Consider the following 72,089-nt stretch of genomic DNA (forward strand, 5'->3'; position numbering starts at 1 on the left):
CCTCTCAACTCCACCTCCCAGTAACAACGTCCAGTCAGACTTTCTTTACTCAGGACCTGAAACCAATTAGTGAATCTGTCTGGGTGACTAGAATAAGACTGTTCTTCACTCATTACTGTTACTTTTCTGTTCTCATCAGATAATATCAGCTGTGTGTATGCTGTGTTTGGATCCAGTGTGATGTCACATGAATATTTTAAGAACTCAGCTCTGGTCATGTACTCTGGTTCTGACAGTAAAACATCCACCTCAGTCACTGTCTGTGAGATGTTAGTCCCCTTCTCTCTTAGGACGTCCTGTAGTTTATCTCTGACTTCTGACACAGCCGCTGTCACGTCCTCAAAGAACCTCAGAGGACGGATCGTGATGCTGGATGAGTGTGTAGATTCACTGAGTGGTGACAGTGAGGGGTAGTCGTGTAGAAACTGGTTGTGGTCTTCTGTGTGAGAGCTTCTCCAGTTCAGCGTCTTTCCTCTTCAGCTCAGTGATCTCCTGCTCCAGCTTCTCCTGAAGCTCTCTGACTCGACTCACTTCAGTTTGCTGCCGGGATCTGACCTGCTGCTTCACATCAGAGCGTCTTTTCTCCATGAGACGGATCAGCTCAGTGAAGATCTTCTCACTGTTCCCCACTGCTTTATCAGCGGAGCCATTGATAGCCTCCACCTCCTGTTGAAGCAGCTTCACATCTTTCTCTCCGTCCTGGATTCTCTGCTGGATGTTTTGTCGACTCACCTCGAGCTCTCTCTGCCTCTCGGTCCTTTTTGCTGCAGCTGAGACTGTGTCATGACCTTTGTGTTCGTCCACAGAGCAGAGATAACAGATAGACTGCTCATCAGTACGACAGAACGTCTTCATCACCTCATCATGACAAGAGCAGACGTTCTCCTGGAGCTTCTTGGACGGCTCCATCAGTTTGTGTTTCTTCAATGGAGGTGCTTCAAAATGAGGCTGGAGGTGATTCTCACAGTAAGAGGCCAGACATTGCAGACGGGACTCGAGAGCTTTCAGTTTTCTCCCAGTGCATCATTAATATTATTAGGGCCCGAGCACGAACCGTGCGAGGACCCTCTTGAAACCCTAGCGATTATTATTTTTATTCTCCTTATTTTTCATCTGCCACTTTGCGGCAACTTTTGAGGGCCTGAACGTGCCCGAAAACTCACCAAACTTTCCATGGTCATCAGGTCTCGTGAAAAAATTTGATATTTTGGTGGTTTTGTAAACGGAGTTCGCAAAATGGCTCAGTGGCGCCCCCTTGAAATTTTCAAAATGGCCTCCCCATAAAGGGTTTCTTGACGTACACTCACGAAAATTGGTACGCATATTAAGCTTGTTAGGACAGACTAAAAATCCTCTTGCAGCGTTTCAAAAAACCCGACAGGAAGTCCACAAATTACAGTTGAATTTCACAATAATAGCCCAAAATCGCAGATTTCAGCCTTCCTATTTGAACACACTTGTCCGAGGGTGCTCATCCGATTGACGCAAACTCAGTGTCAGTGTGTTCTAGACAGGCTTAACATATCTCGTTGTGCGCTGCACGTTATTTCGTCAAAGGGCATGGCTATGGCGTGCGTTTTAAGTTTTTGGAGCGTTTTGGCAAGTTGCCAAAAAAGTAAATGCTTATATCTCTGCCATCTAGTGTTCAATCATATTAAAATTTATCATGCATGATACGGGACCCGCCCTGAACACATCCATGATTGACATTTTTTGATTAGTCACAGCGCCACCTGTTGACAACAGTAAGTTACTGCTTCTCAATTAGCATTAGCCATTACTACACGGTAGCTCATTTTCCCCACAAAATTGGTGTGGACCATGCTAACACCTTGGCCATACAATACTTTCAAGCTCAAATGCCTACATCCAACGCTGTTGCCAAACGGACGCATCGCTCGCCGTCAAACAGGCAGTTGTTTTTTCACGGGCTTAACATAGTCATACTGTCCCAAAACTTCATACATATGATCCTGGTGGTAAAGTCAAACATCTTATACCGTTTAAGTGAGTGGGCGTGGCTTAATGGCTCAGTGGCGCCACCTACAATATTTCAAACATTCAGCCCCCGCAGCACGTTGAACCTACAATTCTGAATTTTACTATCCATTTCCAACATGACAAAACCTACAAAAAAGGCTCTTCAACCCATGCCCAAAACTCAACAGGAAGTCCACAAACCACATCGCCATCAAAAAGGAAGTGGCTGTAACTGTTATATACTTTGTCTGAGCTTCTTGAAATTACATAGGTATGATCAGAGTTGGCCTCTGAACACAGTGACACAAAACAATCATTTACTTTAACCATGGCGCCCCCTACTGCAAAGAGTAAGTACTACATCCTATATACTTTGTCTGATCTGATTGAAATTTCACATGTATGATCAGGGTTCGCCTCTGAACACATTGACATAACAATAGTCAACTTCAACCATAGCGCCCCCTACTGCAAATAATAAGTACTACCTCCCATATACAATGTCAGATTTTCAACAAATTTCACATGAACAATGTAAGTACTGGCCTGATCACATCTAACCTAATACAATTATACCATTAACATAGCGCCCCACTGGAAAGAGGCGGTACTGCATCTCAGGTACCCGATTTCAGCCTTCCTATTTGAACACACTTGTCGGAGGGTGCTCATCCGATTGACGCAAACTCAGTGTCAGTGTGTCCTAGACAGGCTTAACATATCTTGTTGTGCGCTGCACGTTATTTCGTCAAAGGGCATGGCTATGGCGTGTGTTTTAAGTTTTTGGAGCGTTTTGGCAAGTTGCCAAAAAAGTAAATGCTTATATCTCTGCCATCTAGTGTTCAATCATATTTAAATTTCTCATGCATGATACGGGGCCCGCCCTGAACACATTCATGATTGATATTTTTTGATTAGTCACAGCGCCACCTGTTGACAACAGGAAGTTACCCCTACTGCAAAGAGTAAGTACTACATCCTATATACAATGCTCAATTTCCTCCAAATGTCATAGCTATCATGACAGTGCCAGCCTGAACTGCTCTAAGTCAAAATTTTATGTGATTTTCATTACGTTGCCTATTTCAACATGCCAGTACTACGACTTTTACACAAATCGAACTGCACAGCCTGCTGCTTAGCCACGTTAAGCTGCAGATGCACTTCCGCTGTTGCGACACACCCCGACATGCACAGGGGTGCGAGGGCCCTTCATCACCGCTTGCGGTTTTACTTATTATTTGTTTTACTTTTTCAATAGTTGGAATCTTGCCAAACAGGCTTATGATATGTCTTTGAATAAACGAAAAGAAAAAAAAGAAGTAAAATAAGCTGGAGTCAGTTAATGTTTTTTATTTCTGATGGGAGAAGGAGGACTGGCCAAATGCTGTCCTGGGCTTTGATAGTCTACAGTCTCCTCTAACTGCACCTCTTGTCGGGGCTTCTTTACTGGAGTATTGATAGATATGATGTATCTGGACTGTTTTCAAAGCCTGACCTAACATTACACACAAATTCCCCAAATACTAAGTATCCAAAGAGCACCTGTATGTTAATACGGAAAAGACCAGGAGGGTACCCTATTCAGAGCAGGATTTAAGGTTATCCAGTGAATTTCAGCTACACCAGTTACCTACTGTCTTGGTGTGGCCGGCATCCCTGTGACAGGTGTCCAAACATGCAGTGAATAGCAACGAGCAAGATGACGATACGTAAAGAAAGAGGCAAACAAAAAAAAGAAAGACAAAAAAATCAAAATATGAGAAAATTAAAAAACATGAAAAATCATAAAGAATTTGTTCATGAGCATGAATTAAAAAGAGAAATCAAAAGAACAGATGGTGAAATTAAAAAAATAAAACGTGACATGATCGGTAGTTTATGAGCATGTATGAAGTGACCTGCAGAGCTCGAAGTGAACAGTGGGAGGTAAACGACAGCAGGCTGATGGTATAACATTTACTCTCAGGGCCATTAGAGCAAATGAGCCACTGTGCAGTAAACACTAAAGCAATCAAACGCTTGATGAGGAGCATATTGATCGAGAAAGGGAGAAGGAGACGATACAGAGACGGATATGAGAACAAGGAGCAGCAACATAAAGCTCCCTGTTGTACTACCCTGCTGTGAGTTTATGTGAAACCCTACAAACAGATCACTTATATCATCATCATAACTCTGTAATCGATTTTCTACATCAACTGCTCAATCTATATCAAACAGAGACAGTGTGTTGGGGTTGTATCAAGTCAACTTTGGTTATATTCTTTAATAATTATACTTAATTATTAATAATATAAATAAAATATCATTAAACTATGTTTAATCTTGTTTTGGGGCACCAACCTGTACTCAGGTAAATATAACCAAAATATCACTCAAATCAGTCTCAAATTAGTTATTTAATTACTAATATGATTAATAATTAATAACTATATTTAATAAATTGAAGGCGTGAAATCCGTACACAAAGCCTTCGCACCCAGCTTATATCACAATGCAAATACACCAGTAATCACAAACAACTGCTCTCTTAAATTATGACAGAATTTATTTAAACAAAGCAACATCAATCCAAAATCAATGAACTTAATCAAACAAATAACTATTATAAACTAATCTAAGCAACAAACATTATCAAGCAAGGCTTGTGAAAGGGGTGTGAATGTGTGTGTGTGTCTGTGTGTGTGTGTGTGTGTGTGTGTCTGTGTCTGTGGCTGAAAGAGAGATAGAGAAGGGGAAGAGGGGGGAGATTGCTTCGTCCCACGTGGTCGCCCTTCCGATGGCGCACACCTAACAAAGACCTAATGTGGCCTTAATGTCTAAAAGACAGAGTTCGGCCCTACACGATCTGTGTCTCTGAGGCGTCTGGATGGCCGCGAGTGTATAGATCGCTGTGTGTGTGTGTGTGTGTTAGTCAAAGGAGAAGAAAAGAGGATAGAAGAGGAGCGTAGAGGTGGAGAGAAATGCGTGCCTGAAGAGGCCGGATCACAGTCCGAATCCCACGCCACAACTCGGAGTAATTCCCTTCATTCACAGAAACAAACCAATGGCCGAATTCAAGTTAATACGGTTTACACTGGCCTTTCTGATCAGAAGAGTAATACCCGGTTATAACACTGTTACGCTAAACGCATATAGGACGCAGCGGTCCGAAACGGAAACAACAAGAGTTTTAAACAGGTAAAACTCAGGACGCGACGGTCCAACAAAGATAAAAATTACAGTTTCTGCTTCAATCAAACAATTGTTAAAAACACTCTCTAAAGCTAATTCTGCCCAGACCTAATTAAGCCTCACGTGTGAATCGCTTTGCCTGTGATTGGTGAAGGAAAAAGGAGTCCAGCGATAAAACAGATCTTCTGTCCGTCCTGGTGCAGAGGCGTCTGATGGCGAGGGTCCCTTACGGCAAGAGCGGCTTCGTTGGTTCTCCGTCGAGTGGAAAGATGTCCGTTGATGTCCTTTCGTTGCAGGACGGAATAAGACCGTTATCTTTCTGATAATCTGTTATAGTCTGACGCTCTCCGAGAAACTGAGATGCGTTCACTGGACAATCCGAGCTCGGGATTTGGAACACTGCCGGCCGCGGATTACCTGCGCGTCAAAATTTAAAACAAAGGAAGATTCTTGCAGGAAACAGGAGGTGAGCTTGTGTCTCCGAACACTTGAAGTCAGCGCGTGGAAAGAGATTGAACGAGGGGAGTCTCAGAGTTTTGTCACCTGGCCGCCTTCCTGTGGGGTCTCCCTCAGGTTCCGGTCCCCCCTTTACGTCACACGTAGGTGTGAAGTACCGCAGGGGATTCTGGGATAAAGAGTCCTTTTAGGCCTCTTTGTGATCTCAGTAAATAACTCAAAGGCACAGAGGTGCAGGCCCAAGTCCATGGTTTGACTGTCCTAAGCCTGCGTGGCCCAACAAGTGTGTGAAGTGGAAGAGGATGTTTCAGGTAGGATCTCCCTGCTTTTTCCAAATCTGTCGATCAAAAATGAAAAGATCTCTTATCTTTCTAGATGTCAGAAGGACCAGATTTGAACCACTTCCTTTTACTTCACTCTCCCTGGTGGTTCACTTCTTGAGAGTAATACTGTTGTACTTCTCAAACATTGAAGATTAGGACAGGATTAGAGATCAGATATGAGAGGTTGCTGTCACCTCTGTGGCTGTTACATTCAAGTGTTTCATATCTTCCACTATCTCCTGTGTTTGTAGACTACTGTTACATGCATACAGTGTACATGTCCGTCTTCATTTGATCACAGAGCCAGCATTCGCACAAATGAGGTGACAGCCTGAGTCACTGCCATGTTCCATAACTGAAAGTCAGTCGTACAATGACGCAATCTTTTTCGGCCTGTTCCATTCCACTAAATGAAAGCTAAAATACATCGAGAGCCATATTGTAACATGATGAGGTGGGGATGTTCGAATCAGCAAAAGCAATAAGTCAATGAAATTAAATTATATATGGGGATCAGGGAGGGGAAGGCTATCACAACGGGGAGCCTGATTGGAATTTGGAACAATCCTCTTTGAATATATATTTTATTCATTTGGAGCTTCATGATCTGCCTCAGCACTTTTCCTTCTACCCCAAAAACACTGAAACATATTTTAACACCACAGTTTGGTTTGGAGATTACTGACGGCTCAGCACATAAGGAAGAAGAGACTGAGAAAAGAAAGCAAAGGGAGAAAGGTGGACAGATCTTCTGAAGTTTGAACTTCTCATGAGCCTTTAGAGGAGATAAGGGAGCTTTGAAGGACAAACCCTTGGTACAGTATAATAAGTGTGATAATAAGTGCTTGATAGCTGATACAGAATGTGTGTGGGGGGGAAAGGAGAACGTCAAACGGTTGATATCCTCCTTTGCAATAATACTTTCTTGATCTAGATAAAAAGTGCTGAGCATATCAGAGAAATGACCTCTACATAGGAACTTAATGAGCTTTAGTCACACGCCCTCAGTGAGTCACATGAGTTTCTGAGGAGGTGTGTGTGTGTTCTCATTTGTGTACATCATAACATGAGTCAATTGGCTACAATTCACTTAGCAGACGCTTTTATCCAAAGCAACGTACATCAGAGAGTAAGAACAACACAAGCAAGGATCTCGAAAAAAGGGAACAATATTTCTTGAGAGCTCTAATCAGTATAGAAACCATCTTATAAGTCATCGTTATCAAACAAAAACCATCGTCATTACCATCATCATCATCAATAATATGGAGACCATCATCATTAAGTTAGTAGGTATTCATGAAAGAGCTGGGTCTTTAGCTTTTTCTTAAAGGTGCAGAGGGACGAATGGAGTTTGGAAGTTCATTCCACCACTGGGGGGCGACAGAGGAGAAGAGTCTAGTCAGAGACTTAGGACCCTGTTGTGAAGGTTGGATCAGACGCCTTTCATTGGCAGAGCGTAGTGGGCGGGAGGGAGTGTAGACCTGGATGAGAGAGTTAAAGTAAGGAGGAGCCATTTTTTTGTCGCTGTTTTGTAAGCGAGCAGCAGAGTTTTAAATTTGATGCGAGCAGTAACTGGGAGCCAGTGTAAGGAGATGAACAGCGGAGTGACATGTGCTCTTTTAGGAAGGTTGAAGACCAGTCGTGCTGCTGCATTTTGTATCATCTGCAGGGGTTTGATAGTGCATGTAGGAAGACCTGCCAGTAGAGAGTTGCAATAGTTGATGCGTGATATCACAAGAGCCAGGAGCTGTGTAGCGTGTTCTGACAGGTAAGGTCTGATCTTCCTGATGTTGTACAGGGCAAATCGAAAGAATAACTTCTGAAACAATCAGACATCTCCATAATGAATGTATGCATCTGAGGGCAGCCGACTGATGATGTGTATTTAGGCGTTCAACTAAAAGAGCTTGTAACTATGACGTGTCTGTGAGTGTCCCCTACAACACAAAGTCAGTCATACCTACAGGGCAGATAACTGTTTGGGTTCTGAGTGTGTGTGTGTGTGTGTGTGTGTGTCTGTGTCTGTCTTACCCACGTAGAGCTGGCTGAACAGCTTTAGCCTTGTGTGTCCTTGTGCAGGATACATCTGATCCAGCTGAAGGACCGCCTCTTTGACGTTTCGCTCAGCCGTCACGCTATGCCACTGGTCGTCATTGAGGGGCGTGGCAGAGTGGACCGTTAGCTCTACGGGTCCGTTTCCAACGTCAAAGGAGAAGGAGATGAGTTTTGGAGCTGCAGAGAGAAAGTGAAAAAAATCTGATTTAGAAGTCATTTATCACAAATTCAAAAAACAACTTTCTAAACCCATAAAACTCCCTGCTCTTCCAGGTGCAGGTTAAATATGCGTTCATTTTCTCATCTAATGGCTCATTTGCTCCAAGGACACTCATTTGCTTTTTATAGATTTCAGCTTTGTAATACACGACTGCCCACAGGTCTGGACAGGACTAATCCAGCAAACAGTCGATAGATACCAAGAAGTGCTGCTTTTGCATGACATAAAGTTGTACTGCAGCAGTTCTCACTTTTTCTGCTAAAAGCAAACAGTGAGACAGGGAAACGAGAAATACTTGAAGATGAATGACTAATTGTGTCTACATGAAGAAAAGAGAAGGGGAAATAAATCAAAAACTCAAAAAATCTTCCAGGTGGCTAATGGCTTTTCTCCTCAGTACATGTACTGTAGTTTATTGTTATTGTAGTAGTGAGATTTGCATCAATTTTATCTTCTCAGCTGAATTCCTGGAGGACAAAGACATAAAATGTCCAAAGTCACACTTCTACCAAAAGAAAATGGAATGTAGCAACAATCAGTCTCAACAATAGTTGATTCAGAGATGAATCCAGCCTCTGAGGCAAATAACTAATCAAAGTTCAGGATTTTAGGGGGGCCATTAGGGTAGCCAATCAGATTTCTAGGGTGGCCTTTTTCCAACTTCTGGCTCCACCTCCCTATACGCTCTACTGCACATTTTAGATGTAAATTCTGCTCCTGACTGATCTTAATACAATAGCCATAATACAACTCATAAGGGGAGGTCTGCAACTTGAAAGTAAATTTCTCTGCTAGATCACTGACTGAAAGGTTTATAGCCTTTGGGCAAGACTGTCACCAAACATGCTGCCTCTTAAGAACTCAAAACTGGGCAAATACATTCTTTCCACTAAGCTACAGAGAACCCCCAAACTTGTGCATTTGTGTATCTCAGGACCTTTCTGTCTGTACTCAATCCAGTTACCAGCCAAGTTCACATGCTTCTGTACACCTCTTGAATGCTGCCTCTCAAATGTGTCCATGCCTCCCTTCTTTCGATTAAGATTCAAAGATGAAAAGTGTCCACCTGAGTCTGCTGAGGTCCCGGTAATGTGTGTTCTCTACAAGGTCTCGTGTGTGAATGAAGTGTGCGTTTGTGCTTTGAGCTCCTGCAACAGCATGGTGATGCTATTCCAGCCTAATGCTAGTCATTTCATGGCCTGCCTGGATTGCAGCAGATACAGTTTTTGCACCGGCAAGAGAGCAGAGATTATATGTGTGTGTATGTTTGTATGTGTGTGTTTGTGTGGACGCGGGGTGATTTGCGATAGTGTGTCTAAATGTGTGCTGTGGGGCAAAATGTAAGATGATAGTGAGGGAGAGGGGAGAGGAAATCGGTGTAGGGGCGTTTTGAAAGCCTCGGGGGAAAACACACACACATGCACTTCCTATCTCCTCTGGCCTGCTGTGCAGCCTGGACAGGCGATGTACTTAGTGTATGTTTGTGTAAGTTTGTGTGTGCAAGTTTGGAAATACCAACTCCTTTAGCAAACTTCTCACTGTACTTGAATGTGCACTGAAGTGTCATCACATGTTGTCTGTGTGTGTTAAGAGTGTTGGCCTGTATAGCATGATTGACATTGAGACAAAGGATATACCTGATTTCTGCTGTATTTTTGTGTAAAATGTCACATTCTGCCTTCAAGGAAGAACTTGAACAGAAAACTTTTAGTCAACAAACTGACACACTGTCAGTCAGTGTGGCTTTAAAATGCACATTTGCTCAAAAAATCCTCCGTTTGCCTTATTGGCATGTTGACAGAAAATGAAGGCCATGCTGGCAGGAAATGGTGAAAGACGCCTTTGCCAACAAATATTTGAATCCAACATGCAATGATTCATGTCCCGACACCGGTGCAATGCCAGGAACCTTCACAATGCAGCTCAGCGGTTAAAATGTAGCCCAAGATTTTAACATTCCTGATTAGGGCGACTCCACCAACACTGAATGGTGCTGGAACAAGATCACACTAACCTACAACATTACAAGTCAATCATTATTCTCTGAAAAGGCTTGGAGAAGGTGAATGGTGTGGTGAAAAGCTGTTCCATTGTTTAAATCTGAACATTTCTTTCTCTTCTCCTCTGTCGCCATCACCACATTTCCTTTTCCAGCATTGGACAATGTGCAGGTACACACTGAACACTGACATGCATAGAAATGACTAATTTCACTAACTGCATTGCGTGTGTGTGTGTGTGTGTGTGTGTGTGTCTGTGTGTGTGTGTGTGTGTGTGTTTATTTTTTGTGTTGTGGAGTAAAAAAGGTTGTGTGGGTAGAGGCTTGTCACTAAAAATGGGTGATTTGGTTAAACAGAGGTTTATAATGGACATTATTATGGCACACACCAATTACGTCAAATAAATAATTGCTCTCACTCAGTCAAACAAAGTAGTGCCGAATAATCAGGACGGTAATAGGCTGTGGTCTGTATTATTCTGTGTGTGTGTGTGTGTGTGTGTGTGTGTGTGTGTGTGTGTGTGTGTGTGTGTGTGGTAAAAGGTTGCACTATCAGAAGGACTGCTGGCTAGATAAAATAAAGACAGAAATAGAGTGAATTGACTCTCATACACTCACGCACACACACACACACACACACACACGCACGCACGCACGCACGCACACACACACACACACACACACACACACACACACACACACTCCATAGGGTGCGCTGGTCTTTAAATAGAAGGAGATGTCAGCGCTGGTCTCACCCTGGATGGTGGCAAAGTGCAGGTAGGACGACGGGGTGGTGAATGAGGCAGCGTTCCAGTAGTTATCTGTGAGAAATTAGACTCATTTACTTCTAATCTAATCTGAATATGTGATCTTGTGTCTTTTGTTAAACACTTCTAGTTTAGTATTGTCTCTGGGATGATGAATGAATCACCTAAAACTATTTTTCTGTGCAGAGGTTTTAATGTCCAAAGCAATTTCCTGAAACTTCAAAAACATTCAAAAGAAAGTAGATCCTATCATTTGAACAGAGAGACAATTTCATTAGCTCTAAATGAGGAATTAAGAAGAGGATAAATGCATAAAGTGTTGCAGGATTTTTTGGATGACAGCTTTTCTAATGACTTTTCTAAAGCTAAATCAGCAGCAGCTAATGAAGACAAAGTATGTCAAACAGCTGCTGATGAGTTATCAGACTGGCTGATAAAGGGACTTCTCTGCTGAGAGGAGAGGAGAGGAGAGGAGAGGAGAGGAGAATTTGAAGATAAAGGCCAGACATGGGTGAGATAACCGATTTTTTTTGTTGTTTTTTTTCAGAATTGATGCAAAAGGGGGAGTAAAGTCATGTAGAGGGAAGATGACAGGAGAGGATGAGGAGCTGCTCGGCATGTGGAGGGCAGGAGGAAGAGGTGAGGAGTTAAGTCTAATGCAGTTTTAGCTGTGTGAGATCTCTTTGAGGGCTCAAGGGATTTGGCCTTTAACTCCCAACTATAACCCTGCAGGAACAGGAAGAGTCGAGCAGAAAGGGAAGAAGACGTGTGTGTACAAGAGGTGTGTGTTCAGACTGCCTCCAACGTCTCCACACATTAGTGGCTGTATTAAAATCAGTTTTGAGTTTTGTGTTTATGACCCTTTTTGGCTGCTGCAGGTTTGACGGTGCAGAGATTTTCATTTTTTTCATGACGAGTCAGCAAGTTGGCAGCCTGTAAGTAAGAGTGCTTTACTGCAACTATCAATGATAGTTTAAATCACTTTTCTGCAAAAATAAAATGGCTAAACAGTCAGAAAAAACAAAATATATTAAAGTTTTTATGACATCATTGGAATTGTTATATTGGATGCAGAGAATGTCTCATTTTTTCTCATTATTTTTTAAATCCGATTTTTTCTTTTCCCCCTTTCAGTCTCTCCCTCTGTCCTACTTTCTGGGCCCTTTTATAATACATGAAAGATTACAGTCCATATTAAAAATGTCACAAGATAACTTTTGTAATGCTTTTGTGTTGAAATGTATTGTTATGTTTACAAATGTGTTTATAAGTGGTACGCGTTTGTTCGAGTACACGCCTGGGAGTGTATGTATGCACCAGTGTCCCTGCTTCTCTATGTGTGTGTGTTTGAGTGTCTGTGTGTGTGTGTGTGTGTTTGTGTGTGTGTGTGCGTGTGTGTGTGTGTGTGTGTGTCTCCTGGTTCAGTGTGATAAGCCATCCCCAGTTCAAGGGCTGAGCTCCTCCCCTCTCCTCCGCCTCACCTCACATCCTGTCACCAGGGGCAAGAACAGATAGCAGCCAAGCACAAACACACACACACACGCACGCACACGCGCACACACACACACACACACACACACACACACGCACACACACACACACACACACACACACACATGGACCACATACTGATGCTGTCCTTAGCAGGGTTGAAGTTGGAATACTGTTCATTTCTCTACAGGAGGGATAGCCAATTACTGAACAGGGTTAAATGAGGTATAAACTGCACGGTTCCTGCAGTAGCCACATAAATAGAGAATGATGTGTTTACCTACATTTGATATCGAATTTAGAAGATGAAAAGGGATAAAAATTTCAAGAGCTTCAAGCAATAAAGAAAGAAGAAGATTGACAAAGACATAAAAAAAATGACACATGGATATAGAAAGAAAGCCTGCAGGTGAGTCATGCTTCTGAGTGAAGGAGGGGGAACAAGAGGATAAAGATTAGAGTGAGAGCTTGGAGAGAGAGAGAGAGAGAGAGAGAGGATCTATATTGTGTGAGGAGGAAAGAAGAACTTGTATGTATGAGATTGACAGACTGTGTTGAAGAGGAAACAGCGTTAGAGGAATACACATTGAAGCCGAATCATAAACCTCTGATTGCTCCTGTGCCAGATCGACAGATGCAGCTGATTGGCTCGGCTCTGTGGCACATTAACCGTCCCATATTGAAATGTTTATCCAACAAATGTTCCAGAAACTGATCCAGCAAATAAATGTCTTTGCTAACCCCCTGAGACAGCACAAATGCTACACAGATTTTAATTAAAATATGATATGAACCACCTGCTACAGCAAACAGGAGAAGAGCAGCCATGGAAGACAGACAGACTGTCTTTGTGTTGATATAACCTCTCGTGTGTGATCAAGCCATGCCACCCCGTTAAGCAATCATATAAGACCAATAATACAATTAAAAAAACGTCTTTAGTGGAGTCTGAACTGATTTTCCTGATTGGTTCTCAAGTTGATGGCAAATGCAGAAATGCAGCTTAGAGAAGAGTTTGTTCAATCTACTTTCAGGACGTCTGTGTTTCTGAGCCACTCGATTGTTACATGCTTCATTTACTTGAATACCAGACAAGGGTGGATTGATATTTTTATGATATTATTTTTTTTTAAACTTGGGACCACCATGTTCTATGGTCTCAAGAGTTTTTTTGCTGCTCAGCGGTGGCCCTCAAAACCTCTCATCAAGCGAGCACTGTAACTTGAATGAATATTTGATGTACAAAAACATACAGTATACAAAAATAGGAAAAAATCAATTTGCAAGCTACCCAGTGGAAGGACAACTGCTGTCTTGAAGAGTGGACCACAATCACTTAGCAATTAAATTAAATTCAAAAAACTTTATTTGTCCCCGGGGACAATTGTTTGAAGTTTGTAATTATACAAAATACTATGCCAATATTGGGCATGTAAAACCTATCCTTATTCATGTCTTATGTACAACTACTGATAATGGCATTGCTCTAACTACCACCACGATCACTCCCATGATTCCCTGCCAGCCTCAATGTCATCCTTTCTTATTGTTTTGATTGAGAGCCCCCTGGTGGTGCAATTTACATATTGTGCATTTAAAGTATCAATATTAAATTTTTTTCCATTCATGACCAAATATCTTAAGACTTCTCCGTTACATATTTAATAACGAGCATGTCATGAACATCACTGAGATCATTCAGCATATTTGATTCAAGCGTCATGTTGCATTAAACAGCTGCTGACCTTTGGATTACACCACAGATAGTCTATGGAAAAGTTAAATATTGCTTTATATTGTTTTTAGTGCAATAGTGACACATTATGTGTTAATTGTTACAGCAGATGGGTGTAAGGATGGCTAAGTGGACTGATGGATACATTTATATATAAATCATTCAGGTGTTAATTAAGATATAGATCACCAAAGGAAACAAATCAAAACAATGAAATCAATCAATAAGAATGATGCATACATAAAATGAAGCATTACTTTCTCTTCTCATCATAAAAACAATGAATATCACCTACAGCCTATAAAGCAGGAATGGGTTTTAGTACAACGCTTGTGAATTCCTCACAGAACTATTCGATTTTATTTGTTTAAACATCATTTTTTAAGTTTGGAAGTAAAACACTTTAGTCGAATTTATGGTTTTAAATTTGAACGAGTGTTTCTATGTGCTGCCAAAATGATGGATAATGACTGGAAATAGAGAGTGAGTTATGTGGGTAATAATTTGAAAATCTGTCAGCCTAACAATGAGACATTCATGCATAAAATATAAGTCGAGGGAACAAGACGGAGAAAGACTTATTTGTAATCTCATTGGTTTTTCACACACACACACACACACACACACGCACGCACGCATGCACACACACACACACACACACACACACACACACACACATATTTACAGAGATGCAATTACTGTAAATATAATATCCATCAGCTGGCTAAAAGAGCTTTGAAACACAAACTGTTGATTGTGGAGGCAAACATCACTCTTAAATAAATGTATCATTGATGGTAGAATCCATCATTCAGTCACTTTGAAGTAAGACTCTTCATCAGAGCATCCAGCTTAGGCAGACTCTGTTCTGACAGATTCATGAAAACATTAGCATTAGCAGCAGCAACAAAATTATCCAATTTCCATCCAAATTTCCATGGGTCTGACATATTTCACTTTTAAGTTCTGGATGATATAGATATGCAATCATTAAGACTCTCTCAGGCGAGAAGTTCTGTTCTTTATAGAGGTTATGAACAGATCAGGATCATTTTCTTTATTCATGAATGTCAGTATATTAGAGCAATGACCTTTACAGTTTGCTCTAAAAACTAAGATTAATTTAGTTGCACATCTGAAGTGAAGTACAACACTTTTTATAATGTTGATTAAAAATAGATGATCAAGCAGTTTTTCACTGCAACTGAGAAAATCTATACAGTAGTTGGTCTTAGTGGTAGGGTCCTGATGAACTTTTATTCAAGAGTCTGTCTTACCATTGTCTGTGCTCGGCGTCACAGTTGAAGTCGTACTTTTGGTCAGTGCAGTTCCTGTTGATGCCACAGGCACATTTCTGGATTCCAGGAGTGGAGCCCCCCCAGTAGAAGTGTTTCTCACTGCCACGACCCACCCACCAGGTGTAGAGGGTCCCATCTGTGGAGAAAGAAAAAGACACAAACAACAAAAAAAATATGTTTGCTGCAGGAAAAAGACAGAGGACCTGTAAGATGAATTAAGTTCAATATGAACATGGAATATTTTTCTTGGCCTTATTAAGCCTAAACTCTGTTTACATATTGTGGCGTGAAAGCAGAATATGTTAACGGCCCAGGAAACTGGCAAAAAGCGTTTGACAGTTGCAAAAAAAGGCTAAAGCTCAAAGCATCACTGGCCAATCATTATGAAATAAGTTGAGCTGACAAAATTTAAGAGGCTTTTGTTTGCCATTGCCAAAGAGAATGAATTGGTCAGCAGGAGCTGCTGGTATAAACGTCATACCCAAACGCTTACGTTGCCTTGACAACACTAAAATCCCACTCGAAATGCAGGCCTCAGTTATGTCCCTATGTTTTTCACTTTATCACTTATAGAAGTACAGCAGAATAAAAACACAGACTTTCTGAGGTAATTAGTTGAGTTACTAAACTGTCCAAACACCTTCTCATTACAGGTGATTAATTGTTAAATCATTACCTGTTAGAGGCTTTTGTCGCATTAATGTGATTTATATTGACAGCAAGCAGCTGGATGGTGAATTATATTAATTTACTCCACATCTTTTATGCAGCTGGATGGTAAAAGCCTTTGAGACTGACAGGCACACTCTATAAGGGACTGTGTCCACAGACGTTTTTTTTGATCTGGCAGTGACCGAAAACAAACACGAAACCAATGGAGTCCTGCATTTTTTTATTGTATGTTGCAGCTGTTTTCTGTCACTTCACTCACAGCGCTCTCAGTTGAAAATAATTCAACTTCTCAAACAGCGCAGTGCTCGCCTATGTAATTTCTCCCTCACCAACCAAACATGACGAAGAAGGGGCATGGCCTCCGATACCAGCTTTTTCAACAATAATGGCGGAAGAGATGCTAGTCTGAATCGTCTTTTTGAGGGTAAAATCTCCAAGATTAGAGCTGCCAGGACACTTTCATATACATTATTTCCATGTTTTCTTGGAGATATTCCCATGAATAATGACCTAGGGAAACAGAAGTTAACTTTTGTATCCTAGCAACAATGACCGCCAGTGGGAAGATTTTGAATCTGAGGTTGTGGGAGATGCCAGGGCAGAAAACGCTGTATGTGGACACAGGCCCCAACACACTCAGAGCTGCATTTACATTTATGTTGAACATTAGAATGTATGAATCTCTGCTCTGATGCACTAAAGAAGTGTTGAGGCACCTCTTTGTGTGCCTATGATTGTGTGTATTAAAGAATATGAGGTGAAGGATCCCTGCTTTTCAATAACAAATGTAATATTGTTCGCTCTGCCTGGATAATGTATTCTGGCTTGAGACAGTAACAAGGAGGAGAGATAGGTGGAAATACTTTAGTACCTGGAAATAAATCACGATAACAGCAAGAGAGGATGAAACAATATTACGTTTCCCTCTTTATTCTGGGAAAATAAGCTGCATTGTCAATATCACTTTGTCAAATTACATCAAACAATGAAATCTCCTGAGCCAGATTTCTTCACAGCAGGGGATTGAAGAAGACTTTGATGTAGCCAAATTGCATTGAGAAGTAATATATATTGTATTATTTATTTTAAACTCCAGGAAGAAGCTGTGGATGTGTCTGGGTGTATTAAATATATTCTCCGCCTGTGTGTGTTCGTTGGGCCTTCTTGACCTGTGGGGTTTATTGTCCTCATAAAGAGAATTAGCCTCTACTCTCTCCAGGCTGCTGTTCAGACAAGTTACTGTCAATAGGATTAACACATCCTCCTCTGGAGACTTCACAATCCTCTCTCTTTGTGTGGACACATTTCTGTGTATTTTTACACAAGTAAGAAGTTGGAGGTAAAGACCTTCAGAGATCAGTCAGTGAGGGTCCAAGATAAGCCACCAGCCTCCTGATAGGCCATCCATCCTGCCCCTTAAACCAAATACTGAGTCTCCTGTCATTGCTCTTGACACTAATGTGTGGTCACTATTCTCAGCGTTTTCTACTATTCAGTGGCATCTTGATCTTACAGAACAGTGATGTAACACAAGTCATCACCAGGACAATTTAATTGCTACTTGGGCAAAGTATCCCCGCTTGATCAAGTGGCAGTATCTAAAATCCACAAACTAACAAGGCAAAATGCCTGCAAACATGGATGTTGGTGATGTTAAATTTCCTCCAAAAATATTCAGATTTTGGGGTGTTTAAATGTTTCCCAACTATTAGAAAAAAACATTCAGCATGTCACACATGCACTGAACTCCTGAAAATGTCAAACGTTAGCCAAATGAGCTGCAGGAGAATACATTATTCTGCAAGTGCTCTGACCCTGACTTTAAATAGACTTTTTATCAGCCTACAATGTATGCAAGATGTACGAGTGGACAGAGTGGTATGATTGACAGTCCTGGTCATTTCCCTAAATTGCCTGAATTTCCTGTGAAGAGTTTTTTAAAGTAGTTATCAAACAGGCAGAAATGAATATGTCTTTTTGTGTTATGAATTGTCCCCATTTAACAAGTGTATAAATGTATTGCGTATTGTGTTAGTCCTCTTAATGGACAGACTCTATCTGAAGCACAGTATGGGAAGTAAATTGTAAAAAAAAAAATAAGCACCTGTATGCACAAACAAATCCTTTAAACCTCCATTCATGTGAAGCAGGGAGGAGGTTAAAGAGAAGCGGGACCGAAATGAGTTCACTGTAGCCTGCAGTGCACATACAATGTCAGATGAGACATCTTGTTGTCTACGTCAGAACGCACAGCAGAAAGGCCGGGGAAGGATAATGAGATATTTCAACTTGAGAGCACCCATATATCCACCTCCCTGTCAGCTTTGAGGGTGGGCCCGTCATGTTATGCTCTAGTAAATTCACTCTGCATATCTCTGCACCCATCTACAACTCTTCACAGATCATCGCCGAGTGTATCCGGCCATTAAATGAAAAACTCAGAAAGAAGAGCTGGAGGGAGGGAGAGAAAATTAATATAAATGGTTGCACCCCTAATTGGCTTGTCTGCTTGATAAAGGACACAATAACCTGACGCTGCAGCAAGTACCCCCATCCCTTACTCTCAAATATTAACTAGAGCTGGCATGTGCACACACACACACACGCACACACACACACAAGCATTAGCACAAACTAAGCAGATAATTTACACACACACACACACACACACACACACACACACACACACACACACACACACACACACACACACACACACACACACACACTGTAACTGTCAAAAGTATAGGCTGAAGACCATAAACAACCATAATCATCATTAGCACAGCGTTATCTCCACCAGTAGTATGTCTGTATGTCTGTGTGTTTATGACCAGTCAGATCTTGTGCTGAATGCCCCCCAGGTCAACGCCCAAGGACGGATTTGTCTTCAGAAAAATGGCTTCTGACAAGATAAGCTCTTTTTTAACTCTGCTTTTTCACTCCCATCATCCCTGCATATCCGTCAGGGTTGTGATATGGACGAGGATACAGTGAACAAAACTATTACAGTTTTTTCCAATTGCTAACACACTAAAATGACATGCATAGCACAATTATTTAAACTGACACACAGAGAGCAAAACCTCTTCTCAAGTCTCCAAAAGTCTAAACACTTTGTCTGCTTTACACACATTTTGCAATTCAAAATGGCACTTTTTAAATGCACTGAACACGGTTCTCTACATAAGACACAACAATCTGACATAAAGTCACATGTTTGCCATTTCAAAACACTGCTATTCAAAATGAAACTACATGAGCTAACTGGCCAATGTATGTGCCACCTGGCCAAACACCTCAATGGTTAATTGTTATCACTTCAATCAGGAAGTAAGCACCATGAAAAGACCAAAAGTGAGCACCTTTTTTCACAACAACAATGGAAGACGTTGCAGAGAGAGGAAGAGGAAGAGGGAGGGTGAGAATGAGAGGGGGAGGAAGAGTGAGAGGTAGGGGTAGAGCTGGTAGAGGAGTTCATGGCCAAAGAAGAAAACAACTTTCAAATGAAATCAGTTAGTTGATCATATCATCAACCATGGGCTGACAATGCGAGAGGCTGGACAGAGAGTGCAGCCCAACTTGAGCCGTTTTACTGTACTGGTATATGTTGCACTGACTTGTTTGGTGAAAAATAAAAAAAATAAATGTTTCAACAGCGTGTGTGTATCTGCAAATATTTCTGTGCATGTGAACAATCTGAAGAATTTTCTACAATTCCAACTATTTTAGTATTATGGCAAAGCATACTAAAGATGAGAGTGCTTTTCATTATGCCCAACAGTGTGTAGTTGGTTAGACAAAAATCTGGTGATATGAATGAAGTGTGTGCCATTTGGTGCAAACGTTTGATTTTGATAATGCTATATGTAGTTTTGGTTGCAGTGCTTCATTTTGCAGGATATATGAGGTATTTTGCAGTTTGGGTGTGTGGTTTTGTGAATTGTGTTAAGTATTTTGATAAAACCAGCCTAGTTTGCAAAATTTTTTTTACCAATTGGAAAAAAACTGTAATTACAGAGGAGGAGGAGTGGGACGTAAACAACTCCACCGAGGGCAAAGAGGCAGAGAAAAGGGGGATATGAGAGAGGACTGCTTCGAACGATGAGCACACAAAAAAAAAATGCAGTAGGGGAAAAAAAGCCAGGCCTGTCAGATACAGAAGACAAAAAGAAAGAAAAGACACAAAAGTTCAAGAAATGACATATCAGGTGGAAGAGATGACAAATTGGTCGTGACAGAAATATTTTCAGGTGGGAGGAAAATCAAAGTCTTTGGGACGAGAGAACTGTAGCAGTCATGTGAATTTGATCAGCCCTGATGAGAAGATTCATTGGTAACGGTTAATTGTCACTATGGTTACCTTCACTCTGGTTATTAGCTTCTACTTAATGGAAATAGTGTGCTCTAACAAATAGGAAAATGCACACATTCATAGAGCAATACATTGAGATTTTACAGAGGAACTCAACTTCATCAAGGGTATCATAAAGACAGGTTCTCATCTGCTCATTTAAGTTAATTTGTAGTCTTTATGCACACAACACAGACTGTAAAAATATGAAGTTTGAAGTTTTTATTTTATTATTGCATGCGCTTACATGACACCATGAGTTAAAACATTCCAGAATCAGATCAGGATATTCATTGTCACAAAACAAAAAGAGAAAACAAAAAACAAGACAAACTTATCTTGGAAAATATCTTGTCTTCTTTTCCAAGCTTTTGAGACAAAATCAGCTTAAAGACATCAAACTTAAACAGCCATTCCAGTTTTTTTGCACATCTGCCCAAGCCAATATTTCAGGTTCTTGACGAGAAATAACAATTCTCTTAAATCATCATATTTTGTACAGTGCAAAATAAAATGGGACTTCGTCCAACTCACACATGATACAAATGTATCTAGTTACCGGGATGTCATACTCGATATTATGCAAACAAAATCACAGCCATACACTCTTTAAGTGTTAAAATGTTCTTTTGGGAATAAATATAAATCTTAAAGAAGACACACGAGAACATGTTCAACACTCTGCTGGACTGTTTGCTGTTTGGTAAACACAAACTGAAGAGGGTTAGCATCATGTGTAGCTCAAAGATGAAGCATATTACAGAGCAGTAAGTGACACAGAAACTTTGTTAAAGTGGTTTGTACCATATCGCTCCGTTCAGTAGATTGTTGAAATTGTGTTCTCTGTGTGATGAAATGCTGCTTGTTTTTTTAAGTCTGCAGAGATTCACAGATGCTTTTAAACATCGAAAAAAAAACATAAAACGTGTAAATGACTTTCATGTTGTTATGACTCAAAACATGTCTCTCGGGTGCATCCACTCACAAAGCAGCGTTTGCAGGTTTTGGGCTCACTTTTACTCATAAAGAGGATGTACCGCCTGTGTGCTATGTTCATCATTACACCACTTTGTTTGTCAGAAACATGATGGATTTTAAGGCTTTTATCCTTTTTTCTTGAATTCTGAGTTCCTCTTTTATTCTCTCTTTACTTTCATGGTCCTGCTGTGCTGCTACACAAACAACTGCTGCTCTGTTTCAACTTCCTTTTATGTGTGGCATGATCAAACGCTACACCCATGAAGTCACATCCTGAAATAAAATGTACATAAGTGAAGAGGTAAGACTCAAAATGTCTGTGGTCTTCAAGGGGAAACCTCTGGAGCTGCAAATCAAGCCAATCCAGAAGTGCCAAAAGTTGCAGTTCATTGAGTGGCCACTGGGAGCTACATCCAAAACTGAGTGAATATAGGCCACATAAAGAAATTCAAAACTCTTAAAATTTTACCAAAGCTCAAAGTCTTATCATGCTTGCTTTTTTCAGCTGTTTTTTTTTTTTTTTTTTTACAGTTTATGGTTGTCTACTTCCTGCCTGTATTTATGCATCTGACCTCTGCTTCATTCATGTTAATACTGATTTAAACACTTAGAGCTTGTACGTAGCCTTGACAGTCTGTGCCGTAAGTCTGAGTGAGACTTTAAATGTTGTTTCCCTGAAAGTCTTGATGTCTGTACATAGTGATTCTAGTTGCTTGTGAAGTGAATCTGAGAATTCATCACTGAATCTGTCTTGACAATTTCTTGCTTCTTCACGTTACAGTCTAAGATTTAGAGCCAGAGTTTTGGGGAGTAAAGGTTGAGTGCGCTTTAGATGGTGCATGCACTTCAGATCTATCTTGTCTTTGAGGGAGGGGGTCTTGAGGAGAACATAAAACAACCTCTGACACTCCTCTCTCATCCAGTCTGTTACAGTCTCTTTCCCTGCTATCCTGCTCTTTGTTGTTGTTCTTTGCAGGTGAAGAGGTCGACCTCACAGGGCCAGACACTACCACGCCGGGCTTCAACATTCTCTATCTTATTCTACCTCTCCTTCACACTCTCTGTTTCCAGCTTTCTCTACTTTCCCCTTGGTATTCCCCTCTACCCATCTCTCCATCCTATTTCCTCTCTTTCCCTCAGTGTCCTGCTGTCTCCATCTTAGCTTGAGTTATCACTTTCTGTAAAGGTTGACTTCAAATATGCCTGCATTTCTCTTCTCTCTCTGCCATTTTTTTTTTTGCTTCTCCTGCTTCGTCGGGGGCACCACTATCGGAGATGCAGTGATTTTATTGGCTTTTATGATTTCACCTGTTTTATTTGTCTTGTTTTGACTGCTTTGAGTCCCTTGTTTTATTTATGTTAAAAACTGTGTAATGTTAGTTTGGAAAATGCTCTATAAAAAAAAGTATTATAATTTTAACAGCCAAAGAGAAATCAAAAATGGCACTGTACAATTTTGAAGAGGAGAGACCTGAGCAGATCCAGATTTATTGAAGAACAGCCGACTGACTGGGCCTGTTGGGTTTAGTGAAGGAGCAGAAGTGTGAAACTTACATCAATCCTTGCAGAAAAGATATGACTTGTAGTTTACAAAGCTAAAGTATCTCTAAAGTGTGATACAAGAAGAATATAAAGGCATGGAAACTTCTAAGTAACAACTCCTCTTTATAAATTAGAAAGAATAAATTATGAGTCACACTTTTATCAACGTCATGAAGTGTGACAAATGAATTAAAGATAAACAATAAAGAGTTATACTTTGAAAAAAAACAATATGTTGCCCTCAGAAAAAAAAACTCACACTTTTTAGAGTGGTAAAATAATCAAATATACTCTTTAAAGAATGTAGCTCTCGCTGCTTGCTTTGTCAAGCTATTACTTTAAAGGTCATGTTCAAATGAGATAAAAACTTTAAGTTTTGCAACAAATTGCCTATTTATTTCCAGAAGTTCAGCATTTTAATGTATTATAATATCATCTGTCAATCACTCTCTAATAACCTGTCCATGAAGTCTGGGAACATGATGACCACATTAGTAATGAGGACGAGGCTGACAGGTGAGGTCTGCACCTGCTTTCTGGATCTCATTACTGAGCCTTAATGAGGTCCTGTGTTCCATAATTAGGAAACTTTACGGTTCTCTATCCTGACTCACTGTTTGGTTTCTGTGTTGGCTGGGGGGGGCAGCGATGGTGTTTTGGTTTGCTTTGACAGCAGGAATGTACAAACAGTCTGAGAGATCTGTGGAGATCTAATTGGAAGTGTCAGTATAAGAAGTTCTAGAGGAGTTTGCATGAGCGCACGTACAGAACTGGATGATAATGAGATGAAGAAGAGTAAATTTGGGTCTCAGGGTTGAAAAGTTGGAAACACAGTTGGAGGTGTTTGAATGTGAGCACATATGTGTATTTTCCCTTTTTCTTATGGACTATATTTAATGTGTTTTTAATCTTGACTTGACCAAAACCAACTATGTGTCTTTAATGAGAAAGGTGAATTAAAAATAATGAGTCTATCAACAATTGCATGCAGTCCCTTGCACAGTGTGTAAATTGTAAAAAAAAAACAAGTTCCTAACATTTGGTGCCAAAATTTTAGACAGCTTACCTGCAACATTTGATCATTCAAAACAGGCAGCTACCCAACATCTGGTGCTTTGGACTTTTATTTTTGTTGCTGTGGTATCAAACGGATGGCAAAGACTGGGTGTGTCTGCATTACCCTATCAGTCGCTCCAGTGTTTACTGTAAGAAGCAGCACACTTTTTTGATGAAAAAATAGGTATTACGGATTACAGTACCTGTAAGTGAAGAAACACAAACATAATATTTTAGGACTAATATAAAACTCCACTCTTTAAAGAACAATGAAAACATATCAAGCTGTCAGATTGTGATTCCTAATGGAAGTAGGACTCAGTAAGAGCTGTCACGACTGCAGTGCATAAACTTGTTAGTGCCTGGCAGTTCAGCTGTAACCTCACACATCCATGCTGCTGATGTTTAACTACTCTCTCTTCCTATTTTCTCAATATCCAGTCTGTCTTTTTGTGTCTGCGCCCCCACACTAGATTTCTTTGTGTATCTATAACAAACCATCTGTCACAACAATTCTGAGGATGAAACATTTCCGGCTCCTTGTCTCGTTGCATGTGTTGTGTCTTTTTATTATTTTCACAATCCATGGATTTATTGTCTATTTCAGCTGCTTATGAAGCAGACTAAAATAAGTATAAATTCATCTTCATGACCTACAAAAGCAAACAAGACCATCAGTGAGATGTTTGACTATTTCTATAAAGTCATTTTAATGTCTGAAAACGCTGCTGCAGGATGGGTGTCAGACAAATTGATGCTGTTTTAGAAACTGCCTACTATACTAGTAGTACGTACTGATTTGGCCAAAATGCAGTATGCAGTATGCAGTATGCAGTAAGCAGTAAGCGGTATGCAGTGTGAGAACAAATGCAAAATCAGCTAGTTTCCGAAAAATCTACGGTATGCATCAGACCAGTCTCTCTTGCATACTGTTTCCCACAATGCAAAGTGTCAGATCAGAGATCGAAAGGCTGGACAGAAACAGGGGAAATAATCATGATGAGACCAAACCACACAAACATACCACCAATTATCTTTTTTTGATTCTAAAAATCATGAAAATAAATCACTTGTCAGCTTTTTTTCAGACTATGCTACACAGTAGCGGCATTTGTCGTCGGTTGTTTGCTTCAGAAATCCAAGACCGGAAAGCAACTTAGCCTGGCCAGGCACAGTGCATAGTGCAAAATAACCAGCGACCTACTTGTGTTGGACGCATATGGAGAATGCAGTCAATATATACTGCAGCAGGCGGTTTCAGAAAACAGACATGGAATGAAATACTCTACTTACACAGGCACAGGACAAAATCAAACAAGGGGTCAAATAAAATTGACAGGACTCACGCTTCTCACTTATTGTAGGCAGTCATGACTCAGAGAGACCTTTACACAGGATATACTTGATTTCTGCTTTATTTATCTGTAAAATGTTGCACATTCTTCTTTTAAAGTTGAGCTTGTGGCCTCATCTGTTACATGATTTAATAGATATAATATAAATATATTTTGTGCATAAAACCTTTACAATGTATCTTCCTGCTTGCTTCAACACAGTGTTTCAACAGCAACAGTCGTTAAACATATGAAGTAGTTTGCTACAGAGTTTTAACCTCTGACGAATGTAAGATTGCAAAGTATGAACATAACTTTATCAAATCATTGTAGTGTGAAGGTAGAGATTATGAAAAGGCATGCATGATACAGCACTTTCCCTGTGCCAACATTCTGAACCTCAGTGAAGCGATGGACCTCCTTCACTCTCCAATCATGGTTTTATGATATTAGCAGTTATGTGACAGCCTCAGTGTGGGATGCTCTTCAGCCTGCTGCTGGATTACAGCAATGCATCAAGGTGCTCACAGCAAAATGAAAATGTAATTGTGTGAACACTTGAGGGAAATATAAGAGGAGCAGCCAGGAATAATCGCTTGTTGGAACATGAGCAGTGGCTGCTAACAGGGAGTTCTCCCGGAGCTTTTTCACTTTCCCAGATGTCAAAGCTGTCATAATACCTGGAAGTCATTATCAGGGATGTGATTCCCAGAGAAATTATGGCTGATGAGTGAATGGCCGTGTTCATCATCGTAGAGAAGACTCCTTGGAGGTGTGGAAGCAACCTTGTCAGGGCAATATCGCCTCCTGATTGAATCAAGTCACACGTCCATGAACACATCATGAACACCACAGAATTATTACAGTCACGAGCAGGACACTTTGGCATTTAGCTGACAGTGATAGAGTTTAATACTTTTGGCGCTGCAGATGGTTATTATGTTACTGAATGTGACACGAGTCTATTTGTTAAATTAATTAGGAGAAGTGGATTCACTTGTACGCTCCACCTATTGTCTTACTTCTTCTTCATGCAGGTAGAATCAGATGGTGGTTAGCAGAGGGCTAAAGAAAGTGTCCTGAAGTATACATTTTTCAATCAATCAACATCTGTAAAGTGCCAAGTCATAACATTTTTTATCATGAAACACTTCACAAAAAGCAGGTAAAGGACTTACTCATTGTTATGTGTACAAAATAAAAATGGGGAAATGGAAGGGTGGGGGGGGATAGTCCCAAATGATAAAATGTATAATTTTTTATTCTAATTTTAGTAATCAACTAAAGAACAAACTGCATGTATATGTAAAAATACCATTTATATCCAAGAAAGAAACATTTTCCAAGGTTTCCAATACCTTGCCCCCATAATTTCTAAAATAAGATATGACTCACTTTGTGTTACAGACGGCTTCAAGGGAAAAGGATTCTTGAGATGAAGCACGGGGCCTTGGGGGTGACAACCAGGGCGTGATTGTCTGCTCTGCCAGCCTCCTCTCCTCTGAAAACTCTACAGAAACTCAACCCCACCCAGCCATCCACAGCTAACCAGCTGAGGGAGAGAGAAAAATCGGGCAGTATTTCAAATCTCTGCTTTTTACAATTCATCACCTCCCTCCAACGGCAATCTGTGCAGCTAAGCTATCGCTCCCAGGAAGAAGAAGTGGGATTCTTCCATCAAACTGTCTAGAACAAGACGCTATTCAACACAACTTCTATCATTCCTGCAGAAAGGACTTGAAATAGATCTGATGGCATTAAGAACACGCTTTGCTGTCACGCACGTAAAAAAAAATCATACCATTTTCAAGTTAATGATCTGTAAAATCTGTAAATGTTTCGAGTTCAGCTGAGAAGTCATGCAGATAGCGGTGATTATTTAATTTAAAGCATTGAAAAGCGTCCAACAGGCTCATTATGACAGCATGTTTCCACACTATTTTTAAATATCATAGTGTAAGGATACACGTCTGATGCACCTCTGATGACCAGAATACACGCCACAATGTTTATGAACTGATTTATAGCTTAATTATGCATGTGTGAGGTTAATGTGACAAATAATTTTTGAAAGGCTGAGAAACAGCAAAACGATTCACCACCATAATCAATAACGTTTATGACTGTAGGCGTCTGTTGATTTTTGAGAAGGAGACATGTTCCTCCTCAATTAGTAAAATCCCATATATAAACATAATTTTGTTGTGAATAAAGACTCAGAAGGCCAATTAGCGGTAATTTTAATTTCTAGAAGACGGTGTTGAGAGGCAGAGATTGCACAGATTTATCAAATTTGTTTGAATGATGTGGCAGATCTTTGCAGTGCCAAATAAGAAATGTGTCCGAGTACTCATGACAACATCTCAAACTGTATTTTTGTTTTCTTTACATAGTGTAGTCTGAAATATCTGCTGAGATATATTTGAACAAGGACCATCTGATGTGCTCTCTGGATTGGATAGCGTTGGATGGAATTAAGACGACGAAGGCAAAAGTTTGATGTTGACAAGCGTGACACAACATTTCGAGACAAAGCGAGTCAGAACAACAAAGCAAAAAAATCCACTTTTGGGGTATGCAATATGGCAAAAATATCATAATAATTTTTTTTTTCATATCATGATCACAACAGCAATTTTTCACAAGTCTTTTTTTTGGGGTCTTTTTCTTTTTTTCCGTTTTTGCCTTTATTTGATAAGACAGCTGAAGTGAGGCAGGAAATGTTGGGAGGAGAGAGAGTGGGGGGATGACTGGCAGCAAAGACCCAAGGTCGGATTTGAACCCACGACCACTGCGACTTCTTAGAGCCGCAGAGGTAGAAGGCTAAATGACAGATGATACACTGATTTGAACACTGCAGGATGGCCCAAGGCAAGTTGGGAGCCACAGATAAGTATCCTTAGACAGTAGCACAGTCACTGTGAGTGCATACTCAAGTAGATTAACTCTGAGGGACTCGTATATCAGGCATGCACAAATGCTGCCTTACCTGTGCCGCTCAGGTACATTTCCTGACCTTTTTTCTTATTATTCATAAATTGCCACATGCACCTGAGCAAGAGAGAGAGAGGTCCGCTGTCCATACCAACCTTTAGCTCTGGAAACTTGCAGTGAAGCTAAAGGGGAATCCACAGAGACGAGGTGAACGTATGTCCTTATATCCTGTGTCACCTGAAGGCCACATCATCGTGCATCATGTACTTTGCAGGATGTGGCCATTAAAACTTCCCCCTGCTTACGTCCCATCTACATTTTCAGATCACACAGAGGCGGCTCCGTATCCTGCTGTGAGTCTAATCTCAGTTTACAGCCCACTGCATGGCACGAGTCTTGCAATGCAACCTGAAAATGGATTATGATAATTCCATAACTGCCATGAAAGCAGAAGGAGTCATGCAGAAACATCAGTCACCTCACTTTAACCTCCTGCAGAGGAGCACAGCGGGAGACGTCATGAAAGATCCACTGACACAAACTTCTGAACAACCCTTCATGTTCCTCTTCTCTCCTTGTTATTTATCTTCTGCATTTTATATAACATTTATTTTATAGCCCTCCTTTTCCTTCATTCCAAGTCCTTGTTTTTCATCTCACTCCTTCTGTTGTCATAAACAGTCTACACATCACCTTTTTGAAATGGTTAAAAGCTTTATGACAACATTAAGTCCTGTTGTGGCGCCTATTGTTAGACCACAATGTTGCTGACAAAATACAGCACATAAAAAAACTCCCGGCTTCACATTAAGGCAGAACGGATGCAGAGCGACACGGCATCTCAGAGTCTCAAGCTGTAATAATTCTCAGTGTTGTGATGGGATGCTATTTTCCACTCCAAAGGGCACAAAAAACCACCATGTACCAAACAAAACACTCTCTCAGTGAGCAAGTTCAAGGTCCTTATCCCAATAAAAAACTGTGAGGGAAGAAATAACCTCAACACTGTTGTCACAGCAAAGTGATAGGCTGTTTGTACAAAGTCAACAGCAAAGCAATGTCAGGGACAATGAAGTGTTTCTAAAGAGAAGCAGAAACATGTGAAATGAATTAAATCGTATTAAAATCTATTGTAAAGGTCAATGTCACTATTACTCACTATTATAAACAAACAAATGGAATACTAAAAACCTCTAAAATGAGAAACCTTAAGAATCATACTTTTATACCAGAAGGCAAACAAGAGAATTTCCCAAAAGGTCAAGTGTCTCTGCAGCTGCTGGATTTATTGTTAAAAAACAAGTTTGTAATTGAAGTGATAACTTGATTATTCAGGGACCACATAAAGAGATGAGGTCACTGCAGGAGACCTTTTTAATTTATGAGAAAGAAAACATTTTTGCCGGTTAAATCCCTCTGAATTGCTCACTTTGAGTTGTCTTCTATTTTCTTGTTGAACACATTGATGGTTATGAGCTCAGCACCTCTGTGGTCTGACCCGGGGTTGATCCTCAATGGAACTCATTTGGACTTCAGGCGCTTAGCAGTCTGATTGGATTCACAGTTTATAAACTGAGCTGCTTTTCTCAGGGTTGACACGTACCTATGTGAGCAAAGGAGCGCTAATAAATTCCAACATCAAACTCCCTGCTCCTGTAATTGGATGGGATTAGTCTGGGCTGAGAGAGAAGCAGACCTAAACACGGCTGAGCCACAGATGCAATTTGCATAATTTAAAACCGCGGGGGTTTGAAACAAGTGTTTGAAAAAAAGAAAAACAAACAGGAGGGATTTATTTAGGATGAGTTCAGGTGATCAATGAGACACAGATAATTCAGTGTCATGTTCAGTGAGATTTGATTGTGCTCATTTATATTCCAGGGAAGAAAGTGTTGATATCATGAAAGAAACAACATCCTAGGAATTGGAAAATAAAGGATCCTGTGAAACAGGAATGAGTGGTTTGAGTGTGTCTCTGAAAAAGATGATAAGGTAGATACACAGAGAAGACAGAGTACACAGAGTACTCGAGTACTATTTTATCTTTTAGCATTTAGGCAGATAAAGGATTCTGGTATTATAAAAATGTAGATACGCAGATAAAGCTTAATTTATTATTGTAGATTCAACAAAAAAAAAACTAATTTTACTAAAATGCATAACGACAAATACATGAAGAAGAACAGAGTTTAATAGGTTTGAAAATAGTATTGTATTTTTCAAACATCACATGATGTTTTTTTGAAAACACAGGCCTCTGAGTGTTCATATAGAAGTTTTGCTTGACCTAAGCTGTCCTTCAGATGTATCCCTCACAGAGTGCTCAAGCTCAGCTCTAAAAATTCAAGGTGTATAAAAGACTCAGCCTGATCTTCTGAAACCACCTCTTCAACCGACACTTGAACATAAACCCATCCATCCATTATCTTTACTGCTTTTCCTGTTTCGGGAGGGCGCGGTGGGCTTTTGCCAGTCAACACAGACAACCAGCCATGCTCACATTAACACCTACGGGCAAATTTAGAGTCTTCAATTGACCTAACGAGCATGTCTTTGGACTGTGGGAGCAAGAGGTAAACAGCATGAAAACCTAAATTAAAGATGGCTCCCACCTCTAATTGATCAATGGTTATCTGACATAGACCACTAAGCAACATCGTGATCCATCACACTGTGTTTCACTGGACCCTCCTCGACCCCCTACTGCATGTTGATTACCCGCTCTCATCTTCACCTCCACCCTTCAAGCTGCCTGTCTGACCCGGCTCCATCCTTCCCTTCCTCTATACTCAGTGTGCCACCCTCCCTCGATCCCATCTACTGTATTTGTGCTCCATTTCACTCTCTCCCTCTCTTGCTCCCCTCTCTCTTAGAATGTTTATCTGCGCTCCAGTCATCCCGGCAGCAGAGAGGAGAGACAGAGAGCTCTCTCTCCCCCTGAGCTGGTGACCCTTGTGACCCTGCTCGGCTACACAGCTGGAAAATTAAAGACTTGTGGGGGCGAGAAGGTTCAGTGTGTCTGTATGTTTGTGTGTGATAGAGTGAAAGAACAATCCCACCTCTTTCTTTCTCCTCTCATTCATTTTAATTGCCAAAAGTGTTTTTTCTTCATAAAGCCAACCCTGAGGTGCATGCATGTCTAAAGTGAATGTGTGTGGTTCTTGGAAAAAAAGGAGGAAAATAACAGAACATGCTTTGGACAATGACAGGAAGCTTGTTATTCTCAAAGCAAAAAAAACCCAAAACAGAGCACTGTGAGAAATACAATGCACACACACAAATAAATTTGTTTTTAGACTGAATACTATTCTTACAAAAAAAGAGGAAACACAGCACCAAGCCTTCTTCCCTTCTCTATCACATCAAACCTCTAGAAACTGCACTAAACCTGATCACAACATCTACCTAACAGATCTAATCTAAGGCAAACCTTACACAACTCAACCGTCCCACAAGCCAGACTCACTTATCCAAACCACACTGACAAAAACTCGACTCGGCTTTACTCAAGAACATGACGGCCAATGGGGGGACTAAGGTCAATGAACTCCAATGCAAATGAATGTTATCCAAGTTAATCTACTCAGAGTGAGCTGAGCCAGGACACAACTCATTCTCGAGGTCAGCTTCAGCACTGTCATCTGTCGTTGTAGAGACAGGGTGAAGCACACAGCTCACACATACAGATGGGAGACAGCTGAAAAGGAATCATTATGTTGTGTCACAACAAGCCACCAGAGAAGCTTTAAAGATGCTCTGTATTGATTTTTAAAGTCTATGGGACTCATCTGGTGGGGTGAGAAAACAATTTCTTGATTTGATTGTATTGATTAAATAATGGTAAATTAATCTCAATATACAGATGCTGTGATTCTGTGGACTAAGGACCAGATTTGATCAGAAGGGCATTTGAGTTTAATTGGCTAAGAGCGTTTTTCACAGACAATATGCAAAAAAAAACAGTCCCAAATGTTTATCTCTAAAAACAGATATCTGCATTCAAGTGCAGATAATAAATTCATCAAAAATCCTGATGTTCATACCAACTCACACAAGTCCCACAGAGGAAGAATGGAAGAGTGTGATTCATTTCTCATCAAATCCTGACGGTGTGACAGAAAGAACATCCTGCCTGTCTCGATGTGCTTGTTTTAAAGTCTGCGGTGAATAAAGATGCCATCCTCAGCTCTCACCTGGAGTGTTGAGCAGTCTGGACATGCGACAGCTGTAGGCGATTTGCTGCTCACAGCTTCCTGCACTGGTGGTGATGGCTGTCATCTGGAAACAAGCACACAGATGTGTTTTTTTTTATTTTTGTAAAACCAGTCAATCTACAGTATATAACCAATAAATTGAAAGATGTATTCTGTCTAATCTAAAATGTAAGTCTTACAATAAGAGACACAATAATCTCAGTGCATTCAGCCTACCAGTGTGTGTGTGTGTGTATGTGTGTGTGTGTGTGTTTGTGTGTGTGTGTGTGTGTTACCTGGTCCATGGAGGTGCTGTAGTTCACCTGTAGGACGGTCCGTCTCTCTCTACTGGAGCCAGTCACTGTGGTTTTTGGGGACAGGTTGTTCATCACTGTTATCCACTTTCCTCAGCACACACACACAGACACAGACACAGAAAATTCACTCAGATCATGGTATAGAAACACTCATACACACATAAACGTGCAGATTAGCTGTCATGGCGGTGAAGTTCTTTCTGTGTGATCCAGGTAACAGCTCAGACTTCAGGGTTTAATCGACACTGTCTGTGCTGATATAACATGAACCAGTCACTCAGACATCTGTTCATTCACACTGTCACAACCGTGTGTGTGTGTGTGTGTGTGTGTGTGTGTGTGTGTGTGTGTGTGTGTGTGTGTGTGTGTGTGTGATTGTGTGTGTGAGGACGACACACTCTCTCTTCACATTTGTGAGGAGTGTGTGACTAAGGGGCCAGCCAGCAGAGTGCAGTGACATGTCATTAAACGTCTCGCCTTTGCTCTGCCTGCGTGCTCTGATGCTCCACATTATCTAGTTATCCACACTTTGTGTTAAATATGTGTGTGTGTGTGTGTGTGTGTGTGTGTGTGTGTGTGTGTGTGTGTGTGTGTGTGATAGAAGTGTCTCTTTGTGTCAGGTTTGGAGCACTCTTTTGCATTACTGGTCCCTTTCATTTGTGATTATGGTACGTGTGTGTGTGTGCCTACAGTATGTGTGTCTCTTTAGTGGCTGCATTAAATGTCAGATGCTGAAACTATGTTGCCATGGAAACCCCAGGTATTGTAGTTTAAGAGTGCTGTTGTCCAAGGTTAAGGACAAGGAGGGCTGGAGTTTCTTTCTTCACAGGTCACTGAGTCTAGAAAGAGTGGTACTCACACACACACACACACACACACACACACACACACACAGATGTATCAAAAACAAAAGGCACACAGAGACAGAAAAGCCATTCTCTTCTCACCCACACACACCTGTCATGTTGCAATTGACTTAAAAAGGGCTGACTGGTCCGCTGCCGTCAGGGGAGCTGTATGCCTCCTGAAATCTCTTCTGGGCGATATGTGTCTGACAATGCTTTCCATGTGCACAAAGGGTGAATGTACACTTCTTACTTTAAAGCTGCTTAACTTGTTATTTCAGGTGCTGCACCATTATTAAAACAATTTTTCATTAATGTACTAAATTCCAAAACCACAACTTATGGTTGTTAGATAAATGACCAGATGAAGATGAATGAACTGAAAACTGAACAGAATAATTAGATCAGAAACAGACGCATGCTTTTGTTCAAACATCAAAGCAAAAGAGCAGAGGAAGACGACCATAAATAACCAAAAACGTATTCTGTAAAAACAGCCTTCTGTAGAAGCAGACATCATCCTTGACGAGGAACAACAAACCTGTCCGCTGCTCGTTATTGTCACTTTTTGAAGCAGTGAACCTTCATCAGCCCTTTTGTTTTAAAGCGTATCCACAAGGCCTGTTAGCCTTTATATTGCTATATATTTATAGTGCTAAGGCTGCAATAGATATAGGACATTAAGGCTTTACTATATACAGGACCTTTATGAGATACAAGAGTCAATGGCCCATCCAGAAGTAGGACCTTGACTGAAATGGGGACAAGGCTAGGACAAAACTGTACGTGTAATGGTGTGTGTGGGAGAGTAAAAGTCCATGGATATATCGTAGGTGTGTATTCTACATGAACAAATCCGTGGACATGCTTTGTTTACATCCATTTACAGTAAACATGTGTGCACATCTGCAGGTGTTATTACAGGACACATGCATAGTAAGACAAAGGAGATGAGCGCCTGTGGTTTAATCAGAGCCACAGACTCACTCATAAAACACCGTCTCTCAATGACATCTCCATCAGCTTGACGCTATAAGCTGTCACACTCTCCAGCATACCTGTTAGCCTCGAGGCCAATGCATCACAAAGGCTTATTACAGAGGGCATTGTGTGCGTTTATGTGCCTGAATGACACGTCAGCCAGTAAAGAGTCAAAGTAAAATGTGTGCTCCAGTGTGTGTCTTTGTGTTGGACTCATCCCTCTCTACCTTTAAAATTCTCATTTTCTGTCCCCAAAAATCCCCCTGTCATCACTGCCATCTGCCTCTCCTCCTGCATCACCTGCATGCTGTCTTTCCAGAGAAGAGGGGAGAACAGAGAGAGGAAGAGTGAAATGGAAAAGAAGAAGATTACGCTTGTGAATGCTAAAAAAAAAAAAAAAATGCAGCAGTCCTGACCTCTTGGCAGAACAAACTGAGCAATGCGAGGATTGATTGATGAATGGATGGAAAACAAAGACACATCTGCACCTTTGAATGGTTCATTTAACTTAAAAGCAAACAAACAAACTCCTAGATGACTCAGTTGATGAGTAACATTATCACCTTATCACATTAAACATTTATTTTTTTACCGTCCTCTTTAGCAATTTCCATTAACTTCCGATCCTTAAGTTCTTTTTTTGTTGTGATTTCAGTGTTTTCTTTGAAAATAAAAGCAGGTTTCTATCCAAACAGGAAGTAAAATATCCTTAGCTTTCGACGATACAAACATACAAAATAAAGGTTTAAAAAAACATTTGAAATGCAAAATAATGGAATTTGAGACAAGATTAAAATTGCAATGTATCAATAAACAATTGGATATTAGCATTTGATATCAATTGAAAAAAGTGATTATTGGACAGCTCTAGTTTAGACTTAAGAATTGTAATTGATGGGAAATGACCACATGACTGATACCCTTTTACTGAATTTACAAATTAACTTTTACAACCAAAAGTTATTCAAAGTTGTCCCAACTTTTATACAAAAGTTATTTGATGCATATTTCTCATATTTCAGAACCACATTCATCTTCATGTACTCATCATTTAAGCAAATCAAATAATTCCTGGAATATGGGAGACATCTCTGGATGAGTTTTTACGGGACACCCTGCAGCAGAACAGTTTCAAAGCTAACCACATTTGAGCAGTTTTTGTGTGTGATTAAGTTCACACTACATGCACTTCCCCTTATAGTAGCATGGTTTAGCTGTTGTCTATTTTATTGGCAGTATCGGTGTGTTTTTTTGCCTAGTGTGTCTGGTTCAATGTGTGGTCAACGCTCAACAACTGCTGCCAATGAAAACAGCAGATTGATGCCCTGAAGCCATGAGATCTGAAACAGATGGCTACGTGGAAGACTTCATTATAAACAACCTGAAGCTTTGTTCTGTATATAAAAGAACATGGATTGAGAGTTTTGTGCTACTGTTATCGTGTCACGCTGACAGATGAGTCGCATTATCGTAGAAAGTGCAGATGGATATCTGTTAGAGAGTTTTTGGACAGCTTAATGTGTTCGGCCTCTCTGACTCATCAAGCTGTGATCAGAGAGAGGAGCTGAGGGCGAGCCACAGGCTAAACTATCTTTTCAACTCTCTATATTAATCTGTAACCTCTGCGTTGAAATGGAAATACAATAATTAGATCCTAAATGTGATGTGGTGTAGTGCTCTGAATAAATTCAGCATATTCTGCACAAGTTTAAAGTTCAATGTGCAATTCAACAAGCTACTGGAAACATGCATTTTCTTCAGAAAAGGGAACCGCAAGTCAGATCGTCTGGATTTAGCCCCTTGTATCTGTACTTTTTTTGTACCTATCTTTTATCTGTCTCCCTCTCTCCAGTGTCACTCTTTGTCTGTCTGCCTCTGTCTTCTTGAATGGGTATATACATTACACATTTCCTCTCCTCCCAGCCACAATTAATCCAACCTCAGTTTAGCAAAATCAGTGAATGAACAATTGAGGGATACTGAGAGGGAAAGAGAGAAGAATGGAGGGAAGAAACCAGAACAAATAAGGAGGAAACTGAGGAAGAGAAAATAACTGTAACTTTGATTTCATAACTTGAGAGGGAAAGAGGCCTGATGGAGCAATCAGAGACCAGACTATCTCTCACAGTTACTGTAATGTCATACTGGTGACAGCACACACACACAGATACACACAAAGTCACACATGGCCACTTAGTTACAGACCATCTCCCAAAAGACGGACGGCAATGTCTGTTATCATTAAGCTGGTGTCTTTTTAATGTACACTGATTGTGGCTTCGGTGTGTGTATATACGTCTCTGTGTGTGTGTGTGAAAGTGTTACCCTGTGTATGGGAGTGTGCATGTGGTGGTCTATTTGTGTCTGTGCTGTTGCTAAGTGAGTAACTTCCTCTGCTCTGGCCACTGGGATATTGTTTTTTAGTGAGATAAATTATTTGTAATTTCACTGCCACACACTTGTCAAAAGTTGTTTATATTGGGTATATTTTCGGACACTGTCCCATTCTACCTCCATAATCACACTCTGCTGTGAACGATGTGAGCGATGATAGCGGTACTGTTGGATGTGAGGGATGGGCGGAGGTGATTTAAGTTACGTAGATGGAAATAAGCGGGCCGAGTGACATTATTGATGTGAGCTCTGAAGGATAGTGTGCTGTCGAGGAGGACACCCAGACTCTAAACCTGAGGGGAGGGAGAAACTGAGGAGTGATCAACAGGGAGAGAAAAACTGTCAGGTTTTGAAATTGTGGATTTGGTGCCGATTAGGAGAACCTCGGTTTGTCATGCTATTTCTTTCTTATGAAAAACAATTTTCAAAAGACAAACAAGGATGATAAGTGAGACTTTTGGTAAGAAGAAGAAACTGAAAATCTGAAGGAATATTTTATTGATTCTGAAAAAAATAATCTTTGATGCTTAAATATGTTTATAGTCTGAATTGTATGTGTAATAAATGAATTAACTTAATGAACTATTGCTTTTTTATAGGCTCCTTCTATGATCTTTATTAGTTAATCATCTGTATTATGTGTAATTTACATCATGCAAAGCTTGCTAGTATGCAGGAAGAGGAAAGTAGTCTGTTCTCTACTTTCCCACTTAAATGTATAAGGAGATATGTTTTAATGTAATGCTGTGGCCTTATTCATGAAGCCTCCTAAATACTAAAAGTTGCTCCTAGTGACAACTTCTAAGAATTTCCCCTTAAAGTTAAGACTAGATCATTGTAATGATTCAACTAATTCACAAAGCGTCTTAGCCCTTAAGAGTCCATCTTAGACTTTTGTCAGTGCAAAGTGAGACATGCATGTTGAGTTCCTGGTTACCTCCACAGGTACATCCAATATCTAATAAATGCTGATATAACTCTCATCATGTCTACATTTGAATAATTATCACACGTGTTAATTTCATAGTGTTCATAATAACATAATGTCTGACTCGATTCTATGATAGGGCCCTATGGATTTCACTGTCTGTCTATGTCCATTATCACTACAGAGCACTTCTCTCCATTATTTGGATCAACCAATCACAGCTTCTGAAAAAGATGTGTCATACATAGCAACGGGGTCAACTATGCCTCCTCCCTTCCATGCTCAGAGTCGCTCTGAGAATGTTCCTATATCACTCCTAAGCCAATAATCCTCTGTAGGATTTTTTTAAGTGAAGTTAGGAGGTCTCTGAGAGGATTCTCAGAATGTTTGTGAATATGGGCCCTGATGTTTAACTTTCTATATCTGAATGTTCTGACTGGTGCACCACAAACATAACACAGTCAGACGTTTGATGTGAGTCCCTAAAAATAAAAACAAATTTAATTTTAATTCATATTAAAAGTATAACCTGAAGCACCTAGTCCTCCAGTCTGGTTTCTACTTTATAACATGTTCATGCAGAAGAAGCTCTAAGTGCAATGAAACGCCCGTGTGAAAAGTTTTGTCACTGTATGGTTCATGACCACTTCTCTGGTTAAAGAGAAGTGGTTTAAAGTGAACTGATGATGCTTTGTAAGAAGTTTGATAAGAAATGTAAGTACAAAGGAGAAGTTGTTCATGTCTTTACATTTTCTTAAATTTACTGAGAAGTCTAATGTATGTTGTATTCAATATTCTAATAAATTATACACTCATATTAAAACATGAAACCAATAAAATAAACAACCTCAACATTGGGCCAAAGCTTGGGGTGTCCAGTTCCTCAGATGGTAGAGCACGTACCATTTAAAGTCCTCATCACAGTGAGTGGACCAGGTTCAGTTCTGGTCCCTTTGCTGTTATTCTCTCTCTACCACAACTTAACTGTCCATCTTACACTGCACCTATCCAAAAAAAGAAAATAGTTTTAACAAAAAAAACATCAGAAGCAAACTTCCTCATTGACACAGAAGGGAGGATAAAGACGTTGATGTTTTTGTGTCTGAACATGACATTGTGTAGGACTGTGCTGGTTTCTTTTTATTAGCTTCAATGTTGTTTCCTTTGTATGGAAAGCTTTCAATGTTCTAAACAGAAATAAAGATGAATGAAAAGAGACATTTGAGATGATGAAAATACAAAAATGACTTTTCCAGTTTTTGTGTTTTGAGGGTTTGAATCCAAATCTGTTTTCCATATGTAATAAAAAGATTAGTGAGTACCAGTTTACTATTTGTCTTTTAATTGCCTCCTTTGTTTGTTAGTTCATCATCTGTAAACAGTCTCTGGTTATTTTGCCTCATTAAAAGTTTATGAGACAGGGCGTCGGTGTCCTAGTGGTTACTTTCCGTGGCCCATGTACGGAGGTTATAGTCCTCCTTCAAGCGGGCGGCCTGTGGCTCTTTTCCTGCTGTACTGCTTCACTGACAAAGTAGATAAGGTACACATTAAGACTGTAAAAAATGAGTGATGTTGTTCACATAAAATGTTGCACCAAATAGCATTAACATCAAAACAAAATATGACATTAAAAGTGACTGTGAGCATGTTCCAGTTTGTTTTAAGTTTTGTGCGCCCTGTGGAAAAGTATGGAGTGTGAAGTCTCTTTTAGAGGACTGATGATCTGGATTTGTTAATCCCAAGAGTCTGTATCTGGATCAGGATGATCAAATCCATGATTGATCTAAAAAAGGGATTAAAAATGAACTGGATCACATGACCCGACATAGAAAGAACCAAATCTGGATCATTCCTATCCACATTAAACCTTTTAAACCAACAGGCCCTCTAGATAAGACAAAGATACAACAACAGCTTGAGGGCCATGTTGCTCGTTTGTTAGAGCATGTACCATTTAAAGCATGAGTCCTTATCTCAGTGGACCAGGTTCAGTTCTAACCTGGGTCCTTTAGTGGATGACGTTCTCTCTCTTCCTCATCTTAACTGTCCATCTTTAGTTGATGCGACCAAAAAAGGTAAACATTTAAATAAAACAGAAGATGTGTCAAACACTAACTTCCTCATTCTCACGGTACAAGAAGAAAGGATGAAATGATGATGAGTCTTAACAGCGAGGTGACTGGTTTTTTACAGTTCTGCTGAAATTTAAAAATCATCTTTTTTCTACATTTTCTCTGTTTAAGCTCCTGGAGGTTTGTTTGGTAAGATCAGCTATGACTGCTATTTATGTTTTATCGTTTTAGTTTTTAGCAGCTTTTATTTTCTTTCAGTGAAAATGACTGTTTTGTTAATCCAACTCTTTAACTAGGACTTTGAAGAGTAACTTAGTTTTTAATTCCAGGTGATGGGTGTTACTGCAGTCCTGTCAGTGAACATGGTAACAGCCATCATGTTACTGACTGTCTTCTCTCTTTCAGGTGAGCTGTTTGTTCACTTACTTTCATTCAAAGATGTTTAATCTGTACAGTTTGAACTTCCTGTAGAAACAAAGCAGAGAGAAGAGTGCAGATAGAGTTTCTTCTTTCATCTCTTCATGTCCTGACTGAAAAGTGAAATGTTTTAGACTGACTTTGTGAACAAGAGAGAAAAAGACCAGAGCACACCACATTACTTCTTAGACTCTCATTAACATCCTCTATATGAAGATCCTGCTCCACATTATAATAACTGATGGTCTGCTTTACAGAAGCGTTGGATGATTGTCGGACTTATGTGTCAGCGCTCTTCATCACTACACCAAAGAAGATGGAAGCACTGAGTGGAACTTGTCTGAAAATCCCATGTAGCTTTAGTGTTAAAGAAGAAAGAGAGTTTGACAACACAAGAGAAACATTTGGAATATGGTTTAAAGAAGAAGACAGAGAGACCTATCCAAAGAATGTGGTTTTTAACAGTAGTGGCACAGTGAACAAATTTCAAATGAACATAACTGGAAACTTGAGAATGAAAAACTGCACCACTCTGATTTACAACATGAAGACGACATATGAAGGCGTATACTACTTCAGAATCGAGAACAGTCCTTTCATGGCAAATGCTCGTTGTGATCCTCTTCACATAACAATCAAAGGTAAGAGAGTTTCATTTTCTTTTAATCAGACTATAAAGGTTTTATTAAGAAACAAGAAATCATTGTCATAGCACGAGTTGAACTCTGATTAAATACTGAGACTCTTTTTACTGGTTGAGATTGAAGGGTCCAATCTTGGCACACTAAGAAGCAGAAAAACATTTTAATTTAAAGTTTTTAATTACAGTGCTGTCAGCTTTTGCCTTAACATCATTAGGACCATTTTTCCCTTTTCAACCCCTCCAACCCTGTTTTCCCATACATACACAAACATATACATGCACACACACACACACACACACACACACAAAAAAATCTTTGTTTGATTTGAACACACAGATTCTCCTCCGAGTCCCAAACTAATCATCTCAGGAGATCTGAAGGAGAAGGAGTCTGTCACTATAACCTGCTCAGCTTCCACTCCCTGTCCACTCTCCCCTCCTAAACTCACCTGGACTCTCAAACAAGACTCTCTCAACAACATGGAGGAAAACCCAGATAAAACCTTCACGACTAAAATCCAGGAGCAGATCACTCTGACGGACAAATATGATGGATACAACATCACCTGTTCTGCCACATATCCTGTGAATGAAGGAAAAGAAGTCAAGACAGCAGGGGAGACACAGACTCTCAGAGTTTCATGTGAGACAACCAGAGATTGTTATTGGATCCTGTCAGAATGTGATAATTTTAAAGATGTTTGCTGTTTTTAATGAAATGAAATTATTTAACAATTTTCCTCAGATGCTCCTAAAAACACCTCAGCGTCCATCAGTCCATCAGGTTTGGTGTCAGCAGGTATTCATGTGAACCTGACCTGCGCCAGCAGAGCCAATCCTCCTGTCAGCAGCTTCACCTGGTTCAAGATCAGCAAAGATGGACACATGATCGTATCTGAAGGAGAGTTTTACAGCTTTAATGTCACAGAGGGAGGAGTTTATTACTGTGTGGCCATGAATGATCTCGGTAATCAGACATCTGTACAGATCCATTTGAGATTTGCAGCAGGTAAAAACTAGAAGTAAAAAAGCTTCTCTTCTTTTATTTTAATTTGTTCTTTTTTGCTGTTTTCTGCTTGTGCGCTTTGGTCGGTTATTTTAATCTCTTTTTGAATGTACCCTCTTTTAGGTACATTAAACAGTTTAACAAATGATCGCTGCAATATTAACTCTAAATGTCTACATATCACCCAACCTTTCTTTAATTCAGATAACTCAAAAGCAAAACTATGTGGGAGATGTGACTATATGTGTTAACACTTTAGACAGCAAAAACAAGACAAAACAGAAAGGAGCAGGAACTAGTGACATAATGTGACATTATGTGTGTTGAGGATGTTGAAGGACTGTGTGTGTGTGTGTGTGTGTGTGTGTGTGTGTGTGTGTGTGTGTGTGTGTGTGTGTGTGTGTGTGTGTGTGTGTGTGTGTGTGTGTGTGTGTGTGTGTGTGTGCGTGTGGGAGGAGAAAATATAAGAAGTAAAGTGTAAGAGAAGTTTGGGCTAGATAAAGAATGAATAGAGAGACAAAAATAAACAAGTTAATAAAATCCCCTACCCTACCTCAGTCAGCCTGCGGAGGGGGCCGGCTGATGACTGATGGCTCAAAGTCCCTCTTAGGAGAGTACCTACTCTGAAACAGGAACTAAAGAGGTTCCTCTTAACGGGGTTCTTGGAACTAAAATAGTTCATAGTTCCTGCAATGAAGAATTAATGAAGTCGGGGGGCACAACAGTTTCAAGAACTATGAATAAGTTCCTGGGGCAAAAAATGCCTCATAAGGAATTTTTAACAATTTTTAATGAGCTAACGTTTGCTGTGGTACTGGATTAGCGCTTATGTTCGATCAATCAACGTACATAAAGTATGTACCAATCAACGTGCACTTACATCACTCAAAGTCCCTCTTGTGCTGGGAGGGTACCTACTTTCAAGCAGGAGCTGAAAAAGGTTCCTCTTAACGGGTTCTAGGAACTAAAATAGTTCATAGTTCCTGCAGTTCAGAATCAATAAAAAAGTGTTCGGGTTCAAACAGTTCCTAGAACTATGACAAAGTTCCTGCGGTCTGAAAACACCTTTTGTCCTTTTTACTAATAATACTACCAGAAAGAAAATAGTAATAATAATTTAAGAAATAATATTAATGATTATTATTGTTATTATTACAAAAACAACAAAAGCATTAATAGTAATAAAAATAACGACAACTCCACTTGTTTTTCACTGAACAGAGAAACTTGTTGATGCTCCTCTTTGGGGTTCAGCTTTTGGGATCATTGTCGTAGTCGTCTGCCTCGCTGTCTGTATTTGGTAAGTATCACAAATGAGTCTGTCATCTGCTGTCATTGTTTTCCAACAGAGGAGCAGTGCCTTTGCATTATACTGATGAATAAATCTCCCAAAAGGGGAAAAAAAAGTTGTTTCCTAACTTTGATCTTCTAGTTTCCAATTAGAAGTATCTCCTAATGTTGACTAGTTCATTAAGTCTCTATAAGCAGCACACTCTAATTCACCGACACCAGTATAACCATGATCTCTATTGTCTTTCAGGTGGTTAAAGTGGAAACATCAAACTCCTCAACAGAACCAGGTGGGAACATACTTAACTCATACTTCAACACTGAACACTCTGTTATGTTTTAATATATCTGTTGACATTGACTGTGTCCTGCTGTGAGAAAGCAAAAGTCTTTATTCTAAGCAGGCAATATGTCAGAGGTCAGCTGGTGGTGGAAATATGAGTTGTAGTAGCAGTTTATTCAATCAGTGATTATTTATCTCCATAAAGATATACATAGACGTTATACTCAAGTTAAAAATAAAAAAAAACAAATCAAAGAGGTGTAGGCTGAAACTTAAGTTTACTGTCTATACCTTGTTAACCCTTTAACTTCAACGTTTAAATAACACCATTAAAAAAACTAAGTTTCAAACATTTCAAAGAAAATAAAACAAACTGAAGTTCAAAAACATTTCAAAACAATCAAGTAGGAAGCCAAAAAACAAGACAGCATGTCATTTGTATTTTACCGGTATCCGTGCTCTTTTAGTTTCTACTAATTAATAAACTCATATAAATGTATAAATGGTGCATTGGTTGGTTCACAGTACATCGACTAACATTTTTTTTGCTCTCTTCTTTAACTAAACAATAAACAGGTATTGTTCTTATATGCGGTACCTCATACCTCCACACAGTCGGTCATATAATGAGCTCTGATGCAGAATATCCTCACTTTTATTTAATATGACAATGTAGTGTGACATTTTAGATTTAATTTTATGGAGCTTCAAAAAAAGTTTATCGTCAATGATCCCACCATGAAATGTGTTTTCATTTTCCATTTCTATATCGCAACATCTTTGATCTGGATTTTAACTTGATTTTTGAGTTTCCAGTTGCCAAAAATTGAACTTTATTTACACTCATAACATGTTAATGGCAAACCATTTCTGAATAATTTCAATGTACTTTGCACTGTATTCAGAAGCAGATATTTCCAGAGCAGTAAAGATCATCAGTAAATAATACACATTTTAAAAGTAAAGAAACTCAACAGATGTCATTAATATACAGTATTTTAAAAAATCAGGACCTACAAGCCACCCTTGAGGAACCCCACAAGTAACCATTAATCTTTTAGATTTGGATTAATTTTTGTACATATTGATTTCTTTCATCAAGGTAACTTTTCACCTAGCATCATTATAAAGAATAGTAAAGTGAATATTTGGTTTAAATTTGTGCATTAACAGTTTGCTTTGTTAGATAGAGATAAGTTGATACAAAATATTTACCCTAAGTGACTGCCAGATGTTACAATAGATGACTATCATTTTAGATTGCAATTATAGATTGAGTTATTGAGACAAAGTAAAAAAAAAAAAAAAAGGCAGGCTCTCCTCAGAAGTTTTATCACTTAGGGAGACAACATAGCACCTGCCTTTAAGATGTTTTCTTATTTGATTTCAGAGTCAAGGAGATAGTGTACTGGCTCCTCATCAACCACTGAATGAAACAGAGGAAACCATCCATTACGAGGAGATCAACTTTTTAGTGCGGGGACAGCTCTCTGTCTCAGTGCAGGACAGTGGACAGCAACAGGATACGTTGTATGCACAGGTCAAAGGGTCCAAGCCAGCAAGCAGCCGAACACAGCCTGCTGACGGCCCAGAAGATGTCTACGCTCAAGTGAAGAAAAAATTAGTGGATTAGATGCATTTCATCAAGTTTCATTATACAACTTTTTTTGTTCATTTTTTATTTGCTTATTGTTTTATATAGTTGAGCGCAGCGTTAGGTCAGGAAGGCCATGGAGTCACACTCTACTATCATGCCAGACTTTTAGTAACAGCTGATCTCATGCAAACCTCATCAGCTGATGGCTAGCTGATTTCCTTCAAAGGATCCTAGATTGGCCAAAGAGTACTTATGTCACCTTATTTTAACTGTTCTAGCCTGCCTACTATTTGTTGCTCCCTCTGCAAGCCGCATTTGCAACTCTCCTCCACCCCAGCTCATCCTTTCATGCTGTTCAGACTTAATCAATGTCATGCTGTTGTCATTGATGCCTGCTCTGTTTGGCTTTGCTGCTTCTCTCCCTGCCTTATGCCTTCCATGTAATCATGTGGAAGGGCAGGGAGATCCCAGACCAGAGCCATACTGCCAAATATAAATAATTGCAATGGAGTATTTTTTCTTGACAAAGGGGTCCTGACTGAAATCTTGTTGCTGTGTAATATTCAGCCTCTTATATATGTGCAACTAAAATATACAGAAGTCTATTAGGGACTTCATTTTTTATATTAAACTTACTTCAAGCAGTTGCAGTCCACATTTACGTTATTTTGTTACCCTTTAATTTATAATGTTAGGTTTTATTGTAAAATGCTTTAATTTGATCGTTTTTGACGAGGCATGTTAAATCTCATCACTTCTCTTTCATTTCCATTTTCTCACCTTGTTTGTTTCCCATGTTTTTATTTGTATTTTTTTAAAAACTTCAAAAATAAGCACGAGGCAAAGTTTCTTGCTTTTGAAGATATTTATTCATTGCACTGTAATAAAAACCTTGTCTCCTCAAAATACCTAATAATCTCAGTCGCACTTATTGGTCGAACATTTTATGTTTATGTGTAAACATCACCTGAAATCAAGGAATTGAATCACAAACATTACAAAAGTGGCAAAATGGATTATGCATAGTATTCCTTGGGATCATGAATTAATATATTGACTACTTACAGGACTTTTTATTTTGTGTATATGTAAATATTAAGAGCGTTCTGTTAAACTTTTAATAAAGCATCTTTAAGCAACTGATGCTTAAAATTAATTTGAAATCTTTTTGTAAATAAAATGTTAAAAACTCATCCATCTCTGTCAGAATTTTGCTAAATCTTTGGGTATTGATGGGAACTTGACAGGAATTTGATGGGATGTCAGTGGATGCAGAATGAAGTGAAGGGTGTTGGGGGTGACCCTTTACCTCCCAAGTGATAAGTTCCTCCTGTGGTGATGCTGAGAGGTGAAGTGGAGCTCACAGCAGACGCCTCCTCGCCGTCTATCGTCAACATGGCAAAGTTCTCCTTGGCGACCAAACTTATTGAGTGCCATTGGCCGTCGTTAAGGCTTGAACCTAGAGGGGGGGCGGATGTAAAGATTGATTCAGAAAACACATACTCTAAAGTGTAGATCTTAGGGAGTTGGCACAGGAGTTTCCACAGACTGCAAAATCTGCATTAACTGATTCCTGGGTGAGAAGCGTGTGGGTGGTGAAGCTAAAATACAATTTATAAATGTGATAAGAGGCTCTTTATCCTCTGCTTTTTCACACAACCACTTTTTTTCACAATCATGGCACCCCTGGGTTTCTCCTTACTCATTTCTGCCCTGACCCAACAGCCTGGTGAATGTGGCATCACTCCTTCTTTATCTCTACCGCTTTCCAGGCATAGAGTAGACTCAAGGCCCCTGAGCCTCAACTCCATTAACTCACAGAGAACCTTATTTGCGCCAGAGAACCAGAGTGCATGCGTGTGTGCTCTCCAAGGATGCTTGCACGCTTTGAACATTGCAATGCAATAGTAAGTGTTGCTTTGTCCACATTATGTCGATGTAGTGTGTGAGCGTGGGTTACTGAATGCAGGTTTTGTACTCTCCTGTACTCTCTCTTCTCTTGTAGCTTTGCTCCATTAAGTATGAGTGATGTTTTAGAAGAGGACATTACTACTGGAGCCGAGAGAGAAGCCAGCTCACTCTCATCAACCTCTTGTCTATACATCACCTCTTACTGACACCAATCTCTATCCATCCTCCCTCCCTGCTACCTCTCTGTCCCTGATTCTTTGCTCTGTCTCTTTGTCTTTTCTTCCTGTCCTCTGTTTCTGTATTTCTGCATTTCACATTCCCTTTTTATGTCCCTGTCTTCATATGTTTCTCCTCTTGTGGCCATTAGCAGCATGTCCATCTTTTTACCTTCTCAGCTCTAGCTGCTTCACTGACTTCAATACATCAATAGCGAGGATCCAGCAGTGAAGTTCAAGGTACGGTCATGTGAAAATCAGTCGTAAAAAAGTGCACCTGCTTTCTGGTCAATGCACATGAACCTTGGCATGTAACATATGTCAATATATCTGACTGTGTGAGTGTGTGTGTGTGTATATATGTATGTTAGCTTCTTTATTACCTCTGCTTGCTATATGACAGTAACCAGCCAAAAGGCTAACTTTTGCATAGTTTATTTTCTACCCAGCATACACTTGGAGACCCTTAGGCTTCTTGCCAGTAGGCAGCCTTAGCTAATTAATCTCCATCAGCAGGGGGACCGTGTGTGTGTAAAGCTGGTGTATGTGTCGGGTCATGGCAGTGACTGAACTGACTAAGAGCCAAGATGGCCCCCTGCTGAGGGGTTTCATAACTGGGGCTTCATTGAAGGAAGCGCTGATTAAATATGCCCAAACACACACAGTTGGGCTAAAATGAATTACATTGCTACAAGAAAAATCCAATAAATCTGTAAGAGAGTTATGTTACTCTATAACATTGCACTTTTGTTTTATACGAGAAAATTAGAGAAAGGTTTCTGAGTCGTCAGAATCACAAAAAAGACAAATAATTTGTAGAAGCATGAAGTTTCCAGAGGGTGGTCCATCATTTGATTGGTCACCCAGGGTGCCAACCTATAATTCTAAACTATGATTGGCTATCTAACCTATCATAAGTACAAACCAACTTGGGCTATGTTGGGACAGGCTGCTGGTTAGTTTTATGGCAAATCTTAAGAACACTTTTTTTGTTGGTTCTTTTAACTGTTGCACATTAAGAGATATGTCATTTTCAGAGTCTTAAAGCATGGATGATACAAGGATGACTTGAGTTTCGTCTATCTGAGAATCAAGAGACTTTAACTCTGTAAGTAGAAACGTGCCAGCCTGAAGGCGAACCTGGCTCCAAAAAGGGGGCAGACACTCTGATTGGTTTGAATCTTGTTATTCTCAAAACACCCGAGCATAATTAAGGGACTTGATCACCTCTTTGCACTCTGCACCTCACTTAGCAAACATTTAAGCAAACATTTGGAGTGTCTATGAAGCTGCCTTCTTTTTACAAGACTTGCAAATCTAAATACGTCAGTTTTGCAGGGTGTGCATTAATGTGTGCACATCGTCATGGAAACTCACCTGATGATAAGTCGACCCGGTTGTTGCTGGTCCCCTTTGTCACGTTGACATGAACCACCACCTTGCTCTCCTCCAGGGAGATCTCCAGAGTGCCATCATCGAGATTACTGAAGAGGAGAAGCCCATCGGGTTCAGCATAAGAAACTGGAAGCTCACAGATATCGTGTTGTGATCTGCTCGTCCTGGCAGCTGCAGGAAGCTGGTGGCCAGGAAGGTGTGTTACGCTGTCAAGACACAGAGTAGGAGATAGAGACAACAACAAAAAACAGAGATTAATGGGTCTTGAAAGAGAAACAGTGAAAAACAAAGTTGCTCCTCCTCTGCATGATTACCCTCAGATGCTACTGACTGACACTTGGTTCAGAGAATGATGTTGCTTGTACACATGACAAAAATGTCACGTTTTGTCTCAGTATGTCTTTGAGAACCAGGGTGGAACTGCAGCTTGGGGTGATGTTTTATTGCTCGAGGCGAACAAACACTACTGCTGAATTCAGGAGCTAATTACCATTGAGTATCTCGTGCCGGTAATCAAATCATCAGCACACACTGTATAATGGGGACGCCTCACTGACAACAGATGATTTTCTGTTTGCCTCTGACTTTGTTTGTGCTTAAAATTTGAGAGCAGATATTTTTTAATTAAAAATGCACAGCTGTGTGAGCCATTAGAGAGGATGAGAAGAAAGGCTCTTATTAACTTGTTAAGTGCCTGCATTTGTTTAATCAATTCATAAGAGATGGAGGACTCTTCAGGAAGATCAGGATGGGCAGCGCTGAGACAGTCTATCAAATGATGTTCAGTTATTAGGACTCATTACAGCCACTCATTATGAAGACTACCAAGTATTTATTAAAGAAGAGCATAGCATTGCATGTTTTCCTTATTTTGTTGAGAGAAGTTGTAATTGACAAAAATGGTCATATTTTATCTGTAATTGTACATGTGTGTTTTTCTCCTGACCTTTAGACACAGTTCTGAACTCAGATGGAATATAAAATAGGGGGGGGGGTGATATTACTATGTGTGCGGTGATGCTTCAGTAGTTTTAGTAATTCTTTAGTAAGAGCAGGACAAATAATCAAAATAGGAGCACACACACATACGCATACAAATACACAGTCATATAAGAATGAGTGTGCAGACAAGATAAAGTACATAGCTACACTAGAGTTACAGCTTGTCACAATTGTGTCTCTTTAGCCGGTCCCATTCAGGCAGGCACCAGTGGAATCCATGCAGCGTTAGCCACACAACAAGCAGACACACAAAAAAGCCCTGGTTGTAAAGATTTCCCCAAAGATCCCTTCATTCAACAGCTTCTCTTTAATTGGACTGTGGTTTGTCCTGCCCCATTTCTTAATACCCTACTTAACACTGGAACAGATCAACCATATCAGCATGTCTGCTAAAGGTCAAACTCTCAAAGCTTATCAATACAAACACAAACACATGTGTTGCACACTTGTACACAAAGAACCAAGCGTGCATGGGTTTTATGATTATTCTTTTACTTCGGTCTGAAACACAGAGACACAAACACATCAACTCAGCGTGGCTGCACACTCTCGGACAACTGGGTCGACTGAGCTACGCATGGCATCAAAGATTTGCTAATCAAAGATGATGCTTATGACTCTCTCACACACTTATACAAATATTCTGCACACACACACACACAGTAAATATTAAAGAAGGCTAACTGTGGATTTCCTACTGTCACTTTTATCACTTTTGCTCACCTGAAACACAGAGACACAAACACATCTACTCAGCGTGGCTGCACACTCTCGGACAACTGGGTCAACTGAGCTACGCATGGCATCCAAGACCCCTGTGCTGCCCAGAGCTGCCCCAAAAGTGCCTGTGTGATACTTCTTCAATTTGACCCACAAATGTACCAACTAAAATATCACAGTGCCTTTGTACAGGAATATCTAACAGTATGATTGAACAAGATAATAAAATAAAATATCAAAAACAATATGAGACTGGGGGGGTGCCTAGTGTCCATGAACATGCCTGATATTAATATGGGCCCCACACATGCATAAAGCAAGCTGCACAATTATGCACAAACTCTGTAACCCACAGGTGCTTTTCATTCACATTATGCATTCCTGAATCAGTTTCCTGTTTTTAAGTTCTATTTGCTGAACTTTTTGCATTTCATTAGCAACAGTAATTATGGGGGGTTTATGGATTAGGATTATAGCCCAGTGTAAAACCAATATCTAATGTCCTGTGTGGTATCAAAGCACTGTGAAGACAGAGGAATCCAAGCTACCACAGAGGATTAATAGTTTATAAAGATTAGTGATGGGTCATGATTTTAGAATATTCAAATAGTGATTTATTAATTTTAAAAGTTCATGCAAGCCAAGCTCGGGGGGGGGGGGGGGGGGGGGGGGGGGGTAGTAACCTGTGAATTTGTGAATCCAGATAAACTGCACTTCAGAAAGTGTTCCATTGAGGCAGGAGTGAGCACGGGCCCCTGAGCCACCTTTTATGACATGAATTGCACAGCTCTTGCTGACATTAGCTTACCCATAGATGTATCACAAGGAGCCGGCAAGTGTTTTGTTTGGTTAATAAGCTAAAGAAAGGTGAGCCCTACAGCATGTTAAATCACGCACAATTGGCTGGTTGGAGTTAGAATGCTTGATTGTATCCACGGCAACAGGTGGAAAAACAGTCAATTAGCAGACCAATCAGAGCAGACTTGGCCCACGTGGGGTCTAGCAGTGGGGGCTCAACAGAGTGTAGCTGACGGACTCAGAGCGTAGAGGGAGCAAGGAGCAGTACATGAAAACAGACACTTTTTCTAGAACTTTAGCTATTGTGAACGTACAAAAGTAGGTACATAGATTAAATATACGAACCCCAAAAAGGGCATAATATGGGCTCTTTAAGGATGATTCCTGCAGGAGAATAATTGTGTTTGTGTAGAAAATCTCCTCCCTCTGTTTCTTTCAGTCACATTCAGCTCTACTATTTCATGACTCATTTATTAAATAATTGATTTTCTGTTGATCCTGTGTAAATCAAAATGGAAATGAGCATGCTGGATCAGAAGAATAAACACAGAAGCCTTTATATAACACAGTCCTAGATGAGTTATATGGTAATACGGTGTTGCATTTAATTATCATACATTTACAAACCCAGAATTATCATCTACAACCAACATATTTAGTGATTATGCTGGGAACACAACATCTATATTTATCTGCCTCCCTCTCCTCCTACTACTTGTCTTTTCTGAGTTCTTCTTCCCTCCTCTCTTCTCTGTCAATGCACAACACTTTACTTCTTTTCTCTTTGATGACTGGATCGGGAAAGCAGGGAAACATTTAGAAGAAGTTGATTCTAACAGAACTTGAGAGATGAGAAGTGAAGATGAACAGACAAAATGTGAGTTCTCACTTTCAGACCGAACGCTGAAGAAAAGGAGCAGTGACGGCGTCATCATGAGAGAGCGCCGCAGGCTTCAAAACACGGCTGACAGACAAGTCTGAAAAATGACACTCAAAGCCCGGAGGATGTGTGTGCATGTTAGTGTCTCTGTCTGTCTGTGTTATCACTAGTATTTAAAGTGTAAGCTTTGTGTTCATCTGCTGTTTAGGTGATGAACTCAGATGGTTATTACAGCCAGCAGATATTGAATCTGAACAGACCCATCGCAGAAACATTCACAACTGTTTATGAATACCTGACACACTGTTTGAAGACTGACAAGTTGGTGGAGAAGTTGCTGCAGAGAAAAAAAATCTAATCTAAACTTGGGCAGTCCAGTGTTGCCAATTTTAAATATACTTACATTTTATTTTATAAAACTATTGACACACAAATTTATGGTGAAAAAAAGTACATTTATCAAACTAAATTCTTATTTTCTTCTGTTTTGAAAAGTCAACTCGCATCCAATTCTGAAAACACTTTGCGGGTACAGACTGTGTTATTCAGCCCTGCCAAACTGACAGTTTTTCTGTTTTCTCGACAGCCAGCATCACGACATTTCTCTCACTACAGCTGAAAAATATATATTGTTCAGACTTGTTTTAATAGCGTGTTTTATACTGCATTTTAAGATGATAACATTATAAATTGTGAAAGGATCAAAGCAGGCCCTGAGCTGATTGAAACCTGCCGCAAAGATTCTACTGTAGACTAGAGCTCTGTCTATGATTTTGTCTTCTTTACTATCATATTGAAATGTTAGTTGCTAAATATAAAATGTGTCTTGAAGAAACTGTCCCACACATGTGACACTGTTCGCAAATAAAGGGGTAGATGTTATTATGGTCAGAAAACAGCGACAGAAAGAAGTTGACTTTATTGAAGCCACATGTAGCCAATTAGAAGTTAATTATGTAGTTTGTGGGTGTCTAATGTCTTCATTAGAGGGGACAAGTTCTTTAAACTTGCTGACTGGATATATCTGTTTCATTGCTTTGTGCATTTGTGCATCTCTGTGTTTCCACCGCCTCTTGTCTTTATTAGCAGTGACTTGCTTTTCTTCTAACATGGGAAATAAATGAACAAGGGAAATCAAAATGAAATATAATATAGAGGTGAAGATTGTCTGGAATTAAATTATGTCCTAGTATTCTCACACACACACACACACACACACACACACACACACTCTCACAGACGTATGCACACAAAGTGCAATCCCATCTCCAGAATGAAGGATGTATGTGTGTCACTTATTACTGTAATTTATTCAGAGGCTTAATTGAAAATTGTTATCGAAATCAATTTGGCAGCCTTTAATAGGATGAGAGCAAAGAGGCTGTGGGAGTCAGTTCCCTGGGTGGTACAAGAGAGAGACAGTGTGTAAGTGTGTGTCTGCATATTGAACACTGACTTTGAGTTTGATTCATATACAAAAGTACCTCTTGATGAAGAAAGAAAAACTCAATACCACTTGACTAGATCCGAGAAACATCATGAAACAGTATCAGAGGAATATGTTTTCTGCAGAAAAGGCGGTCTTGTAATACAATTCCCACTTTTAGTCAAGCAAGAAAAGCAGAATTCAGTGTGTTTTTTTATGTTTAATGAAATAAGATCACAACAATCTTTCACCAACTTTAACCAAAAAGCCTTAATTTCCTTACATTTAAAGTTTTTGGCTATTAAGGAAAAAGTAATTTTTTCTGCCTTCAGCGCTGCCTTCCACCTGATGCCTCCAGTTTTGCACATCAACGTATTATTTCACTCTTAAAGGACGGTCGGTAAACATAATCCAGGCAACAAAAAAAGGCAGTTTAGTTATATCAAGCGTGAGTTGTTGCAGACATGGTTGGTGACTATATGTTGTGTGTGTGTGTGTGTCTCCACTCACAGTAGGAGCAGCCGTACACTTCTATGCGCAGACCGATCTGTCCTTCCTCACTCCAGTCCAGCGGGACGAGCCGCTGCAGCTGAAAGTGGGCTGAGCTCTCCGAGTTGGAGTTCCCAGAGAAGGCCTGTAAACACACACACATTTAAGTTAAACACATCAAGCCTGCAGTCATACAATTAGCTTTGGGACTTAGAGCATGTGTATTTTTTCGGCTCACCACATCCTGCCCTAAGGTGCAGAGTGAGTCGTAATACATGCAAAATGAGTCTAAATATCTAATATGCCTGCCATAAGACTCTCTGACTGCAGGGAATGGAAGCGGAAACTGTCTCTTGTTTTCAGCTCACAGTACATATCAGACACTCCCTGTTCACATCGCTTCATAGTTAAGCTGATTTCGGGGACCCTAGAGATTCACTGAGGCTTGTCATGAGGTTTACAGTCCCCTGTCTTAGCATTTTGTTCTACACATTTACTTAGTGCAGTCTTTTAAATCACAGCCTGCAAGAAAGCATCACACTGTATTGTCTGCAAACAAAACAAATATGTACAAAGCACTACTTGGCAAAATGGTCCAATGTCTGTTGATTTATTTACTGAACTGCAGTGTGCAAAAAAAAGAAAAAAAACTTATCAGATACCAGATGGGACTTTGTGCAAAATCGCATCAAAACATTGTGTTCTCCTCTTTACAGAACAACCCGCCTAAAGTGGAGAAACAGCATGGCAAAAAAATTAAAAAAAACAAATGACACAAAATGAGTGCATAGTCAGCTGAAAACCCAAAGACAACATTGTATACTAAGTGGTAGGGACTTGAGTATATACCAGCCTAAAGTCTTCCATTTATCAGGTCTACCAAATATAATAGCCCTGGTCCACTGAAAAACAAAACTGACTGATTGGCTTTTTGCTGTTCTGGAATACTACAACAATACAACAATAAAAAGTAAGATTAAAAGAGATGATAACCATTTATTCCCCATTTATCTCATGCTATTTGAATACAAGTCGAATTGCTTAGTAGATACGGATCTCCTCTGAGACAGATGGAGAGCCAAGATATTTCTCTCTGAATGTTTCCAGATCCTCCTTGGGGATCCTGACCAGGGTGCACTGGCTGCATGGGATATACAGTGTAATTCCTCCAGTGTCATCCGGGATGTCATCCCAATTTGACATTCCTATGAACAATAACATTTTATCAGATGTGCAAGCCAACTCAACTGTCCCCTAGCAATGCAAAGTAGTCTACTCTAAGCTCTCTACGGATGTCTGACCTCTTCATCCTGTCGTGAAGCCTAAGCAAACCCTGTGGAGGAATCTAGTTTAGGCTCCTTGTATCCAAAATCTAAATCATTCAGTCTCTATACAAAGCTCATGATCGTAGGTGAGGGCTGTCACACGGTTTGAATGGTTATTATAAACCCTGCCTTCCAGGTCAGCTCCAAACTGACTGATAAATTGTTTAGGCATCGTCATGGCGGTATAGAAAAAGCATCTAAAATAATAAACTGGTCAAAACAATTTGAAAAAGAAAAAAAAATCCAATCCTCTGAATCCTCCTACTCATCATATCTATTGCACATTTGTCATATACATCTCTTTCCAAATTGCCTGTGGTCCTGGCTCAGGATTTGCAGCACAAAATGTGCATACACACAACCGCCCACACACCAAAGTACCCTATATCGACCATAAGCTCGTTTTTTGGATGGAAATAAAATATTAATCATAAAACATGCACCTCTAAGTTCTGTCTACCTAGAGACGATTTGGCTGAATTTATGACAGGCTTTACTTATTTTTGTCCAGTTGGCACTTTCTATCCCTCACCCCACGTAAAGGTATGAGAGAGAGAGACAGAAAGAGAGAGAGACGGAACAAAACTGATTTTGGCTCCACCCAAAAAGCTCAATCCCCCTGACCTGATTTTCCAGCTTCTTTCTCTGATTTCTCTTTTGTGTTCTTCCTCCTATTTGTCACTTCTCTGTGCTTGGCTGAATGAACAGCTCAATTCAAAGACATTACTATGCAGAGTGGAGGGCATGAGGCAGAATAAGGAAAGAAAAGGAGGATGAAGAGGAGGATGAAGATGAGGAATGGAAAAAACTGAACAACTCGCAAAACTCTGCCTAGTCATCCATTTAATTCCTTCTACTCAGAAGTCAAACCATTAACCAGTAAACCAGTGAGTAATTGGGTATTTGTGTATGTGTGTGTCTCTTTAGTGCAACTGTGACCATTTATTTTGCTGTCTGTGTGTTCAAGTGTTAGGCAACTTAAGAGCTTAGACACTTTGATGTTTTGTTCAATCAAGAAAAGAGGTAATTCAAACCCATGAAGGCCACTAAGTGCCTGAGGTTACTTCTCAGTTTTTATTCAGCATGTGTGCATTTGTTTTTTTATTGATTGTGTACTTCTCTCAAAGTTCAAGCCTAAAACTGAAGTATATTCCTCGAACATTCAAATTACTTTCAATGTTTACTGCAGGACTGCATCAGAAAAAAAACAAATTAACTCTGGAGTCTTTTCTGGATTGAAACCAAAAAACATTTATATCTGTTCCGAGTGTTCTCTGGGTAAATGCATAAACTTGTAAAAAGTGTAAAAAACTGATAATGATGTGTTTGAATGGTTTCATTGTTGGTAAAGTAAAACTTTGGGTGAAAATCAAAACAGTGCGGAGCTGTCATCTCATTTCAGGATTTCATGAGATCAGTGGAGGAAAAGCAATGAGGGGAAAACTAGAAAACAAAAATAATGAGGGAAGCTTTATGCCAGTGTGTCTCCTTGTAAGTTGTCCGAACCTCCAAGGCTGCCGTCATTCAAGAAAGAACAAGACATACTGTACACGGCACTACAGAAATCAATGAATGTCCCTGTTGTCTGAACTGTCTCACACACATCACCAGCCATGTACACAAGATTCCCATGCCCATTATTTACTTTTCTGTATCCTCACTCACTTTCTTTTTCTCCCTGGCTGCATTTAATTTCCTGAATGTGCATTTGCCACATTTCTCTGTGTCTGTTTGTGCGTCTATCTGTGTGTATATGTGTGTAACTTTGTGTTTGTGTGTCTGTTTTGACAGACAGAGACAAGCCTTTCCGGAGAACAGATCTCCAGATACTGAGCAACAAGTGAAAGCTATTTTCTGGTGTTTGCTTTTTTTGCCAAGGACGCTGTTTCAGACCAGCCCAGAGTCTGTCCAATCGTTTGTGTGTGTGTGTGTGTGTGTGTGTGTGTGTGTGTGTGTGTGTGTGTGTGTGTGTGTGTGTGTGTGTGTGTGTGTGTGTGTGTGTGTGGATTTGTGTACGTGTCTCTTCCTAACAGAAGCATGGGAAATCAGTCTTGGCTGGCTGGTCTTTTGTTTGTATTGACACATGTACAGAACAAAGGGCCAAAGAGAGATTTGTGTTTCTGTCAGTGCTTTTGTTTGTACATACACAAAAAGCAGGAGAAAGTAGAAGAGCTCAATTCAATTCATTTTATATTATTTTAAAATGACTAATCAACTAATTGAATTTCCAGATGAAATTGCAATTAGCTCTGCAGCTACTGCAACAATCCAGCTTTCAATCATGGCATTATACCCCTTTATATAGCATGAGATACCTAAATAACTAAACTTCTCAGGAAATTAAACACTTGAATATATATGATATAAGATACGTTAAGACCTCAATTAAATGACACAAACCATTTTATTTTTGGTTTTCTATCATGCAGACAGTCACCAGAAGTCAAGTTTATTTAGCTCCAGTTTGGGAGGCATCATGACCGCCATCCGTTTGTACAGTTCAATGATGAGAATGCGTGACACTGGCTTATTTAGGAAACAAAGTAAGTGCCAATAGCTTATTCTACAGCTAGGTGATTGTTGTAGTTTTTTGTGTAATCACAAGAACACTGCTGGGTTTGGACATATAGTTTCAACTACCCTTTAAAGAAGTTGAGTTAATGACAGTTCATGAACGATGAAAAACTCATTTAAACGTCTGAAATAACCTTTCCATGAGCAAGCTTGCTCGTGCCCTGAAAGTGCTCTTTGGAATACAGCAATTGGTAAGAGGCCCCTTCTGGACATGAAACATTTGAATCAATGGGAGAGATTTTTTCATGTCCGATGGCTAACCTCTTCTTGACACTTTCTCCCAGAATTTAAATTTTGGAGCGTCGCTGTCAATCAAGCCTCCCGCTAGAGGTGAAGACCAGAACCGAGCCCTGCTGGAGGCATGCCGGCTAAATGGATTTTTTATTTGGATTTGCACTAAACCAGACTGGCTGAATGAGGAACGTATACTGTGCCATCTTACAATTTTGATATTTTTTGGAATGTGATTTAGATTTTTTGTGTGTGTCAACATATCTTCCATAGACTGATCCTCCTCTTATTGACGAGTTCACAAGAATCAATAAGTAAGGTTACAGGCTTTCCTCCGAAGCTTTGTATGTTTCAGGAAATGTTTAAAAGTAGATTAATTGGGTTCAGAGCTGAAATCATGTCTCCTGTTTTTTTGCCTTTTTCCCAAAATTCATAGATAGTCTTGCCTTCTGCACCTTGAATGCGGTAAAATGAAACATTTCCAATCGTCTATTATTGTCTAAAGCTGGCACAGTTTCATTCTCTGTTGTACACCTGTAGCCATGTGCCCATGCTGTTGTCCTCAGTTCAGTCTCTCATTAACTGCCTCAACCTGCTGAGGAGCTCCAAAATACTGAATACAAGGGGAGGAAAAATCTTTTCTCTGCCTCACACACTTCACACAAGAATGAGGGACACTTCCAGAAGATTTTGTGCTGATAACTTTCCATACTAAATTAGCACAAAATGAATGAAGTGCTCTTAAAAAACAAGGAATATATAAGCATCCAACCAATTCAGCACTTCACTAAATCATCACAGGGATTTTAAATATTCCCCTGCACTGAGTTAAATTTTACAGACATGGAAAGACTGGAATACACACACACACTCACACACTTTAGACGGAGGGAATGGAGCTTTAAGAGCCCATTTCTCAGGCTGTGAACATTAAGCACCTTCTCACCCCTCCGCTCACGGGGGAGTAGTGCTGATGGAGTGAAGACAGCCTCACTCTGACTCTGCTAGAACATCTCACACACCACCCAGAGCTAAGTCATCATTTTAGTGTCTGTGTGTGATCATGTTTACCACTTTACTTCACTGACTCGTTACAAGTACATGTGTGTAATTTGACATGATGCTTGTATGAGGACGCCTTTTCAACCTCATTAATGTTGGACTCCTCTTCATGCATCACTCACTCAGTGGCTCGACATTAAGTCCCACCAGAAGCATTTGGAAAAAGGTGAGTACAGTGGGCCTCAGTCACCAGCCAACCCTAGAAAGAAATGTATGTAAAACCAACATTTGAAGGTTTCATGTTGATTCTCGACAGCTGCACTGGAACTAGCTAAACTAGCTAGCTAGCTTAAGAACACAGGTGCGAACAATTCAGCAGTTTAAGAACAGCGTTGTGTCCCCTTATACTCTTCATAAGAACATTCTTAATGACATATAAATTACAGTAAATCTTTGGACGATAAATGTGAATGAGGCTCTGTGTTCCTGTTCATCACATTACTCTAAAACTTTTATAGCAGCAGTAGCCTCTCAAGTTGTACCACAGGAGACTTCAACGACCCTTCAGGGAAACGTCCTCTTTTATCTATTTCAATTCATCCTCCTCATTATTCACACTCAGCAATTTTTTAATTTCCATACAACTCTTATCTGGAATGGAGTGAAGTGACATTTAAAAGGCTGACGTTCAAGTCCTGTGAAGTCACTGCAGCGGATCAAGAAACAGAGGGGAAAGTTTGAAAGGACTTGAATGAATGAAAAAAAGAGCAAAACAAGTCAAATCCATTACTGCCAGCTATGTGTTTCTTCGAGGTCTGATTGGTGAAACTTAAACATTTGGGACTGACATACTCTATGTATAAAAATTCATTTACACTATCAGTCATCTGTGTGAGTGAGTCTGTGCATAAACATGCTGTCATACATGTGGGGGCCTTGTTGAGAGGATAATATCTATTAATAAACACATATAATATCTTACATTAATATCAGAGTAGTGCACCTCTGTCTCAGCATGCAGCTGCACTCAGTCCTGTTCAGGGAAAGTGGATCATGTCCTTTTTACAGCCTGTCCAATTACAAAGTGCCTTTAAAATAAAACTACATGCTTGTGTTACACATGTGCATGGTAGAATACATTTTCTTTAAATATTGTTTCCTTGTGAATATTTTTCACCAGAACATTTAGTAATCAGTGTAGAAATTGTCATTCATGTATACTTTAAAAGAACAACAAGTGTTTTTTCTTGCGTTATAGAAAACTAATGATATCTTTGAAGAACATATTTCCCTCTATAGTACATCTCTTATGAGGACAGTGTTGTCGATGTGAAGTAGCACTCAGATAGAAGCACTTCTGTGAGATATACTATACATCAGGAGTATGAAGGTTCGGATGCATTGAGTTGGTTAAATTGATTTCTAGATGAGTCAATGAAATGATGGTTGTTAATGAAAACATACAAGTCCTTTACAGCTGTTGCACTTGACGAGGTAACTGTTTTTCATTTTGCAGCTATAACCAGAGCTAAAGAAAATCTGGAAAATATGAACATTGATTTCACAAAATTAAAATAACACTTCTTCTGTTGTAGAGATTGTATTGTCAGAGTGTGAACCTGAGTGGTGAATGAGTCGAACAAGGCATGATTGTGGCTCTGTGTGTATGTGTATGTGAGAGTGTGTATGTGTATGTGAGAGTGTGTATGTGTATGTGAGAGTGTGTGTGTGTGTGTGTGTGCGTGTGTGTGTGTGTGTGCGTGTGTGTGTGTGTGTGTGAACATAATAGAGGATTAACTGCCCTACCATTCCCACCGTTGCCTTTTATCAAAAACAATGATTGCTTTATGATTATCAACATATACGACAGGCAGATTTCAAAGGATCTATGTGTGCCAAGTAAAACAATAAATCACAGGGGTCCACTACAACCAGAGTTCATCACCAACAATAAAACTGTTTTCTATTCTACGTTATGTTCATTTTATTGTCCTTTTTTTCCTTTCTTTTTTTTTTTTACAGTATTAATGCATGCGTCGCTTAGCAGCACAGCATGTGAGTGCAGTCAGATGGGGACCCGTTGCGGAGATTTCCTACTGTCATTGCAAATTCTGAGCCACTGCTATGGTTTTAAAGTTTGTCAGCCCTCGGGGTCCCCCAAGCAGTCGTCTGCCTTGCATGTTGACAAGGTGCGCCTCTGGCAAATGCACACATTAAGCCCTTATAGAAGATTAAGAGTGTGTGCATTTATGTGTGTATGTGATAAAGACAAGACACAGATAGAAACAAATTGCTCCAGTAACACAGTATTTGCTTGTTACTGCAGAATGGGTCATTAGTGGCACACTCAGCTTACATTATTTGCCCTACATTTGTTTATAAGCACTATTTTGAATTGCAGAGGGCATACATTTAAAGGTACATGCCATACATCTAGGCAAAAAGGGAAAATGGCTCTAGTATAGTTACAAAAACTTCCAGGAGATTAATGTGTTTTGGAGTATTTGCAGAAATTCTGTATAAGAGGTAATGAATCAGGGTCAATGGCAGAGGGAAAACACTTGTGAATAAAAGAATATCCAAAAACAATTATGATACAGTGCACAAAAACAACAGCTTAATTTGCCTTCCGCTGTTATGATCCATATTTATCACAGCGAAGAGTCTAAGAGGGAGAGAAATTATGGAGCTATTTGGGGATAAATGGAGAGCTAAATACCCACAAAAACTCACACATAAAAACAAAAAAAAAACCTTGGTGCAAATTTGTAATAAGCACAAAAGCTTCAGACTACTGTTTGTCATGCCTTAGCTGTATGCAACCCTGTAGGCAACCCTGTAGGCATGAAGACCTTGCAATACCAGCGGCAAATATCTCACTGAATTATTAATTGTGTCTCAATTCAGAGATAGCATCCCTCGAAGGATGCAGCCTGGGTAGACTGCTTGGGTTGAACTGAAAGTCGATGGTCTTGTCTACAGATTATTAAATGGGTGAAAAATGTATGTTATGATGTTTTGGGCTACACAGGATGCATCAGATGGATTTTTCATTGCCGAGGGAAAGAAGGATTTATACGTCAGCCACATTTGAAGGACCTTGCAATGGGACAGCCTACAATGTGCTGCTGAGATGTAATCGTTCTAGACCGAATATCTGCTTTGTGAATAACTGTCTCCATAACATGTGTTTCACTCCTATGGGGTTCCACTTAGTGTCCCCTACAGGGTTGGTGAACTTTCATTCTGATTGCTGTAACCGTTCTTCTGGTTTGTTTAAATAATTACTTTTGTTGCAGCCGGTTGTTGTTCATGTATGTGTTCTGGCTTTCTGGTGCCCTCTTTTCCATTTAAATAAGTTTTCTGTTGGTATTTATGAAAGTGTTTTTGAATTTGGAATATTTTTTCATTTGCAATGTTACACTTTACACTGCTCCCATGTGCTTCAAGGTTTTTATTTTTCATGCTGACCAGCTGTGAGCATCAATGATAATTATGACAGGTCATGGCATAAAGTGTTTTTTTTTCTTTTTTACTTTTAACTTTTATTCACCAAAACGTGCATACACACACTCACACAATAAAAAAAAAGCAAGAGCAAAAGCAAAAGCAAACAAGAGGGGAACTGTGGTACGATACAGTTTTGCAAGCAGATTTAGACAAAAACAAACAAACAAACAAATGAAACAAAAGGAAAAGGGTCAGTAAATAAAACAAATTAATTTGAAAGAGGGACAAAATAAGTAAATGACCAAACAGGACAAAGAAAAACATGGGGACAGTATAGTAACAACATTGTGTAAAATAAAACTGGTGGGATAGGTTGTACACATGGTGACGATTTTTGGTGTTATTTGTTCGTTTTTGTTTTGTTTTTCACTTTGTATGGGTGCAGACATGATGATTGCCAAATACAGACTGTTTGTAATGATATTAAAATTGTTGTGCTAATTTCCTCTCTCCTCCTCGTTTACCTGCCTGGTTCTGCTGTGGCATCAAGTGTTAACAGCTTGTTTCTACATCTCAGTCTTCCGCTGTGATTTACATCTGTAACCCATCAGAATATGAGTAAGGTCTTAGGTTGACATGAGCTAATTATTTCATGAATATTGATGTGCACCATGCTGTAGAACAGTGAGAGTGTTCCTCCTACTCTGCTACAGGTTATGCAATATGTGTGGATTTTTACTTCTATCACATCTCACTGTGCAAAACACCCTCAGCTATGTGTCATTTTACCAGAACCAGAAGCAAAGATATGAAAGCTCCGTTTGGTCACTTTGAACTTGAATCAAACAGTGTCTCAGTGATTCAACAAGTCTCAACACTGTTTTTTTTTCTTCTCTGCTTCATGTTTAACTGTAAACTCAGCTCAAACTCCTTTGTTGTTGAGGTACAGAGGATCAGAGTCCGCCCTTATTGGACAAGACACAGGGCTGTCCATAGCTCCTGGGGTGAGGATGTGAAAACAAAAAAGTTTAAATGCTAATCGGAGAGTAAACAACTGTGTATGTTTGTGATGATGAAAATGGATTTTATCTGTTTCAGCCCAGCAAGGGAATGCACATTACAGGATTTAATTCAACAGCCTGACCGGGGGAATAGATTTCACAGTACTGATAATGAGTAACACAAGATGAAAAGAGTGGATACAAGCAGGAAAGGAAAGTGAGCAAACATGGGTAAAAGGAGGGACTGACTGAACAAGTGTGGGAGAGTAAAAAGAGAGGCAATAACGAGTTCTGAAACACAAAGGGGAATACCAGAGTTTTGAGGGTGAGTAATGAAGGTTGCAGCATGATCTGTGGATGAGCAGGTAGAAGCTGGTGACAGAGATGAGACACAAACAAATGTGACGGCATCAAAGCAGAGCATCAAACAAGAATAACGTCTCTCCTCTCTCTTACTGTCAAAGTGGGAGTGTGTGTTCAAAAAAAAAACATCACTCTCTACACATGAGGGCTGCAACACACTCCACATGTGAGAATGTGTTTTTTTTTAAAGTACATAAAACACATTTAGGGAAAATATAACATCTTCATTAAGCTAAGGCGCGAGGCTATCGGAATGAAAGGGTCTAATTGTTGTACTGCAGGTCTGTGATGCCCTATGTTTGAATAGGGGAAACGTTTTTTTTTCACTTTTTAAAACTTGGATGAGTATGCATCAGAGGGAGAATGTGAAGTGGGAGGGGGATGGATAATGTGGTCTGGGAAGACAGAAAAAGGGGGACAAGCTGATAAAATGAGAATGTTAGTATAGAGAGTACAGAGTGGAGGGACAATGAGATGGAGACAAGGAGAAAGGTGGAGACAGGGATGTGATGGAAGGCAGAGCGAGAGTGAAAGAAAGTTTATCTTTATACACATTTTTGGGGATCCGTGCACACATTTGCAAACAGCGTGCACCAGTAATATCTCCATAATGTGAGTTCATGGCTTGTCACTTGTCCTTGTGTCGGCCTTATATTCCTTTTTTTCCATTTCAGTCTGTTCCCACTCCTCCCTTACCCCCCTTCTCTTTTGCCTTCGCCCTCTCCATGCCTCTTCTATTTTAACCTGTATCCACAGGGCGTGTGTGTCTTTAGTTGTCAGGATGCAACCCTGTGTGAGCTGCAAATCATTTGGCGGCTGAAAACCAATTTGGAGCTCATCACTCTTTTTGTTAAAGTTAGAGCAAAGCTTTTTCTGAGATTCTGTGCTTATGGAGAAAAGAAAAAAAAACAACTCCCTGGCTGCAAAGAGAAGTGTCAGAGTGTCATGACAATTCAAGTGTGGGATATTTGTTGTTAAAGTGTCTTAAGCTGTTTTCACATCTGCACTACTGAAACTATCTAGATCATTTCAGGAGGACTTCTCCAGAAATTCCCCTCACCTTGTTGTTCACATGTGCACCTGACAGCGGGAGAACCTCACATTTGCATCTTTCTAATGACATCTTTCCGAGCCATTGCAGCACGTTTGTCCTTCCATAAGCTCTCTTTTCAAATAAACACATAAATAAAGCAACAAGCTTATTCCCATCTATCCACACATATTAGCATGCAAAAATAAGCATTTGAAAGTTAACCAAATTAAACACAGCAACTACATGTACACACACATATATAGACGTAGAACACAGTGAATGTGTCAGTATTCAAGGGTACAAAGGGTTGGTACCAGGGGCCTGGAGGCTGGCTGGCATCAGGAGACAGCCTCCCAGAAAATCATATTGACATCATTCTACCTCTCTCTTTTTCAGGCACACACTCACACACAAAGAAATGGACATGCAGAAGCACACAGCGTGACATGCACATAGCCTATGGCCTAAAACTCTAGTAGCTCTCAGCATTCATAAAACATTATGAGCGGTGTGTCCCATTGATTTTGTGCTTCCCCTGCTCCACAGCTCAGGGAGATTGGAGTAGATTGGCTTATCAATGCACACTCATGCCACTGACGGCACATTTGGCTGCCAAATGTCACTGCTCAGAGCGACCCCTCCTTTTAGTACAACTGCGTGGGCATGTCACTGTGTGAATGTTAGTATGCATGTGTGTTGAGTGTGTGCACGTTCATGCTTCAGCTGCTGTTTTTGTTTTCATGAATAAATGCACAAGTGTGGGGTGTAATCCTGTTTCTACCAATGCAAGTGTTTCAAGATGCTTATGTGCCTGTGAGAGTACGGCTGTTTAATGTGTGTACTTTGTGTTTTTCATGCTTTAGGTACAGATGTGTATGTGTGTCATGTGCAGGCTGAGTTTTCACATTCACTGTGTTGTGATTCTGAAAATACTTCATGTCATTTTAAGCATGCAGATTCTCTTCTATTGCTATTCTAATTCTTTTCTTCGAATGTTTGAATGTGTGTATATTTAGATGTGTCTATTTGCACTTCATAATGTGCATGTCGCTTTTTTGTGTTCTTTGTTAGAGACATCAAGAAAATATCTATGCTGATTTCATTTACTTGATTGATATGGCCCAATGTTTCTAGCCCTAAAAAAATAAATAAAGTCAAATAAAGTGATTACAGCAGTTTGTTTTTGAGACCCTCAAAAGCAGCAAAATATCACAGGTAGGAGAAATGCAGAAATACATTTTCCTGACTACACACACACACACAGTCATGAAGTTCCTCTCCTCCCTCTCTTTCTTTCCAGCCCGTTCTCTCACTCAGACTCACAAACACAAACACACTCAGTTCTCTCAGTACATTAGGTGTCACGCAGGGAGACATTGTGAATGGTCTGTCAGGCGAGGTACAGGAAGTCAATAGCTCTCTGTCATGCCCCAGAATATAAATGTTATTGTTTGTGCAGGACACTGTGGGTGACAGACATGTTACTTTCTCTTGGCTTTTTGGACTTATTGCTTTGTGTCACAGGTGGACTCACAAAAAAACTGCAGTCTGACTATGTACATTGAGCCTCTTTCACAGGTACACACCCACTCCTGCACATCTGTATTAGTCCCTTTGAACTGATCCACAGGGACATGCACACCTGGAATGCAACAGATCATATCCAGGCTGTTATTCAATCACACACAGGTGCACACACAATTTCCTTCCATCTCAGCAGTGTTTGTACTGTATGGAGTTTCTCAATGATACATGAGCATGCTTTGTCTGTCACACACGCACACACATGCAAAGACAAAAAAGGGTACTAGGGAGGGAGACATTGAAGCTTAAAGGAATGCAGGTCCGGGGAAAATTCAGTTATTTCTGCTTAACTCTGATTGGTGAATGGAAGGATGTGAAAGGATTTTAGTGAACCCATTTTGTAACTTTTACCTTTAATAAACCGCCTAATGCTACATCAGAGAACTGAATGTACTCCACAGTTATCAGATAAATCTCTTTAAACAAAGGATTAAAAGTCTGGAAAACCCAACACAGCATTACCATATTACTGGCATTGTTTACAAAGCCACTGATTAGATTTGCATATATTCTACCTCATGCAGCTTCAATTGATTTTGCCACTACATGTGCATAACAATGCTCTTTGGAGCAGCTGTTGACGGCAGCTCATCTGAAATAACTCACACGTTTGACAGTTTAATGGTCAGAGTTAAGGCGCTAACCCCCTCTTCACACTTTCAACCCTGTGTGTGCAGCTTCTTTCTCACATACCAAGTTTGCAACGAGGATTGACCTTACTTTATGAAATGTCCAAGAAATGCCCATTATCCAATTTATAATTCTAGTGGATTCTCTTTTGTCAAAAACTCCAAGACATCATTTAAATTCAACAATGATTACTAGGATGCTGCTTGGATTCATGTGTAGACCAATGACAAATAGAGCTTCTAAACTTTTACAGTCTTAAATATGAAAGTGACTCGTAGCCTGTTATATTTGTCAGTGATTCTTTTTACATCAGAACCTCCAGAACTGAGCCTGCAGTTTGAATACAGCTATATACAGTAAAAGTTAGATTGTAACTTGAATGTATAAAGGCCCTTTATAATTCAAATTGTAGAGGTCAGGATCGCAGTAATTCTACCATATTAAACTGAATTGTACATGTAGGGACTCCTGCATTGCACAGTGTGGTGCAGAGGGAGTCTTTGGGTTTTGTTTGGAGGACTTGTGTGTCCCAGTAGGGGAAACAGCCATGTTGTCTTGTATGAAAAAAAAGTGTAAGTATATAATTAAATGTATTAAATTAAGTCCAACATGCACCCCTACACAGACGCACACAAGGTGCATGAATTCATGTGCAAAACAGCTGAACTGGTGCCAGCTCAGTGTCCATCATTTGTGAAAAAGCTAGAATATATTCGGTCATATGTTAAGAAAAGAAGTGTGAGATTGCAGCCACTGATACTTGCCTGTGTCAAGTGGGAGGTGTTTAGCAGATTTAGCATGAGCAAATGTCAGCCTATTCCCCAGAGAGAGAGAGACAGAGAGAGAGAGAGAGAGAGAGAGAGAGAGAGAGAGATATCGTAGTTTTACACCTGCTGGTGTGATAAGAGAGGAGTAACATGATTGGGCAGTCAGAAAGGCAGGGAGAGGAATAGTTGTGTTATGTTGAACAAAATAAGCAAAATAAGCAAGAGATGGAGGAGACAGGTGGTCAGGAGCAGAAGGAAAGAAGGAAGCCTATGAAAGCCTTCTTGACATTTCCAGCTCGGTAGATAACTCAAATGTTGAAAAATAGCAGCCAGGAGATGTGTCAGCCGGCTGCCACCATATGGGATCAGAGCCATGGATAGACAGAGTTTGGCCTGCTTGTTCAAAGGGCTTTCCATCTCTGTCACATCTCTGGAGCTGAAGGGAGCTGGATACAAATAGAGGGGAGACATTTATGACATCCTAAATGTCAGTTAGCATAAAATCACAGATGTTAGCCATCAAACGTAATGTTGGCATCCAGGATGAGTCATAATGACATAAAAAACAGCTACTCCTTAAATGTGCCTGTCTCATTTGCAGACAGGAAAGTCATAATTTGACTGTTTTCAAGTCAATCCAGCAGCAAATGGCTCTACACCAATAAGTCTGGTTCTCTTTGAGGTTTCTGCATGTTAAAAGTTTTTTTCTCACCATGGTTGCAAAATGATTACTCATTGGTGGAATAATATTGTGCCATGGTTAATAATATCATAATGAAGACCAGCACTATATGTGAAATTTTGTGTTACTTTGGTTTTCATTTGGCTCTATATAAGTAAATTGTATTGATTGATTGAAGTACCTATCTTAAAGGGCTCACAATCAATAAAAAAAAAGTATTTAGAGAAAATTCAATTGGATGGACTTTGGATGCAAGTCTGCGAGTCTCATGTACTTCATGTTATTTTTAACAATGGGGTCAGTAAGTCGGTCAGACAGTAAGAATATTCAGTGTTCTTTTCCAAACTGCCTGGTAGACAAGAAAAATACACAAAACTCTGCTGTCTTTTCTAATGACTGTGTGGAGTATGGATGAAGGGCTGTCAAGTCTGTCCTCACAACAAGACTGAACACTGAGGTTTTTAGGGACTTTTTTTCCTGGACTCAAGTCATGAACACTTTGGAGGCTGTCAAAAGTGCCAACAGCAGCATATAGTCTGATTCTCCAACCTGCCGGTAAGTAGGCGACTCTTTGTCTGTGCATGCCTCTAGTCTCCAGTGTGGCCAGGAGCACACTCTGACTTTTTTCAGTCCATCTGGAGCAGACTGAGAGAGGGTCTTTCACCAAATTGAGTTTGGTGCTACGGAAAGCCTCCTGCAGTGAGCTAATTTCTAATCTAATATTCATAAAAGCTAGCGCTCCATCTAATTTATTTTTGTTTGATAATCTTGTTTAGTCAAGCAGAGGTTTTCATCTGCAAGAGAAGATGGACGGTTGATCTTTCTCATCTGATTTTGCTCACAAATGCAAAATAATACCTGAAAAATTCCGAGATCAAAATTTTTACACACTCATGTCCACATGTACATGAAGAGTAGAATGCAAATACTTTCTCATTCTCACACAATCATACTGATGTAGTCATCAGAGAGATCCTTTTTACATGAATTATCAGTGCCTGCTCGGCTCCAGAGGAATTTATTTGACCTTTTTTTTTTATTCTGCTCTTTAAACTGCTTTCAAACACAGCTTTGGTAGAAATGATGCTGAATTGATGACACAGTCATCCTTGTCTCCATACCTGTCTGAACCAAGAACACTGAAAAGCAACACGTCTGAGGTTGAGATACTTTCCATTTCTGCTTTCACAAGAAGGAAGAAGAGGAAAGAGTTGAGACAGAAACTTGAAAGTGAGAGACGCAGAGACGTAGAGAATATACAACCTGCACTTGATATCTTCAACTGCAGCCACCTTCACTTTCCGTCTCCTTCCCCTTTTTCATTTCCCTCCATATCAGTACCTCTCCCCCTTTCCCCCTTTGCCTCAGTTTCTCTGGCTTTGTATTCCTCCCTGCATGTCTCTTGTTGTGTCAGTGTGTAAGAAGAAGATCCAACGCTGTTCCCGTCAGCTGTGTGGATAAAACAGTTGACTCTGCGCTTGCGGGCACAGTGAGAGTGCTGCCTGACAGCGAGACCCTTTTGCTTGCACGAGCGTGTGTTGTGCAAGTTGTGTATTTGTGTGCACTGTGTGTGTGTACCTGTGTAATGGTAAAAGCTAGATCAACAATCTCCCTAAGCAGCTTTCCCCTGTGACATCCCAGAGGGCGATTACAGAGTTTGAATGGGATCTTAGCCAAGGTTTGTGTGATTTTTCTTTTTTGGTTCTTCAGATCTGTGTGTGTTTATGTCGGGGTGTCTGTGTTATCAGAAGTGGGATTTACGCAAATGACTTGTGTACAGGGAGATCTCCAATCTGTTTCAGGCAGGAGCTGAGGAGTTCTGGCAGACTGACAGTGAAGTCAAAGAGGTTGGAAACAATACTGACTGAGCTGCTAATGATTCCAAACACCAGATGTAACATCCAACAGTTCTTTCTTTGTTTAGATTTTTTAGTCCTAACAACAACTAATGCAACATTCCCCATGATGATGCCCTTCTCTGCCTGTTTAATTCTAATACAAGATATAAGGTGTGGCTGTCTTCACTGTCCTAACTTCTAAATATGATCCTCCAGAGGAGTATGATTTTGCTCAACACTTCTCGTGTGTAAAATCATCTTGTTCTGTGATCTCGTATCTGTCATAATGGACATGAAGAATTTTATTATTGGGGTCTGGACCTTCACAAATCACGGTCTTGGCTTGCTAAAGATTGTTCTGACCTTAGTGTAATCTTGCATGCTTGCTGTCGGCTATCACTTTCAAATGTCGATCTTCAGTACAGAGAACTAATAAATTATGAGACAAGTAGAATAAAAATGTATTTATACACGGATGTGTGAAATACAAAGGGCACAGGAAGTCAGAGAAAGTGAAAAGAACAAATAAGAACTGTCATAAAGTTGATAACCTTTATGCAGAGTAAAAAACAAAGTCATAAAGATCAGAGGAACTTTACAAATGAGAGAGTAACCTGTAATGGAGATGAGTAAGCTATCCCACAGCCAGCAACAATGAGAAAAGCTCAATCATGCCTGGGTTTTATCTGGCACTGAAGAAAGGACAAATTTAATTGGACTGAAGATCAAAGGGGGTTTGGGAGGTGGAAGAGGAGCTGAGTAAAATGGAACCTGGAGATACTGGGTAAAGAAAGGGCAAAGAGAAGAGAGGAACATTTCTCATTTCTTTACTTTTTTTGTTAGCGAGGTTAACCACTGTGTTTCCTGACTTTAAATACAGGAACATGCTCGCCCTGGTCCAAAGGAACTCACACTGTCTGATCACACGTGTGAATGTAGAATTGTGTTAATGGGAAGTTTCCTTTTCTGGCAGTATCAGTATTTTAAAGTTGATTTTTTTGATTACAGAAAAACAAGGTTGAAATCACAATGACTAAAAGTAGCCTACTAATTCTTTAAAGCCAATTTCAATATACTGTAAAAGTAGGCATTGTAGAAAGCTACAGGTTAACTGCTGAACCCCACAGGATCATTGTGCGCCATGTTCCTTCTGTGCAAAACCGTGGTGCTCAGCGGCTGGGTAAACCGCTGAGTATTTGCATGGCTTCCTGCCCACATAACGTGGATGAATGGTTCCACTGTCCTGCTGCAGACTCTCCCTGTAATAACAGGAGGTAATTGAGCACTAATCCAGTCTTACCTCAGAGAAAGAATAAATAAAAAACATGAACACCTGCTCAACGTTCAATGGATTCAGCCCATGTCAGTATCCATCATGAGGTTTTATATTCTCCCCAACCAAATCAGATAATCTTAGTGTATGCTGCTATCAT

The 72,089-nt window shown here is 39.9% G+C and overlaps 1 protein-coding gene and 1 long non-coding RNA gene across 2 annotated transcripts; one reads left to right on the forward strand and one right to left on the reverse strand.

Annotated features, from left to right (window-relative positions):
• Positions 1 to 40,196: 40,196 nt before the first annotated feature.
• LOC132994629 (sialic acid-binding Ig-like lectin 7) lies at positions 40,197 to 42,184 on the forward strand. The gene is made up of 4 exons (XM_061065114.1): positions 40,197 to 40,509; positions 40,779 to 41,162; positions 41,502 to 41,846; positions 41,910 to 42,184. Exons 1-4 carry the CDS (start codon positions 40,437 to 40,439, stop codon positions 42,182 to 42,184), a joined length of 1,077 nt encoding a protein of 358 aa, XP_060921097.1. The 5' UTR covers positions 40,197 to 40,436.
• Positions 42,185 to 44,382: 2,198 nt separating this feature from the next.
• Positions 44,383 to 54,269, reverse strand: LOC132993987 (uncharacterized). The gene is made up of 4 exons (XR_009676608.1): positions 54,198 to 54,269; positions 48,844 to 49,067; positions 44,640 to 46,799; positions 44,383 to 44,585 (listed from the first exon to the last, which is right to left on the reverse strand). It is a non-coding gene; the product is annotated as an uncharacterized LOC132993987 (long non-coding RNA).
• Positions 54,270 to 72,089: the final 17,820 nt, after the last annotated feature.

The sequence above is a fragment of the Labrus mixtus genome, chromosome 19, assembly GCF_963584025.1.
Source record: "Labrus mixtus chromosome 19, fLabMix1.1, whole genome shotgun sequence".
In the NCBI taxonomy this organism is placed as follows: domain Eukaryota; kingdom Metazoa; phylum Chordata; class Actinopteri; order Labriformes; family Labridae; genus Labrus; species Labrus mixtus.

What these genes read in the sequence shown, in the direction of transcription:
- LOC132994629 (XM_061065114.1), top strand. Translation starts at nt 40,437, where the DNA reads ATGGGTGTTACTGCAGTCCTGTCAGTGAACATGGTAACAGCCATCATG. An exon ending in GACTGTCTTCTCTCTTTCAG is followed by an intron (nt 40,510 to 40,778) that starts GTGAGCTGTTTG and finishes TCTGCTTTACAG; the next exon opens with AAGCGTTGGATGATTGTCGG. An exon ending in TTATTGGATCCTGTCAGAAT is followed by an intron (nt 41,847 to 41,909) that starts GTGATAATTTTA and finishes AATTTTCCTCAG; the next exon opens with ATGCTCCTAAAAACACCTCA.